At 42.5% G+C, this 72089-nt stretch overlaps 1 protein-coding gene across 1 annotated transcript; it reads right to left on the minus strand.

Annotated features, from left to right (window-relative positions):
• Window positions 1-5356: 5356 nt before the first annotated feature.
• ST8SIA4 (ST8 alpha-N-acetyl-neuraminide alpha-2,8-sialyltransferase 4) lies at window positions 5357-53578 on the minus strand. The gene is made up of 5 exons (XM_009901367.2): window positions 53183-53578; window positions 48748-48879; window positions 41459-41716; window positions 19348-19641; window positions 5357-6135 (listed from the first exon to the last, which is right to left on the minus strand). Exons 1-5 carry the CDS (start codon window positions 53410-53412, stop codon window positions 5853-5855), a joined length of 1197 nt encoding a protein of 398 aa, XP_009899669.2. The 5' UTR covers window positions 53413-53578; the 3' UTR covers window positions 5357-5852.
• Window positions 53579-72089: the final 18511 nt, after the last annotated feature.

Genomic DNA, 72089 nt, shown 5'->3' on the forward strand with positions numbered 1-72089 from the left:
ATTCTAATTTGTCTTTCAGGTTTGTGTCTCCATATACATTATTTCCCCCCTTTACCTTAGCATTCCATTTTACAAGATTCTTGATCAGATTATCTTACCAGAATGCATGTGCTCCTACACTCCACCTATCCTTACCAGTTAGTATGACCAATAGCTTTAGTTCTTGTGGCTGCCTCCTGTACAATCTGTTGGTCAAGTTTGTGTCTGTGTTCTTTATTATGGCTTCATCCTTTCCTCAGTATCCCCTTTTGTGTTGAGAAACTCCTTGACCAGACATTGTAAAGAGGCAGACAATTTCCTTTCGCATAATCTTATGATTACCATGTAACTGAAAAATATTATCACAACTGTGGTACAAAGGGATTTGGAAAAGAATATATATTTTATATATATATAAACAAAAATCCTTTAAAAAAATTTTACAGTTTTACAAATAAAAAACCAATCCCCATAGCTGTACTTGCAATAACAGTTTTGAACATGACAATCTTGATAAAATACATTATCAGTGATTCAAACCACAGAAACTGTATTACACATGCTCAGTAGCAATAGTACTCTGTAAATGCTTTTCCTTTATTTTATCTGCAGTTAGAACAATTGTTCTTTTCCCTTCATGAAGTAAGAGTAGTCTTAAATAAATAATGTGCCATTTCAGAGTTATGTCCTGAAATATGTAAATCTAGATCCCCCACTAAATCCTGGATGTCTCCTCCAGGAAAGTAAATGTAAAGAGTGCTCAGCACTTTGCTAATCAAACAATAAAAAAGGTGCTGAACACACCTGTTCTTCAAATCGCAGTCAATTAGAGAAAACTTGCTGATGTCACCCACATGTTGCTTATCTTGTTTAACAATAGTACAGTCTTTAGTATACATCAGATTGTGTAAACCAGCAAAGGTTTGAAAGATCTGGGAGATATTGTATCTGTAGAGCTCAGGGCTATGGGAGAGAAAAACTGCCACAAAGCTGAAAATTTAACAATCAAATATATTTACCTATTATTTTCATGAATTATGAAGGACTCCATCATGGAAATATTAACATTTTTGTTAACAAACAATATACAATAACTTTATCTTGATGGCATCAGGTTGTTCAAAATCTAAGGGTGTTATAACATTCAGGAAAATACAGACTGCTGTTTTGATTTTCTTATCTTTAACTTATGTTTAGGAACTATAGGTGGCAATTGTCATAACCTATGTGAGGATGAATTTGAGAAACACTCAGACGGTGACTCCTATGGTGGGCATTCTTCAGTTGTTCCTCACCAAGGCAGATAAAATTGCAGCATTAGAAATCCTTCTTTTTATCCCATCTGCTTTGTATTAGTTGTTGATAATGCTCGATGAGGAAAGTAGTAATAACAGTAAAGTCTGTTTATCTTTTCTGTGCTGTAGGCCACATGGGACATGTGAATGTGTATTACAAACAGAAATCATCCAAGGTGGCTATGTAGTCTTAAGTTGTTGACTGCTGTCCTATGAAGGACCAGGATGTGAAATTTATTCCCCTGTGAAGTTCCTGTACAGCAGCTAAGCCTTTGGTGCTATGCCCTGGGTCACCAACCATCTAAAACCAGACAATTTGCATCACTACCAACTGCACACAGGGGAGCCCTAGAATCTGTGGTCTTCGTGTGCAGACAGATCAATTGAGACAAAGAGCAATAGAGTAAAATTACTCTCTGTGCAAATACTACAGTAGCTATTTGCCTCAGAGGACGGTCTGAAATCTACCATTTGCTACATTACACTTCAGTTCAGAATAAAGGTGAGGTGGGTGAGATGGGTTGGTAAGGAGTCCAATGCTTTCAGCAGGGAGGCACATCTGGGTGCTTTTTTGAGGGGATGGTGCAATGAGAAGGATGAGTGTGGTCATGGTGCCAGAAGTGTGCAGCACTGTAACGTCTCAAGGACATGAGGTTATAGCCAAGTTTTGAGAAGGTATATGCCTTTTTTTTTTTTTTTTTAATTTTTATTAGTAGGTGCTACTGTCATATCTTGAGTAGAACCAAGCAGGACAAACCTTGCCCTGAATCACTGTTTTATCAGATTTAATTACAGAGATTCAAAGGCTTGCATATTAAAATTAACTTCACTTTCAGAGAATCAAATGTGAAGTTTGCAAAATAGGTGCAGGCCAAAGTTTTACTTTGCTCCTGACTTCTAAATGCAAACTTTCTCATCTATCTTCCTCTTTACTTATTCAGTTACATAAGGTACATATATATATTTTTTTTACCATAGGAATTAGACTGTCTCCATCTGGTATGCTCTCAAAGAAACACTCAGTTGGTGTATTAAAACCTTTCTTGAGGTTTGCCTAACAGTTTGCCTAAATTTGCCTAACAGTTAATATTTTAGTTTACTTGAGTTCCCTTTTGTTGATGGCCTGACATGAGAAAGAAGAAAAGACATTCCCAGAAGGAAAAAATAAACTCATGCTTCTCTGAGCTTCTGTGTGGCTGGCACCTATATCTCAACAGAAATTCATAGAATCATGGAATCAACCAGGTTGGAAAAGACCTCAGAGATCATCAAGTCCAACTTATTACCTAACACCTCATGACAACTAAACCATGGCTTAAAGTGCCACATCCAGTTCTCTCTTGAACACCTCCAGGGATGGGGACTCCACCACCTCCCTGGGCAGCACATTCCAATGGCTAACAACTCTCTCTGTGAATAACTTTCTCCTCACCTTCCCCTGGTGCAGCCTGAGACTGTGTCCTCTTGTTCTGGTGCTGGTTGCCTGGGAGAAGAGACCAACCCCCACCTGGCTACAACCTCCTTCAGGTAGTTGTAAAGAGCAGTAAGGTCTCCCCTGAACCTCCTCTTCTCCAGGCTAAACACTCCCAGCTCCCTCAGCCTCTCCTCCTAAAGCTTGTGCTTGAGACCTCTCACCAGCCTCATTGCCCTTCTCTGGACACATTCAAGTGCCTCAATATCCTTCTTAAATTGAGGGGCCCAGGACTGGACACACAACTCAAGGTGTGGCCTAACCAGTGCAGAGTACAGGGGCACAATGACTTCCCTGCTCCTGCTGGCCACACCATTCCTGATGCAGGCCAGGATGCCATTGGCCTTCTTGGCCACCTGGGCACACTGCTGGCTCATGTTCAGCCTACTATCAACCAGTACCCCCAGGTCCCTTTCTGCCTGGCTGCTCTCCAGCCACTCTGACCCCAGCCAGTAGCTCTGCATGGGGTTGTTGTGGCCAGTGTGTACAACCCAGCACTTGGATGTGTTAAATCTCATGCCCCTGTACTCTGCCCATCTTTCAAGGTCCCTCTGCAGAGCTCTCCCACCTTCTAACAGATCAACTCCTGCCCCCAGCTTGGTGTCATCTGCAAGTTTACTGATGACTGACTCAATCCTCACGTCCAGATCATCAATAAAGATGTTGAAGAGCATGGGGCCCAGCACTGATCCCTGGGGAACACCACTACTGACTGGCCGCCAGCTGGATGTGGCACCATTCACCACCACTCTCTGGACTCGGCCCTCCAGCCAGATCCTAACCCAGCACAGAGTGCTGCTGTCCAAGCCATGAGCTGACAGCTTGGCCAGGAGGAACAGTGTCAAAGGCCTTGCTGAAGTTCAGATAGTCTACATCCACAACCTTCTCCACATCCACCAGGTGGGTCACCTGATCACAGAGTGAGATCAGGTTGGTCAGGCAGGAATTCTGTCAATGTATGTCTTTTAGAAGATCAAACAGCAGCAAAAGCCTAACAGAAAGAACAGGAATATTCCCACCTTTCATCAAGGAAATACCCTTGTCTAAAACTACACATTTACACAGTGTACAAATAATACCCTCTGGCTTATCAACAACAACTCAGACACATTCAAGTCTGTATTCTTGCTTAGTCCCTTGTGATGCCTTGGTTTCAGTTTGAACCATGTTAGAATCACATCCCACACCTTGACATAGCCAAAATATACTACCCTGGGCATGTCAGGGTGGTGAATAAGGAAAGATTTTACTGTATTTTGGATACAGCAGAATGATTTTCTATTTTCCATCAAATTTTGGAAAAACTCTCTGCTTCTAAATTTTTAGCGACTAAATCAGAACAATTACAGACCTCTAGTCATGCAGGACAAAACACATGTGAACTTAAGCAGAAAAATGGGTAATTAATGGCACTTTCAGTTAGAAAAGTTTGTCAGTGTTGTGCTACATATGAGGTTGCTTGAGCTGGATCAAAATTTGATAGATGCAGTGAGTATCATATATGCAGATGAACAAATAACAGAGCTGAAAATAACAAGAGAATACTCATACATTGCATCCACATCCCTTGTCCTCAGCCTTGTCTGGCATGAAAATGGTGGAATTAGAGTTCTTTAGTTACCTGATTCATTAGTGCTGAATCATAATATATGCAGACAGGTTTTGTATCTTACTATATGCTGCACTAACATGACACTCCTTCCTAATTTCTTGTTCTTTGTTTTTTTTTTTTTCAACAAAGAAAGTGAAAAAGTTCTTGGTTTCATGGATAAAAAAGAACACTGCTTAGAAAAATCACTGAGATAATGCAGCTCTCAGTTATTTCAGTCAATCACACATCAGAACATCAAGCTGATATAAAAGAGGTATATTAGAGAGAGATCATCCAACACCACCATTAGAAATGAATTTTTTAAAAGAGCTGTTTAATCTACAGTTATTTTCCATTTAACTGATGAGGTCTTTCTTTTCTTTAGATGTGTTCCACTGTTACCTGAGTTTGTTTCTTTAGACTTTGTATTTTCCTTTCAATCAGGAATAACAACTGTGTATATATATTTGTATGTATGAAATACTGTATTTATTCCTGCAGATTCTTCTCTGCAGATTCTTCTCTATGCGGAGTCCATAAAGAAGCTTTGCTTTGAGATTCTTAATTAAAAAAAATAACTAACATAATGGATATGTCCCTTCAGCATAAAAGAAACACTACTAAATTTACACTACTTGTTTAAGGAAAGGAAAAAATACATAATCTTTGGTACCAAAAATAAGGGCCCCTTCTCATTTATCTTAAAATCTGAACACAACAGAAAAACTTATCTTTAAAAATGGATCAAAATTACCTCGAGTAGTCCATGGCATTGACAGTGATAGCTAGAAAAGTAATTCAGACATTAAAGGTTGTGTGACAGCAGGATGCAGCACAGTAACAATTGATAAAACATTTGATGTTTCCCACCACCCTCTCACTCTTACAATTCTTTTTTTCTAAGACAATTCCATCAGATATACACTGTTAATTACTCATAACATCCTCAAAATCTTTTAAAGGCTCCAGTATTTAAAAGCAACAAAAGCTAACCAACAACAGTAAGAAAAACAGCAACAAAAGCTGAGGTTATAATACAAGATCAGAAAGAGTCCTCTGACTGAAGGTATTAACTGATTTGTTTGGTCTTATGGACTTCACTTTCTCTGCTCAATTCCATCATGACCTTTCTTGTCAAACCCTTGATTTCAATTTGCTCACAAAAATATACGTCCAGTGAGGATTTCTTTGTGGGCTGACCACAATGGCAATTCAGCAGGCTCTAATCTTTCTTCTTTAATTCATGATAAATTTGTCACTGGATCCTGTAAACACTACTGAGTATACATTCAAGCTTTGTTCTAGAGAAAGTGGCACTTACTCGAGCCCTTGCAACCAAGTTAACTTAGTTACAGAGCACTTTGCAGGTCTAACAGCTGGTTATGTACTTCTGGTAAAATTCCTTTTTCCAGTGGCTTAGAGGATATGGAAACATATCCCATTCCACATTGCCATTCCACAGCATCTTTGTGATGAAGTCTGTATCCTGTACTTCTTACTGTATTTTGCAGGTGTTTCACTGCTTTATGCATGTCCCCGTTGTTAATTTCAGTGCTCCTCTGTTATGTAAGACATACAACGTTTTAAACTCTAATGGCATCCTATGAGGACTGGAGTTAGAAAAGTAGCGATACTTCAGATCATCATAATAATGATATTTGACTGGTTTTCCATGTAAATCCTTTGGGAATGGCCAGAATCCATACAGGTGTATTTCATCACAAAATCTGGTGGCAAGTGTATACATAAGAAGACCAGTGCTGGGTCGTTTTATGTGGACCTTGTTTGTCAGCCAATAGCTGCAAATAAAGAAAAAGCGTATTAGGAAACTCTCATACAACTTCATGTGAATAAATCCTGTAAAATTTCTTTTATCTATTATGCATTCATTTTACACTATAAAAAAAGGCAAATGTTTCTTTCTTATCTCTTGAGATCATAAATGGTGACAATGTTTTGGCACACCTTCAGGCCAGCTAGAAGAAAAGCAGTATCTTATTTAACACAGTGCTGGAGAAAAGCTGACCAACCAACTCAACCTTCAACCCTAACAAGAAACCAGTTAACTGTAATTAACCTCCTCAGTCAGATCTGTTAAGTCTCTTGATAGACACTTTGACCTCTTGCAGTATCCAGTTCACCTTATTGAGTCAGCCTTACACTTATTATTTAATAGGCCTAATGATTGCCTCACAGATTGTTTATCTAAGTAGAAAGTAAACGGAAATAACAAATAGATCAAGTTAAGAACATAACCGCCAGAAGTAAACAGAAGTGAGGCTTTAACTTATTTGCTTCGTATTAAATGTGTAAATCTTGCTGGCTGCTAACAGTAGTTTCCAGAAAAGCAAAATCTTTCAGTAATAATTCTAAAAATGTTTTATTTTCTACTCAACCATTCACAGATCTGACTGACACTATGAGACAATTTCCTGAGCCAGTAACTGCATGTCCGGTTATGAGTTTAGGAGTCACAGAGGCTTAGAGGTGCAAGTGGTGCATAGGTACAAAAGGAACACGAGAACTGAACTTCATGCCAACGTGCTTCACATTGGTCCCTTGAAAATCTGCCACCATTCTTTTATATCCCCAGTCTTAAAAGACACTAAAATAATGTCATCTTATTACTGGCAAAATGCTTCTCCTCAGCTTGTTTCAATGTAGAATCTGTTAGTACTATACAGAAATGAAAAAAGGTATTTAGAAACAGAAAACATAATCATTCTGCTGGTTCTGATAAACAGCAGCCATGAACACAGTTGTACTGGTCAAACTATGGGAACAAGTAGCTGCAAGTAAGGAAGGCGAGCAAATTAGCACTACCACACAAATCTGAACCATTGTATCACTACATTCTTTGTTGTTCCACTATAGCCTAGACAGGGAGTTAAGGGAGAGAGGCCTCATCAGAACAGCCTTGTGTTAAATAGTTTTACAGTAAGGTTAGAATTCTGCATATACAACCACATTACTTTCAACAAATTTAGCAGTGTAGCAGGAGGAATACCCCACCCACCACTACGAGACAAGACAGTAAAAATATGCCTTTTAATGAAGGCTTAAAGTGTTTCACAATCATCAGATGTTTGGCAAGATTTAAAATAACCGACCCAGTGAAAACGGCCTTTTCAGTTGCACTCTTTGCCAAAACAATAGGGCCCAAAGGCTTATGTCTTAGCATCACAGATGCAAATGCATATGAAGTTTCTGTTGTTGTTGTTGTTTTTTTCACTGTACTCAATTTCTTTTTTTGAAAGCTGAAGGACTCTGCAAGTAGAAAGAAGTTCCAGGCTGTAAGAAGCAAATGTAACGGGGAACAGTTACACATACAAATGACAAATGTGCTGCATACCATTTTTTCCAATGTTTTCATAAACCCTGAGTTTTTAGACAGAGGTTTCTGAGATAAGATGTTTAGTAATTGCTCTGGGAAACTGCAACATTTCAAAATAATACAAGTCTAAGAAGATACTCCAATTCTAGAAGGTTTTCTTTTAAAACTTTTGCTTTCAGAAAATTTATTGAAGAAACAAATCTGATCACTTTTGGAACTTCATATCACAGATAGAGCAAAACAGGTTACAAGTGAAAGTTAATTATTTAGTTTGTCTAAGTGGCATTTATCTCTTCAAAACTCAGCTGGGCTATATTCAAGTATTAGGTAAGTAAATCTGCAATGAAATATCTACAATTCCCATAGGATTTCTAAGTATAAATGACATTAGAATCTGGTTGTGTGTATTTCAAGGGAGTTTTTAACTCCTTTCTCTTGACAGCATGGAGTCTGAGGAAGCACCTTACAAACTGGAATAGCTCTGAAGCTCTGTTCACTGAGTGGCAAGCCTGTCGCTGAAATTCTGTTCTTTCTATAGCCATTATATAGAGAAAGCATTTTTTTAGAAGGGCTTTCTGAGAAACCCTGTATGGTATCTGAAAAGTTAAAATATTAACAAGAAGGTAGGGCAAAAGGTTGTGAGAAAGAAGACAAAACATTCTGGTTTTCTTCAAGTGGAAGAAGCTAGAGGATGTATGTTCTTTCAATTACATTCAAAGAACACTGTAGAAAATGAGAAGACACAGAGAAAAGCAAAGAGGCTATCAGAAGAATAAAGTAATTCCATATGACAAAAGAGTAAACAGGGAAGCTTGAAAAAGAGACAGCTAAGCAGGGATATGGCAGAAAACTCAAAAATATGTTGTGTGTAAAGAAGGCAAATAGGAATTTAATGACTACTTTAACATAAGCACTGTCACATAAAAACACAGGGGAGTTGTTCACTAACAAGTCGAAACTACAGATGAAACTACAATATACCACTGAACAGTAGAATAAATTCCAGCAGCCAACTGACTAAAATACACAAATTGTTAAAAGTTCACAAACAAAGTAGAGCAGTTGAAGCATCTTCCTAAGGGTTTGCTAAGCTGCTAGTCATGGGAGCACCCACCACATTTCCTCTGACTTTTCTTCTAAGCCTCTGTGTAGGCACCTGGTACTGCTAAGAGGACAAGCTAGGCAAGAGGTATCTACTTAAACAGACACTTTCATGTTCTCAGACTAAGAATTCCCTTTCTCTAGATGTTAGCTAAAATAAATTCCTCAAACTCAGAAGGAATAAAGCTTTTGCTCAGGCTTTCACATCTTCACTGGGATTACTCACATCAATAACATAACTCCTCCAACTGACCTTCTCAATTTATGTGAACGTATTAAATACATATGCATTACTTGTCCTTTTCTTACTGAGATATGTCCTGGGCAGAAGGCTGCACAAGGTATCTGGAGTGATAAAGAAAGTGTAAGCAGTAACACTGAGAGTGTGAAATCAACTGTGAAAACACTGCTGAGTGTTTGTGTAAGATCTACTTTATAGTTTTCAACAAACAGTATTTTGAAGTAGCACACTTGCACTTCCCCTTACTTTCTTTGAGCATGCATCCTGAACTTAAATGAGCTCTAACACAAACCAAGAAAGTTCACCAATGGCTAGTTAGTAGGCAATGACATTAGGCATAGCTTATTTATTTTACTGTATAAATATTTGCTGTGAATTTCAATTGGTGTGCTAGCTTTGTGGAATTATCACCCAGCACCCTTTTCTCTGCAGAAGTGGAATAAAGCAGGTATCTCAGCTGTGTGTGTCAACTGGCTTTTGCACAACAGGTTAAGAATCCAGATTTGGTACATTTTTGGCAACCCTGATGGGGCAGACATAGAGTTCCCCAACCTATTGGGGACTCCTCCAGCTCCTCTCCATTGTCAGGCAGTAAGCAACTTGAAGGTGCAACGTATAAAAGAGATATTTGTATGGGAATACAGGGAATATTTTATTAGCAAGTAGTTGATTTATTTTTTATAAGAGACACTTCTGCAATCAGACATGTGACTACAAGAAGTAGTCTTTCACCTTTGCTGACAGGGTGTTGGAGCTGAGCGTATGAACCTGTCAAGAGGACACAGCCTCAAGCTGTGCCAGGGGAGGTTTAGGCTGGATGTTAGAAGAAATTCTTCATAGAGAGTGACTGGCCATTCGAATGTGCTGCCTGGGGACACCATCACTAGAGGTGTCTAGGAGAAGATTCAATGGAGTGCTTGGTGCCATGGTTTAGTTGATTAGATGATGTTGGATGATGGGTTGGACATGCTAATCTTGAAGGTCTCTTCCAACCTGGTTTGTTCTATTCTATTCTATTCTTTTTGGTCTTTGAGAACATTCACCTCCTGTCAGCTATGACTAGTCACACAGTAATTTTTTTAGCAGTGAAGGAAGATGCATCTTCTATTTTATTCTCATTGTTTTCTCACAATGCAGGTCACATTCATGTCAACTTTTAAATAACTTTGCTGAGCCAAACTTCTGATGAAATCTGTGGGACACCTTGGCCTTCAGACTGTGCTGAACTGCTCAGCATTCCCACAGAAAAACTGGAATTGGTTTTTCAAAATGCCTTTTTACGTCCTCCTCTCTCAAAGTGTTCAAGCTCTGGGAAACCTGAATCGATTCTCTTTTCATTATGGCTTTTAAGCAATGTATATGACTTACTGACACAAGCCTGACCAGAGCTCTATAGCTGCACGTGTTACTTCCATAACAACTCATGATCTCTCTCTCTCTGCCCACCCCCAGTCAGTCTTCCCTAATCCTCCTAGCATGCTGGCTTTGCTAAGACTGTTTTTTCTTTCCAGCTCTCAAAACACCAATATACTGCTTGGGTAGTTAGAAACATAATTGTGATACACCACACTCAGAAGCGAAAGTAGGAGCTACTTAATTATGTAGCTACTGAAAACTGCAAAGAATATCCATGAATATATTTTTTAAAGGCATTTAAGTCATTAGGAATCAATTTACATCAAAAAGAGTCCTGAACCTTCGACAATAAACTGTTACTCCTCTGTTGTACAGTGACTCAAGCATTTATCAGTGCTTCAGAATCGTAGAAATACTCAGTTGACACTCTTTCTAGCACAATACATGCATCTGCTGAAAAGTGTCACTTCCCCAACTCAGGCATAAAACCATTTTTAAGAGTGAAACATTTCTTCATTTTAAAAGAAGACAGAAATAGTTTATTTAGAGGTCACAGGTGCACTAGATGTGTTCACAGGCACTTTACAGAGGAAGCTAACAGATAAACTTCTGGAGAATTTTTTTTCCTTTCTGGCAAATCAGCTCCTTTCTGAGTTCTGGTACAAACAGGTATCACCCACTGAGGTCTTCCATGTCTACTGTATTTCTGTGACATCCTCAGAGAAGAACACATTCCTGCAATACAGATAATCGGGTAAAATCATGTAATCACAAAATCACAGAACGTGAGGGTCTGGAAGGGACCTCTAAAGATCGTCTAGTCCAACCCTGCTGCCAGAGCAGGATCAACTATACACAGATGAGTTTTGAGTATCTCCAGAGAGGGAGACTCCACAACCCTCCTGGGCAGCCTGCTCCAGTGTTCCGTCACCCTCACAGTGAAAAAAATTGTCCTCGTGTTTCCATGGAACTTCCTATGCCTCAGCTTCCACTCATTGCCCCTTGTCCTGTCATTGGGCATCACTGAGAAGAGACTGACTCCATTTTCTCAGCACTCACCCTTTAGAAATTTACATTAATGAGGTCACCTGTTAGTCTTGTTTCCTCCAAGCTAATGAGACCCAGGTCCCTCAGTCTCTCCTCATATACAAAATTCTGTTTATTATTAGAATCACAGAATCACCTGAGTTGGGAATGATCTAGTCCAACCCCTCTGCCATGGGCAGCAACATCTTTCACTAGATCAGGTTGCTCAAAGATTGACAAGTCCAGAGATGAGACACCCACAACTTTTCTGGGCAACCTGTTCCAATACATCACTCATCATAAAATTTTTCTTCCTTCCATGTAATCTATCTTCTTTCAGTTCAAAGCCATTAACATTGCCCCTTGCTCTCTCACTCCAGTCCTTGGCCACGAGTCTCAATACAATCCTAAATTCCTTGTTTAGAAATTATTATATAAAATATCCATTACTGCCCCCTAAATTTGACCAATGCAATGAATCTGAGCAGATTAGTCAGATATAAAAGCTATTGATTTTACCATAATAAATTCCCCATCTGCCACTGAACTAACCAACAAGAAGAAATGGGCTTCATACAAATAAGGAGGCAGATCATTATTACACAAAAACTTTTAACACTTAAGAAAGCATTCATTGAAGCATGTGCAAGCATGTGTTGAAGACACTGAAAAACAATTTGCTACTTCACAACTTAATGTGAAGCTCAAAAGCAAGAGATTCTCTTATGAAGTTCATTAAGTTCTGAAACACTCAATTAACAACAGGAGTCCACACCCAAACAACTGTTACTCACTGTTCACATCCTATTAAGCAATGACAACCAAAATGCCAGAATACAGCATTAACCAGGTTGGAAAAGACCTTCAAGATCATCAAGTCCAACCTATCACCCAACACCATCTAATCAACTAAACTATGGCACTATGTGCCTCATCCAGACTCTTTTTAAACTCTTCCAGTGGTGGTGACTCCACACTTCCCTGGCAGCCCATTCCAATGGCCAGTCACTCTTTCTGTGAAGAATTTCTTCCTAACACCCAGCCTAAACCTCCCCTGGTGCAGCTTGAGACTACGTCCTCTTTGTTCTGTCACAGGTTGCCTGGGAGAAGAGACCAACCCCCACACCTGGCTACAACCACCCTTCAGGTAGTTGTAGAGAGCACTAAGGTCACCCTTGAGCCTCCTCTTCTCCAGGCTAAACAATGCCAGCTCCCTCAGCCACTCCTCACAGGGCTTGTGCTCCAAACCTCTCACCAGCCTTGTTGCTCTTCTCTGGAAACTGCTAAACTTGGTCAGAAATAAATGTAGGATACCTATGTGAAAGGCTGCAGATCCCACAACTGCAGTAACTTCCCAGAAGAAATTCCTGTAATTTTCAAATATGTATGTTTTTTCCTCCAGAAAGATTTCCCATCTTTAACTTTCTTTTTTTCCAAGACTGGCTGATATGACATCCTGCTGCATCAATTTTTCTTTTCTACTACATATTTCACAAAGAAGTATGGAGAAATATCTCAGAGGACTCTGTCATGATTGACTAGTATTTGCCATAAAATTTAGAGATGTGCCCTCTCCACTGTATAACCTGTTTTATTTTGTTTCTGTGGGTTTCATGCACTTTAAAATGTACAAATAGAGGCATTCACAGCAGTTAAGCATCTACTGTTATTACTGCAGATGTAAATCAAAGAAAGAAAAGAGGACTTATGATGAATCAGCTGGCCAAGTCACTAATATAAAACAAAAGGAACAGAAAACAAATAAAAACCTGCTCTACAAGTGAAAAAACCCAAACTTGTTACTTTCTTGATAAAAGCTTTTAAGCAAAAAATGAACTGTCTTACCATCAGCTATTATTACGATAAAAATCATGGTATATTGCTTTACTAAGTTACCAGCAACCATGTAATTCACAGCAATTTGAAGTCAGATCTGAATCCAAGCTATGCAATTTCAAGTCATCAGTGTTATAGAAATGAAGTGTATTTGTACACTGGCACACTTCCCAGGTATTTCCTGGAGGGAATTTGCTTTGCATAATACAAACAAGTTTATAGAAATTGAAAACAAACCCAGAAAGGCATATTTCTTTTATTGTTTCACATAGTATCAAAATAGGAAATCCAACAAAGGCTTACCAATCCCATGAATTAAAACCAGGACATCTCAGGCAGTTGAAATCCTAGCTTCACCAGTCTTTAAGGCCAAGCCTTACAGGGTTTTTTACAGCACCAGCTTACAGAAATCACCTACAACTGGTCAGCCTGCACCATCTGCTTAGCACCATCTCCACAGCATAGCTCACAGATACACTTCTGAAGGTTCATGCAGCCATGCAGCATTCAGCTGATGCAGGCATGCATTTAAACCTTATGGTTTAGAGAAGAACACACTATAATGCTGAGGTAGGGGATTTCCTCCTCAACCCCATCTTTATTAGCACTCAGGGTTTTGCTTTAGCCATTTTCAAATGACTGCCAGCTCTGCAAAGGAAGAGAAAAGGAAAACACTGACATGATTTTCTGAAAGCCTCTTCTCACAAAGAGCTATTTTCTGTAGTCTACCTTCTCTCTGTTGCAACTCTGTTCCTTCCAGACTAAAAGTGAGAAAGGCCTTAACTGGAATGCTCCTGCCAAACATGTATCTTTCAAACAATTTGCAAAGCCCACAGATGGATTTTACATCATAGAAGCAGTCTAGGACAAACAGGATACTGGCCTCTTAGCCCTTCTGTATGTTACATTTCATCTGAAGCTGAGGCTTTTGGTATCAGCACAAGCTATGCTGTCTCTCGGTTTCAGTATGACTGATAACGCTCACTGCTTCATCTCTGACAACACTTCCCTTGAGGGTGCCCACAATTACTCTGAAATGGAAAAATCAAAAAACCCCTCATGAGCCTTCAGAATGTTCTGAAACCAGCAGTTGCTCTCATTAGGTTTAATCTCAGATCCTTTGCAGGTTTTCTTTGCTTGTAAGTGGTAGGAGAATATAATCACTCATTCTGGTTGGAAACTCCCCTATATTTCAATGCCAGTTAATAAAGTGCAACTCATATTTAAAATGAAAAAGTAAGTTCTAGCAATAACTTTCTCTAAGTCCATTTTCTTTGAGTACTTCACTAAACATATGCTTCAAAAAACTGATATGATGACCCATTTTGATTAAATACAGATTAGAAAATGTAAATAAGCTGTTTACCATGGTGCTTGTGAGGTGTATCAGCTATTATTTCAATTTAGAAATATATTTTTTTAATATAAGCTAGAAATAAAAGTAATGTTTTTTACATTTTAGAAGCAGTGGATATTTACTTAATTTGTCCTGTAGGCCATTAATTCACTTATTGAAGACTAAAGGAAAAATGTCAAAAAAGAACATCAATGTAGCAACCTTATACTAAACTCATACATGCAATGAGACAGCAGGACACCTAAGAAGGTGTTTGACAGGAGTAACCTCTACTGGAAGAGATGTGTAACAATGCATAGAGGGGCATAGACTTCAGTCTAGCCTAGAAAGGAAATGAAGAAGGTAAGAGACTTAAATCTCTTACACAGGCACCTACCATCTCACTCAACTATCGTGCACCTTCTAACACCACAGAATCCAGACCTGCCACCCGATCATTTAGTTATTTTCTTTAAAAAGATGCTCAATGCTTATAATATCAGCACTGACCCAACCACTTGACCTCTTTATCTCCTGAGAGTCTGATACACAGCAAACTGAACAGGTTAGTAGGTTTCCTTCCTAATCTCTGAAAAACCTATAGTTGGCTGATGTAGCAAAGACAGAAATACCTTTCCTCACATGGTGGATTAACCACAGCCAGTAGCCAAGCACCCATGCAGCTGCTCTTTTACTCCTTGCTCCCTTCTTGGTGCTGGAAGAGCAAATGTAGGAAAACTCATGATCAGGATAAAGACAGGTTATTAGGTGGATGGAATACAGAGAAAAGGCAATTGCTCACCACTGCTGACAAGCAGATTGAGGACCCAGCTCATCTGCTAGCAATGGCTACCCTCTTCTGCTACTACAGTATTATTGCTTGCTAAGCATGATGCTGTATGGTACGGCAGTTCAGGTCAGGTGCCTGGGATGTATCCCTTCCTAGTTTTTTGCCCACTATTAGCCTACTAACTAGTGGGGCAAGTGAGCCACCGACAAGGCTTTGACAATGTGCTGCAAGCACTGTTCAGCAACAACCAAAACATGCTACCAATACAGTTTAAACCTGAAATAGTACTTGTATTTTGACACAGGTTGCCATGATGAACATTAGCTCCATCCTATCCAGATCCAATACACCTCAGAAAGAGGAATAAGCAGAAGCTTTTCTCCTACACAACAGAAATACTCAAACCCCTGGATTCCTTGTATGAAATGTCTAGATAGACTGCTTCTTCACAAGCTGTGCTTGTAAGGAAGGCAGCTGTTAGCCTTATGTGGTGGTTTGAAAGGAAAGGCTCTGCTTTCCCTCCCCCACTGAGAAAGAGACCACGGCTAAACCCAGTCGGAGAAATGAGAGTATATTTTACAAGGAAACAGATTATATGTAACACAACAAATACAGGTATTTTACAATATATACAGGAATATACAGCAAATGAACTCAACCAGAAACCAGACCCCCCACAGAGGGGGCTTCCCTCTGTGCCCCCTTCACCCCCCTACCTCCCTTCTCCCCCAAAGAGGTAGAAGAAGAGACGAGGATGGTTAGCAGGACAGGGAAAGAAGCGGACAGGGAAAGAAGCGGCCTGTTAGAGGGATGAGTTAGTTCTTATCTCTTGGCAAGAAGCCCAGAAGCAGATCCAGCCGAAAGGGACAGCGAAGGAAGGAAGACTGAGAGAAAGTTCCAGCTGTGCTGGGACTAACCTCACCTCCCACAATTCTACCAATGAAATTCGTTTAGAATACCAAAATATTTTACAAACATTTAGCCAGTGTGCCCTTTTCTTAAAGGCACAGAGTCAAACGGCCACACCTTAGTATTTGGTAACCTCAGACACAAAACAGCCAAATGCTACTCAGTATTTCTGACTTGAAGCATTTGATCCTTTCTCCATATACAACCACCCACCCAGGGACATCAAACAAACCCATTGAAATATTCTTGAAGAAACTTGTATGCACTGAAAAGCAAGGCTACAGTAGATACTAAGTCAAACTGCTCTGTCCTATCCTGATAGCACTCTAAGGACTGTCCCAATGTATTCTTTTGCTGAAGTACTGGATTATTTATTAATTTTCACTAACAACCTACTGACTTGGCATATAAGGTAACTGACTGCACCCGGTGGCATCATCTTTCCAGGTACAGTGTGAGAGCTAGAATTGTAATACAGAATTACAAAAGGAATAACAACAAGCATGTGTAGCCATTTCTATCTTTTGATTTGGTTTAGGATTTTTGTTTCCATCCCCAACATGTAACAAAGATCCAAAGATCCAAGAGAGTCTCAGATTTAGGAGCAGAAGCATCACCTCCTGCTTGCCTGTTAGGGCAGTATCTCAAGATCTGAAGAACAACTTTGCACAGTACGTTAAGTTCTGGAAAGCCAAACCAACTGGCATGCCAGCTCTGCAAACGTGTCACAGTTGGGTAAAAAACTGTAATATAGAAGTTTTATTTTAACATTCATGTATATGAAAAATGGGATTGTACTCCAATAAAAAGATGGAAATGGGACTTCTTTTTCTAATATATTGCATATTTGTATGACATGATACAAAAGATATTTAGAATCATAGTTTTAGTTTAGTGACCATTTAAAAACATTTTGTTTTCTGCTGTGATTATTTACTCATCCACATACTCTACAATGCGTTAGAAATGTATTTTATCAGTAAAGTGAAGTCTGATAGTAGTAAGAAAGTGAAGTGCTTACAAAATAAACTGCTCCCAGCAGTTGTTATTAGTACAGAGCATAGAGAACTGTTTGACATCTGAATTTTGTTTGTTTCTCCAAGTATTTAATCTGTAATTACCACAGCAAAGGCCTCTGGAGTTCTGGTGAAGTTGTATAAGAGGTCACCTACATTCAAACAACAACTGTCTGTTTTACTTACACAAGAAAATGACTCCACTGAAAAGTGACCTTTACATGGGTAAAAGCACAGAGATTTCAATGGGAATTCTGCCATATTTAATGCAAGATCAACCCTAATACTACTCTTTTACAGGCAGTATCAAGGAGGAAATAAGCTGAGCACACGCAAATCCCACAGGACATCCAAGTGATTATTCCATAGCCAAAAGACAGGAAGGAATTGTATGTGAAGCAATTTCAGTGACACAACTGCTGAGTGACTCAGTGTCTGAGTTCATGGGATGGCTCCAAGAAAGAAAAAAAAAGAAGCCAAGAATACATTCTTACTCATGCAGATGAGCATGAGAACTTTGTTTCATGGAGTTGGGAAAGGAAGGAAACACAAGAAAAAACTTTCCAGAAAAACTACTGTATTGTTTAAGACTCTGTAGCTTGGTTGACTGTTCTTATTGAAATTTAAAAAAACACACAAAGAGCAGTATCAGATGACATTGCTAGGTATAATAACACCAATTCTGATGGCAGAGCTTTTGCTGCATTTCTTTCACAGAGACAGTGTAGGTGCTAATTACATTTTTAAAACAAACCCCCTGATAGACCTTCAATTGTCTAACTGAAAGACTGCATATTCTGAATTACTATTCACATTTTACAAATTTGCCCAAATTTGGCATGTGGAGAAGAGAACAGTTGTTTGTAAATTGGAAGTTATCTCATTTATTCAGATTTATGCACACACACAAGCCCCACTACACCTATCCATGTGTTACAGGCATTTTGAATAGTCAAAAATTCAATACAATTAAGGCTCATAAATAGCTAAAGTATAGCTGAACAAAGAAAGAACTATCCAAACAACTATGGAAGCTGAGCTGTTCACTAAAATAGAATATTTCCAAAGGATTTCCAAATTGCAAAGGGAATGCGTTAATTTTTTCCAGTGCCACAACTGGAAATGTGGAATACAGCAGTTAATTATTTGAGGCACGGCAGAAAGAGGACATACTCAAAAGTCCTAATACCCTGAACAACAATGTATTTCTAAGCTTTATTCTCTCACTGTCATACTATATCAGGGTAACAGTTATACCTCAATATGCCTCATGATCTTATCTCTGCTGCTGTAACAGTAACACCTTTTAGGCAGATACTGGTGTACCAGCAAGCCCCAGTACCTTATGGCATCTCCCAAACCTCCCCAAACAGAAAGCATAGTTAAAGGGAACTCAAGCACAAATAGATACCGCATTACCATTGTCTTCTGAATGTTTTTTATACATAGTCCTACACACTCTTAATGACAAAGATGCTGAAGTCTTCATCTGACAGTCTTGTTTAATTATGTGTTTAAAAAGACTTTGCATAACACATGAATGCCTGTTTTTTCAACAATTGGTTAATATTTTTAATGATTCTGACCTGTGTTTTTGAATTGCTCAAGCACCTTGCCAAATTAAAAGTGAGAAAGATCACTACAAAAGCCTACATGTTTTCAGAGGGAACGCGTATTTTTCAGATCTGCCAGACTTGATAATTATATTTTTTATCTCTGTAGTCTTGCACAAAAAAACACATGCAGCATTTTAATTCCCCTGTTTTGATAATTCTTAGATATCCTTTGAATTCAGACTATTTTTTCATTAATTTACCACTGTAATGATAACAAAAAATAATTGTGCATATGAGTGAATGAAAAGGTTACTGTGGTAACACATTTCAGTTGTTTGCATTAGAGCAGGTTAAATGAGTGGATGACATATAACTTATTTTATCATAAATGCAATCTATTACAATGACAATGGAAATATCATACTCCTTTTAACATTTTACAAGCTTTTTTCCTACCTGGTAGGAATTCTAGTTGTGCCAAAGACAGACCAGTCTCTTCAAGACACTTACCCTCTGACAGCATGAATAAGTCTCAGTGATGGATAGGCTGTTTGCACTTTCAATTTATTCTTAAGGATTAATGCATTAACCCACTCCACATGTTTCTCTCCACCTTTTACCATGAAAGCAGGGATCCAAAGGACACTGTCATTCAGCATGGATAGTCTACGCACAAATTTTTCTTTGTCACTTTCCTTCCGAAAGCCTCCAAATGCTCTTTGTACAACTGATGGGTTCATGGTAATAAAATCAGATTTAGTTCCCACATCGGCAGCAAACTCCACCACAGGGGCTAGATTGCACCTGAAAAGTGAAAATAATCACGAAACATTAACTCAGAAATATGTATGCGTGAAGGGAAAGTTGAAAACAAACATTCAAGACCATTTCAATGTATCATGAGTACGAAGTACTAGCAGTAAAAGATGTAATAACAGCATTCTACCCAGCCTGGACACAAATTAGAAATAAAAAAAACCAACCCACATTAAAGGTGTATAATGCTGTGAGGAAAAAAAAAAGTCCTTTGTATATTTGAAAACCCTGTTATCAAAATTCATTGGCTGTTAGAGTAGCACATGACTAAGAGTATGCTTTTTAACACCTATTGCCTTTTCATTAGTGCTCATTTGTGATCATGTTATCAACAACTCACACTCTTAAAGGAAGCCATACCAGCCAATTAAGGTATAATTTGCAGGTTAGTCATTGCATTTTTAAAAATAGTATTTAAATATGATTTACAAATCAACTTTATCTCATGTTGAGTGAGTTTTTGGTATTTTATTTTTCCTATCTCGGCAGCTGATCACAGTTTTGGTGTTTTTTTAATCCTAATTCCATTTAGAAATGAAATATTAAGACTTCCTTAGATTTTTCCTTGATGTCTCATTTTCAGACCTAATTTTGCAGTGGCTTTGTGCTTTTTCCTAGTCTTGAGAATAAAGTTGCCTCAGGCCTTTTTCCATCAGGTTTTTACCTCAGCTATATAAATACATATATATGTAATCACACAAAGGCAGCATTCTCTGTGGGCATCATAGGATGCAGGTAACAAAATGCAATTCAGAAATTAATTGTGACCAGTAATATAGCAGCCTATATGATTCACCTGAGACAAATTACCTCCACAATATCCTCAGCAATTTAACCCGTAACTGGTATGACCCGAACAAGAATCCTGACACAACAGTACTTTCACCTCCGTTGAGGTGGAGGATCCTAAGAAGCAATACTGCAACTAAGTCCTTTTTGTTATTGCATTTCTAATATAAATAGCATTATGTTAGTTCAGTGATTCTTTACTGATGGCGTAAACTTTCTACACAAGCTTATCCCCTGGCATGGCCAGATCTTCACTGTCACACAAAAATAAGGGAATTCCACAGGGCAATCTAGATTAACAACAACTGATGACCTAGTCTGGACTGATAGTACTAATTACTCAGAACACCAGTTTTAGTCTGCATTACCAACTATGAAATGGTCTTACCTTCCTCTGAAAGAAATGTTCTGAAGATCATATAGAGATTCTTAGGATACAAAGCTGAACAAGTTTCTGATGAGATGTGGGCAGAGGTAACTTGCTTAGAAAATGGATTTACGTTGTTCAGTATGATTACACATCTTATACAACAGATCACCTGCATATATTATAGGCTGCTAAGGTTAGTATCTTTTAAAGAATACTGGCTTTGAAAATTGTTTCTAAAAATCTTAATGCATGAAACTGTAATCTAGAATGATCAGAAGTTTAGTGGTGCATAAAATCTAGTAAAATAAAACAAAATGCATAAATCAAAACAAGGACTTAAAATCAACCAATCAAATTCACTGCATTACTCTCATTTAAAAAAAAATATCTGCATTTAAGGACAGACAGTGCCAGCCACCGGTGGTGCTCCCCAGGACTCCCTATCTGTGTATCATCTTTGGAAGAAAGGTGAGGCAACCCATGGAATGTTTAAAGATGTTGCTAGGGCATGTAGGAGGAAAATTAGAGAGGCAAAAGCACATTTGGAACTCAAACTGGCCTCTGATGTGAAGGACAACAAAAAGTCCTTCTATAAATATATTAATAGCAAGAGGAAGGGCAGGGACAACCTCCACTCCTTGGTTGACATGGAGGGAAATGTTGTATAACAGGATGAGGAAAAGGCAGAGGTACTTAACACCTTCTTTACCTCAATTTTTACTAGCGGGAAAGAACGTCTACCAGACAGCTGGCCTGCAGAGCTGGCAGAAGGAGCCAGGGAGCTGCATAGTTTCCCTGTGTTCCATGAGCAAGTGATAGGAGCTCTCCTCAGCAGCTTAGACCCCCACAAGTCCATGGGACCAGATGGGATCCATCCTAGGGTGCTGAGAGAGCTGGCAGATGAGCTGGCCAAGCCACCCTCCATGATTTTTCATCAGTCCTGGCTCACTGGAGAGATCCCAGATGACTGGAAGCTGGCCAACATGGTACCCATCCAAAAGAAGGGCCAGTTGGATGAGCCAGGGAATTACAGGCCTGTCAGCCTGACCTCAGTGCCAGGAAAGATTATGGAGCAGGTCATCCTGAGTGCAATCACACAACACTTAGAGGATGGCCAAGGGATCAGGCCCAGCCAGCATGGGTTTAGGAAGGGCAGGTCCTGCCTGACCAACCTGATCTCCTTCTATGATCAGGTGACCCGCCTGGTGGATGTGGGGAGGCCTGTGGATGTAGTCTACCTGGACCTCAGCAAGGCCTTTGACACCGTTCCCCATAGCAAACTCCTGGCCAAGATGTCAGCCCATGGCTTGGATGGGAACACACTGCGATGGGTTAGGAACTGGCTGGAGGGCCAAGCCCAGAGAGTGGTGGTGAATGGTGCCACATCCAGCTGGCAGCCAGTCACTAGTGGTGTGCCCCAGGGATCAGTGCTGGGCCCCATGCTCTTTAACATCTTTATTGATGATCTGGATGAGGACATTGAGTCCATCATCAGTAAATTTGCTGACGACACCAAGCTGGGGGCAGGAGTTGATCTGCTGGAGGGTAGAGAGGCTCTGCAGAGGGACCTCGACAGGCTGGACAGATGGGCAGAGTCCAACAGCATGATGTTTAACCCATCCAAGTGCCGGGTTCTGCACATTGGCCACAACAACCCCATGCAGAGTTACACGCTGGGGTCGGAGTGGCTGGAGAGCAGTCAGGCTGAAAGGGACCTGGGGGTGCTGGTTGACAGTAGACTGAACATGAGCCTGCAGTGTGCCCAGGCAGCTAAGAGGGCCAATGGCATCCTGGCCTGCATCAGGAACAGTGTGGCCAGCAGGAGCAGGGAGGTCATTCTGCCCCTGTACACTGCACTGGTTAGGACGCACCTCGAGTACTGTGTCCAGTTCTGGGCCCCTCAGTTTAGGAAGGATGTTGACTTGCTGGAACGAGTCCAGAGAAGGGCAACAAAGTTGGTGAGGGGTTTGGAACATAAGCCCTACGAGGAGAGGCTGAGGGAGCTGGGGTTGCTTAGCCTGGAGAAGAGGAGACTCAGGGGTGACCTTATTACTCTCTACAACTACCTGAAGGGAGATTGTGGACAGACGGATGTTGGTCTCGTCTCCCAGGCAGCCAGTACCAGAACAAGAGGACACAGTCTCAGGCTGCGCCAGGGGAGGTTCAGGCTGGATGTTAGGAAGAAGTTCTATACAGAGAGAGTGAATGCCCATTGGAATGGGCTGCCTGGGGAGGTGGTGGAGTCGCCATCACTGGAGGTTTTCAGAAGACTTGATGGGGTGCTTGGTACTGTGGGTTAGTTGTTTGGGTGGTGTTGGATTGGTTGATGGGTTGCACGCGATGATCTTGAAGGTCTCTTCCAACCTGGTTTATTCCATGTAACATTCTATGTAACATTCTAAGTCAGGCAGGAGCAGGGATCTGCTTGAAGGTAGAAAGCCTTTACAGAGGAATCTGTCTGGACAGAATGTTTCAGTTGGTCAAGGCTAATATGCTACAGGCCTGGGCAAGAGTGGCAGGAAAGCTGCTGGGCAGAAAAGGACCCAGAGGAGCTGTTCAACAGCAGCTGAGTATGAGCCTGCTGTGAGCCGAGGTGGCTATTTCTGGCTTGTATAAGAAACAGTGCAGCTAACAGGACTAAGGGAAGCACTTGTTCCCCTAGACTGGGCACTCACGAGGTCACACCTTGAATATTTAAGCGACATTTAATTTCCTTCGAAGAGTGAGTCTAGTGCTCATTAAATTAGAAGTGCCAATATTGAATATTTACAGATTCACAGACTGTGTTGGAATGGAAGGGACCCTCAAAAGTCATCTTGTCCAACCCCCCTGCAGTTAGCAGGTATACCTCCATTTACATTGGGCTGCTTAGCACCACATCAATTCTGATCTTGAATGTCTCCAGAGATGGGGCCTCAACCACATCCCTGGGCAACCTGTTCCAGTATTTTGCCTCTCATTGTAAAGAACTTCTGCATTATGTTCAATCTAATCTACCCTGCTCCAGTTTAAAACCACTGCCCTTCATGCTATTGCTACAAGCCCTTCTAAACAGCCTTTTCACAGCCTTACTGTAGCTCCCTTTCAGCTACTGAAATACAGTTTCAGGTCTGCCTATACCCTTCTCTTCTCCAGGCTGAACAGTCCCAATTCATTCAGCCTGTCTTCATAGGAGAAGTGCTCCAGCCCTCTGACCATCTTTGTGGTCCTCCCCTGGTCAATGTCCCTCTTGTGTTGGTGTTGCATAGCTAGACATAATACTCCAAGTGAGGTCTCACCAGCACAGAGTGGCAGAATCACCTCTCTTCCTCTGTTGGCTATGCCTCTTTTGATGCAGCCCAGGACGTGATTTGCCTTCTGCGCTGCAAGCATGCATTTACTCTGTATTTATCCACAAAGTTGGAAAACATAAAACATCTACTAAAACATATCAGATAAAATCAATACATTCTTCAGTACAGAATAAACAGACTGGTTACATCACACATGTTTCCATTTTAGTTGAAGAGTTTATGTGCTAGACACTTAACCTAAACTGTTAGTACCCAATAATTTATATTTCCAGATGAGTTCAAGAAAACTTTGTAGAAAGGCATCACAGAATGATTTAGGCTGCATAGTCATCTAGTCCATGACTCCTGCACAGAGAAGGGACATCTTTAACTAGATAGTTGATCAGAGCCCCATCCAATCTCATCTGGAATGTTTCTAGGAGTGGGACATCTACTGTCTCTCTGAGCATTGTATTCCAGTGTTTTCACCAATCACTGTAAAAAAATTCTGCCTTGTCTCTAGTATAAATCTATCGTCTCTTAGTTGAAAACATTACTCATCATACCACAACAGGACCTGCTATAAAGTTTGTCACAATCTTCCTAATGTGTTTCAGGGCAAACAAAAATAACTATTGTGTATTTGCACACAGACCTGAATATATGTAAATAGCATTTTTTACCTGTTTCAGAGCCTTTATCTTAACCTCTAATGCTTCTTTCTGCTATGCCACTCTTTCATACAGTTGTTGGAATTTAAGTTTGTCAGTTTAAGAAGTCAGTTTAAGAAGCCTATTAATTGAACAACTTTGTAATAGGCAATGTGATTCCTTAGTTACATTCTTTAATTCTAACACATTTGACTTAAGTCTCAGAATGTACAAAACTGATGAGGTAAGGAAGACTGCTGCATCACAAGCTTTACCATTATGTGCCTAAGAATTTGTACACAACAGATGAAATCTTACTTTTTTCTTCCTTTTTTTTCCCCCAAGTTATCATTGCTATATTAAATCCAGCTGAAAAAATAAATTGAATTTGCTGAGTTTCCTCTTTCTCATATGCCACATTACTGAGACCTTGCAACAATACAATTCCTTAAAATTTTACTTCAAAATGCAATTTTCTGCAACACACCATTGGTTTTCAGCCATTCATAAATTTCAGTGTTGCCTTCATGTTAGTCAACCTGCAAGTTAATTGGCTGCAGTCAAAGCTGAGCAGGATACACTTGCAATGAGGTTATTAACACTTAGGATATGAGAACAAGTTGTAATTAACTGTCACAGATAGCAATGAAGATGCACTTGAGACATAAGTGAAGAGCTGTAAATACAAGCATCCAGAATATATCTCCTTATCCTGAGCCCAAACTACTGACTATTTCCAGAGAAAATTAAGAAATGCAGCTTGCCTCAGGAAAAATAATTTCACAAAAATGGTTTTCATTATTTCATTAGCTCTTTAGGTTTCTTTTTTTCCCCCCTCTCCATAAAAAATCACTGTGAGTGTATTTTTAAAAACTTAATAAGCATATAGCATAATTTTAGGCTATGCCTTTAAAAATTAGGCTGCAGATTTCAAGCAGAAAAGCAGAAAAATATAAATAATTCATTATTGGGTGTAAAAAGGAAAAAGAGAAGCATATTCTAAACAGACTCATTGGGCAGTTGTTCCATAACATCTCTCACACTTCACTTCCATTCTCATTCCTTTTCTTCTCAGGTCTGGCTGTTCTGCTGGGAAGATAATCCTGTGTCCTCTTGTTCTGGTGCTGGTTGCCTGGGAGAAGATAACATCCCCCACCTGTCTACAGCCTCCTTTCAGGTAGTTGTAGAGGGCAATAAGGTCTCCCCTGAGCCTCCTCTTCTCCAGGCTAAGCAACCCCAGCTCCCTCAGCCTCTCCTCATAGGGCTTGTGCTCCAAACCCCTCCCCAACTTTGTTGCCCTTCTATGGACATGTTCCAGCAACTCAACAGCTTTCCTAAACTGAGGGGCCTAGAACTGGAGCAGCTTCCCTGGTCATTTTGACCAGGGGGGTTTCCGTGCTATTTTTTCTAATTGTAAATACTTGTATAATATTGTAAATATTGTATACTTTGTACATATTCATTGCATTCCATTCTAGATTGTAGGTTTTGCTTAGGAAATACAGCTTCTGTTTGCTTCCAACCGAGTTAGTGGCGCTTAGTTAATGTGATGGGAAATTTCAACCCACTGCATTACACAAAGTAATTGGTGCCTATTCAATGTGGGGTAATTGCTTGATTAATTCTTGCTCAGATAAAGGAAGCAAAATGAAGCTGCTTTGGATTCTGCGGCATTTGATATATTCTGCCCTGACCGTAATAATTTACAAATGTTGTATCAGGATAATGTTTGATAAGCTGGGAAGATATCTGATACAAAATTGTACCTTTGGTTTAAGTACAAATTGCAAATGTTGTACAATCGCTGTCTTGGGCTCTTTTGGCTTAAGAAATACAGGAATGTCACTGCCACTATTTTGCCTGCAGAAATATATGAATTCAGCAATCCTGCAGGTGAAAGCTATGTGAGCACTAGCAGCTGGGATTCCAAGGTGATTTATTTGCTGTAATTCTGGTGTTGGTAATAATTAATGCATTCTTGTTAATGGCTTTGCTACGGGAGAGAAGAGCAGCTAAGACGTTTTATTTTTAAACACAACAGACATAGGCGTAGGAGAGGCAGTTCTAATTCAAATCCAGAGATTTCTACTGATGAAGAGACAGGGGAAACAGCTATGAATAGGCAGGGAGGAGTTATCAGTAAGGCAGCTCTAAATGGGACGGCCAGCAGTTCTGGCATACAGCCAGGGGGAGCACCTAAGGTGGCAGTCACTGTTTCATCAGCAGCCATTAGAAAGACAAAATCATTTCCTCCTGCAGCAGCAGGACTAGAGGTGACCTCTGCAACAGCTGCTGGATCTCAAAACCTGTCTGCCAGCACTGCCTCCTTGCAAACTCCCATTGCTTCTGCTAAGCCTGCTGTAAACTCAAATGCAGCACCAGTTAGACAAATTGCAGCTTTGGATAGAAGGGGCAGGCGCAAGGCAGATACAGGAGCTGATGCAGGAGAACAGCAAGATCCCTCTGCTGATGAGGGAACTTCTGTTAAAAAAGATCCTTCCAAGAATAGAATAGAATAGAATAAACCAGGTTGGAAGAGACCTTCGAGATCATCATGTCCAACCTATCATCCAACACCACCCAATCAACTAAACCATGCAACCAAGCATTCTGTCAAGTCTCGCCCTGAACACCCCCAGCGACGGCGACCCCACCACCTCCTCAGGCAGCCCATTCCAGTGGGCAATCACTCTCTCTGTGTAAAACTTCCTCCTAACCTCCAGCCTAAACCTCCCCTGACGCAGCCTGAGACTGTGTCCTCTTGTTCTGGTACAGGTTGCCTGGGAGAAGAGACCAACCTCTGCCTGTCTACCCTTCAGGTAGTTGTAGAGAGCAGTAAGGTCATCCCTGAGTCTCCTCCTCTCCAGGCTAAGCAACCCCAGCTCCTTCAGCCTCTCCTCATAGGGCTTATGCTCCAAGCCCCTCACCAACCTTGTTGCCCTTCTCTGGACGCGCTCCAGCAAGTCAACATCTTTCCTAAACTGAGTGAAGAGAAGGTTTGCCTTAAAGATACAGCTGAATTATTGAGACCATCACTGGATAGTGGAGAGGCAGGAGAGGATACAGGTTCTGGTAGGTCAGCAGTTAGTGGAAGTGCTTCTGAACTTAAAGAGGTCTTTAAGCTCATGGCAGCAGGATTATGGGGACAGCCACTTCATGAAGATGAGACAGATGATGTTTCAGAAAGATCAAGATGACATCCAAACAGTGAACACACCCAGGCAGGAAATAAGGCATGTAAGAAAGGATTACATTAGAGGAGAGAATGAGCCAATTCTAGCTTGGCTTAGCAGATGTTTCAACACAGGTGCACCAGCTTTAATAGTGGAAGACAAGTCAGCATCTCAGCTTGGAACCCTCTCAAAAGATAGTGGAATAGAGAGACATCTAGGCAGGCATCTTGGTAAGGTTTCTTTGTGGACACACCTTCTACTGGCAGCTCTTATGACATACGCACCCAGAGATGACCTACCATGGAATCCTAAACCTTGGAACACCATGGATGAGGGAATTAAGCATTTCAAGAGAGTTTGCTGTGAGAGAGGTGATGTATGGAAACCATGGTACTCAGAATCCTGATGAAATTCCTGTGGGAATAGGTCTTGCCAAAAAGCTCATCAAACTTGCTCATCCTAATTATGCTACTATTCTGGCAAGCACAATTGCGGCAGGAAATTATGGGGGAGCACCTCCTACAATTGGCCATTTCACAGAACAAATGAGACAACGGGAGGACAGTCTCACATGTGTTTCTTTGGTTTCAGCCATTGAAACTCTGCCTAGAAAAAAGGAGAATTGCGTGAAAGAGCTAAAAGAGGAATTAAAAAACTCCATATCCAAATTGCCACAAGGAGATAATTCCAATTCTTCTTCCTCCTGATGGATACAAGTTTCAGCTGTTAGAAACAGACGTCCTCCAAGGTGGCCATTCCAAAACAGGTCAAACCAGAACAGACCACAAAAGCAATCATGGGAGTATTTGGATAACTGTGTGATCAGTTTGGTGAGAACATGAACAGATGGGATGGTCAACCAACTTTTCAGGAGACTAAGGGAACTGCAGAATGGCAGAGCCTGAGGTAGCAATACCAGAAAGGTAGCTGTCAATTCATCAGTTTCCCAGAACAACTCTAATAGCTCCAACAGTGATTCTGACTCTGACACCAGACACTGTGCCAACTGCACATGCGGATGTATTCCCCATAATTAGAGGCGCCCTGCCTCCCACCAGGGGGAGGAGAGGGGTAATGGAGATAACAGAATTTATTGGGATGTGTACATCCAGTGGCCTGGCACTTCAAAATTTCAGAAGTACAGGGCCTTGGTTGACACAGGAGCTCAGTGCACCATAATGCCATCAAATTATCAGGGATCAGAGCCTGTAACTATTCTGGGAGTCCTGGTGGATCTCAAGAGTTAACTAAGATACAAGTTGATGTAAGTTTAAGTATAGAGTGGAAGAAGCATACTGTTGTGACAGGACCTGATGCACCTTGTATTTTGGGAATTGATTTTCTGAGAGAAGGGCATTTCAAAGACCCTAAGGGCTACAAATGGGCTTTTGGAGTAGCACCTGTACAAAATAATGAAGAAAAATTGAAGCTGTCTATAAGACCTGAGCTTTCTGATGAATCTGCAGTTGTGGGACAACATGAAGTAGAGAATGTGAAGTTGCTGGTTGCTTCTCAGGCTGTGCATCACAGACAATACAGAACCAACTGTGACTCTTTGTTGCCCATTCAGAATCTGATTCATCATTTGGAAAGTCAGAACGTCATCAGCAAAACTCATTCATCTTTCAACAGTCCAGTGTGGCCTGTGTGAAAGCAGAATGGAGACTGGCATCTGACAGTCAACTTCCATGCCCTGAATGAAGTTAACTCCACCTATGAGTGCAGCAGTACCAGACATGATGGAACTCCAGTATGAGCTGGAATCCAAAGAGGCCAAATGATATGCTACCATAGACATTGCTAGTGCTTTCTTCTCTATTCCAATAGGAGAGGAATGCAGGCCTCACTTTGCCTTTACCTGGAGAGGAGTTCAATACACTTTTAACAGGTTGCCTCAAGGCTGGGTTCACAGTTCAACCACCTGTCATGCAGTGATCCATGATGCTCTGGATAATGGTGGTGCTCCAAAACACATCCAGTTCATTGATGATATCATCATCTGGGCTAAAACTGCTCAAGTAGTCTTTAAGAAAGATAACAAAATCATTGACATTCTCTTGAAAGTAGGTTTTGCCATTAAGCAAGACAAGATGAAGGGACCTGCCAGAGAGATCCAGTCTCTGGGAGTGCGGCGGCAGGCTGATGCTGACACATTCCAGTAGATGTGGTAAACAGAGTGTCTACCATGGCAAATCCCATGAACAAGCAAGAAACTCTGTTTCTTTGGTATAGTGGGATTTTGGAGACTGCGCATTCCTGGATACAGTCAGATTGTGAAACCTTTGTATGATGTGACTCAAAAGAGAAACAGTTTCCACTGGGGACCTGAACAACAAGCAGCCTTTGACCAGATAAAGCAACAAGTAGTTGAAGCAATAGGTCCAAGACGGTCCAGATAAAGAACATTTTGTACATGGCTGCAAGTGACAATGGTCCAACCAAGTGCTTATGGAAAAGAGCTCCGGGCGAAACATGTGGATATCTTCTTGGTTTCTGGAGTCAAGGCTACAGAGGCTCAGAGGCAAATCATACTCCAACAGAGAAAGAGATTCTAGCTGCCTATGAAGGAGTAAAAGGTGCTTCTGAAGTAATTGGAACTGAGTCACAACTTCTCTTAGCTCCTAGATTACCAGTTTTGAATTGGATGTTCAAAGGCAATGGTTCCTCACTAAATCATGCCACAGATGCCACATGGTCTAACTGGATGGCTCTGATAACACAGAGAGCTCAAATGGGAAATCTTGAAAGTCCTGGTTTGGTGGAGGTGATCACAAGTTGGCCTGAAGGCACTAACTATACAAAGCCTCTGGAGGAGAGAGAAATTTGTGCTGAGGATGCTCTTCCTGACAATGACCTTTCTGATGATGAAAAGAAATATGCTTTGTTCACAGATGGTTCCTGTCATCTTGTTGGAAACAAGACCAAAAGGTGGAGTCCAAAAAGAATGGTTGGCAGAGGAAAGGAAAGCCTATTTGGGCAGCTGAACTGTGGCAGGACATTGCTAGTCGAGAGAATTCCAGTGAAGGTGAGACACATTGATGCTCACATTCCTAAGAGCAAAGCTACTGAGGAACAACAATTCAACCATCAGGCAGATCTAGCTGCAAGAGTTTTCTCAAGAGGACACAGACTCTGATTTTTATCTTGACTGGAAACACCAAGGCGAGATGTTCTTAGCTTGGTGGGCTAGTGATTTGTCAGGACATCAAGGCAGAGATGCAACCTACCCATGGGCTTGTGACAGATCCATAGACATTTCCATGGATGCTATCACACAAGTCATCCATGACTGTGACATTTGTGCTGCTATTAGCCAGGCAAAGCAAATCAAGCCCTTATGGTATGGTGACCGATGGTCCAAGAACAAGTATGGTGAAGCCTGGCAGACTGACTATATCACTCTACCTCATTCTCAATCTGGTAAGCAATACGTGCTTACAATGGTGGAGGTGAACACTGGATGGTTGGAGACTTACCCAGTTCCACATGCAACTGCATGTCACACCGTTCTTGGTCTGGAGAGGCAAATCCTCTGGAGACACAGAACTCCAGAGAGGATTGCATCAGAAAACAGAACGCATTTCCAAAACAATCTTGTAAAGAACTGGGCAAAAGAGCACAGCATTCAATGGATATTCCTCCTTCCCTACTATGCACCAGCTGCAGGGAAGATTGAATGCTACAACAGTTTGCTGAAGACCACTCTCAAAGCCATGGGGGGTGGATCTTTGAAAAACTGGGACACACATCTAGCACAAGCAACCCAGGTGGTAAATATGTGACCGTTTGAGGCTGTGCCTTTAAGAGAGAGACAGTGTTGGGAACACTCCGGCTGAATGTTTTTGTATCAAAATGAAAACATGATATTCTAAACTAATTTCTTTGGTAGATGGGCAGAATGCAACTTTAAGTTTTGGGGCAGTTGGAATTCTTTGGAGTTTCAGCCTGTTCTGCCATTCCAGCCTGTTCTGCCTTTCCTGCCTGCCTGCTTCTCAGCAAAACTAGCCGGAATGACCTTGAGATAAGCAAAACTAATTCCTGCATGTGCTTTTGAAGCCTAGTAACATCTCTTTTCCTTAATAACTCCCTTTCTTTCTCTAACCCCTTTTTGGGAAAAAAGGGAGGTAGGGGGGGAGAGAGGGGAGCAACCCTCCTCGAGGAGGGAATTTTGTTGTGATATTTTTCTTTGCTGTATATTTCTGTATATATTTTGTAAATACTGTATAAATTGTGTTATATATAACCTGAATTCTATATATGCTTGTAAATATAGCTTGCTTCTCTGACTGAGTTAGCTGTGGTTTCTTGCTCTGTGGGGGAGGGAGAGCTGGGCCCTCTCTCAACCTACCATAAAATAGTAGAGGTTCAGTAAATCAAGCTCAACCTGAACACTCAGATTTGCTACAGAAAGTAGAAGGTGATAGAGTTCCTGTTGTTAGAGAAAAGAATCTGTCAGGCAAAACCATTTGGGTATTTTCTCCTTCAGGAGAGGCCAAGCCTATCCAAAGGGTGGATTTTGCTGAAGGTCCTGGTCACACTTAATGGGTAATGCAAGAGAATGGTGGAAGAAATCTAACTTTAGCTGAGGGAATTCAAATTCACAGTGTTGTACAGACACAACATCATGCCCAAAGGAAGAATCCATGAGGAATCTATGGTGCAGAAACCCTAAGAACCCTGAGAGCCCTGAGCCAACTGAGAGTCCCTGTTCCTTTGCCTCATCTGCGGAGAGACAAACTGTTTTCTGTTTTCTTGTTTCCTGGTTTTTGGACTTCTGAATCATCTACATCCGAGGACAGCCAGAATGGACTGTGAACTTTACTTACAAATTGTATATATTGTTTTAGATTAGATGGATAGTATTAACAACCAATGAAACTCCTTAGAAGGGGTGGATTGTGGCAGTTTTAGGCTATGCCTTTAAAAATTAAGCTGCATGTTTCAAGCAGAAAAGTAGAAAAAAAATAAATAATTCACTATTGGGTGCAAAAAGGAAAACAAAAGATTATTCTAAACAGATTCATTGGACAGGTGTTCCATAGTATCTTTCACATTTCACTTCCATTCCTATTCCTTCTTTTTTTCCTCTGGCCTGGCTGTTCTGCTGGGAAGATAATGCTTCTGGCTGAGCTTGAAATAAGACTAACACTGCTTTCTCCCAGCTTCTCTCTTTCTCGGACAGGGGGATCTGGGAGGTTTTGGGGGGGGGCAGTGGAGCAGCTTCCCTGGTCATTTTGACTAGGGAGGTTTCCACGCTATTTTTTAAAATTTTAAATACCTGTATAATATTGTAAATACTATATATTTTGTACATATTCATTGCATTCCATTGTAGAGTGTAGTTTTTGCTTTGTAAATACAGCTTCCATTTACTTCCAACTGAGTCAGTTGTGCTTAGTTAACGTAATGGGAAATTTCAACACACTACAGTAATATAATTTTATGTAATGAGAATCTCTAGCTCCTTCATTTTTCCCTTGCCCTAAACTAGCAAATATGAGTCACCATTTGGTCTCCTGCTCCTTTTAAGCATTACCTACTGAAAAACAGTATGCAGAAACTGAACACTAATTAAAAATTAAATGTTGATAATTTTTGTGATTGGTCGTATCAGAGGCAGTCTTGCACATGGAAACCTCAAATTAATGCCTACAGTTCCTGTTATTCCCAAGACATCATCCCAGATACTATCCAAATTCTCACTGCAGCAATTTGAACAAAGTCGTTCATGTCTGAATTATTACATGGTATTTAGGTACCTGCAGAATAACTGAGATTAAGGTACATAGACCATAGATCTTTCCCACAACTGCCTGTTGTACATATTAGTTAGGATATTATCATAGAGAAGTGGGCAAAAAAGAAATCCACCAATGGCTGAAGTTGCATTCCATGAGAAAAGACTGAAAATTTAAGTAAGTGCTGCGATACCCCACCTATGCCAACATAATCAGCCCTGGGTTTGCCGTGGTACATTTCTAGACAAAACACAGGCATAACATACTAGGTCTAAAGAAAATGATGAAATCATATTCACAAAAACACACTCAAATGAGAAATCAGTATCCTACAGACATTCAGTTGAACTTCACAGTATCACAGTATAACTAAGAGACCTCGAGGATGATCAAGTCCAACCTGTCTCCACAGACCTCATGACTAGACCATGGCACCAAGTGCCACATCCAATCTCCTCTTGAACACCTCCAGGGACAGCGACTCCACCACCTCCCTCGGCAGTCCGTTCCAATGACGAACGACTCGCTCAGTGAAGAACTTTCTCCTCACTTTGAGTCTAAACCTCCCCTGGCACAGCTTGAGACTGTGTCCCCTTGTTCTGGTGTTTGTTGCCTGGAAGAAGAGACCAACCCCCTCCTGGCTACAACCACCTTTCAGGTAGTTGTAGAGGGCAATGTGGTCACCCCTGAGCCTCCTCTTCTCCAGGTTAAACAATCCCAGCTCCCTCAGCCTCTCCTCACAGGGCTTGTGCTCAAGGCCTCTCACCAGCCTTGTTGCCCTTCTCTGGACACGTTCAAGTGTCTCAATGTCCTTCTTAAACTGAGGGGCCCAGAACTGGACACAGTACTCAAGGTGTGGCCTAACCAATGCAGACTACAGGGGCACAATGACCTCCCTGCTCCTGCTGGCCACACTATTCCTAATGCAGGCCAGGATGCCATTGGCCCTCTTGGCCACCTGGGCACACTGCTGGCTCATGTTGAGGTGGGTGTCAATCAGCACCCCCAGGTCCCTCTCTGTTTGGCAGCTCTCAGCCACTCTGACCCCACCCTGTAGCTCTGCATGGGGTTGCCGTGGCCAAAGTGCAGCACCCGGCACTTGGACTTGTAAATGCCATCCCATTGGACTCTGCCCATCTGTCCAGTCGGTCGAGGTCCCTCTGCACAGCCTTTCTACCCTCTAACTGACCAACATCTGTTCCTAACTTGGTGCCATCTGCAAACTTGCTGATGACTGACTCAACCCCCTCATCCAGATCATCAATGAAGATGTTAAAGAGGATGGGGCCCAGCACTGATCCCTGGGGGATGCCACTGGTGACTGGCCGCCAGCTGGATGTGGCACCATTCACCACCACTCTCTGGGCTCGGCCCTCCAGCCAGTTCCTAACCCAGCACAGAGTGTTGCTGTCCAAGCCACAAGCTGACAGCTTAGACAGCAGTTTGCTGTGGGGAACAGAGTCAAAGGCCTTGCTGAAGTCCAGGTAGACCACATCCACAGGCCTCCCGACGTCCACCAGACAGGTCACCTGATCATGGAAGGAGATCAGGTTGGAGAGGCAGGACCTGCCCTTCCTAAATCCATGTTGGCTGGACCTGAGCCCTTGGCCATCCTTCAGGTGCGCAGTTATTGCCGCCAGGATTATCTGTTCCATCACTTTCCCTGGCACTGGGGTCAGGCTGACTGGCCTGTAATTTCCAGGTACTCCATCCGACCCTTCTTGTGGATGGGGACCACACTGGCCAGTTTCCAGTCATCTGGGACCTCTCCAGTGAGCCAGGACTGGAGGAAAATGATGGAGAGCAGCTTGGCCAGCTCATCTGCCAGCTCTCTCAGCACCCTAGGATGGATCCCATCCGGGCCCATGGACTTGCTTGATCACTAGTAAACACACAGCTTATATATAGACATACACATGTCCAATATGTAATATTCATATACACTGGTATATTCAAATTAACTGCAAATAAAAGACATAAACATGTGCTTGAGTAAAAGTGACATTAAGAACTACAATAACAGTCTTCACGCAGTAATAATGCAAGAATTTGCACTGAGTCTGTACACATGTTCATCTGTTAACAACCTATACTCCTGACATTTACAGGCTGAAATAAACACTTAGAAACCACTCAAAAGCCCAAAGTGCACATAAGTGCTGTAAAAATTGTTCTCCTGAAATGAGCAACCACATCTCCATGGTATAATTAGAAAGTCTGCCCTTTTTCCCTTCCAGAACAGATATATCTTCTTCTCCTATCACAGTGGTTCACTCAGAAACATAAAGTCAAACAGATTATCCTTCTCTCATCACATAGGTTAAAAGAACAAATTTATTAAAGGAATACAAGTTTTTTCCATGTGAACTTGACTCATTACAAGAATTGTCAAGTCAAAAAATTAAAGCCAAAGGACACCAGAAAAATAAGAGCTACATCTACCCAGTAAAATTTTATCAACAATAATGGTAAGTATATTCAGCCTAATTCCTAGATATTGATGGAACTACACTCCAATGAGAGAAGCAAGAGGTACTTCAATCCCAGGAAACAAGGAAGTAGTATCTTTTCGTGGCTGTTCTTTATCAGAGCACCTTTAAGATAGTGAGACAGCTGCACTCAAGAGGTCTGTTCTCCATATAGTCCTAGAGACTTTCAAAAACCCTCCTGGCACATTCCTGTGCATCCTGATCTAGGTGAACATCCTTTAGCAGACAGGATGGATTAGATCATCTCTGGAGGAGATCTTCCAACTTCTACCACTCTGTGATCCAACAGCTAAAGAAATAGTTGAAAACAGTACCATGCAAAAACCTGCTCCTGCAACAGCGCTGTCATTTATACACTTAAAATGTAATCTGGTTGATTATCTCATATTTTCAATGAAATTTATTTTATGGAGATTTGTGAATTCTTCAGACACCTTCCATGTCTGCAGCATGCTTTAGCTCATAACTATGAAAGCAGCAGGGGTGGAAGGATCAATATTCACTTAACATATGGTATAAAAATGTAAAAGATAAAAAGGAAAGGTATATTGGAAACAGTTTATAGTCAGCACGTGGGGGTTCTTAATAGCGAAGAATCTCCTTGCTTCCCATTTTCAGATGGGTCACTTTTTGTACTGTCAAAACAGGCATGACTTCCCTATACTTGTGGAACTAATCTGTTTTATCCTAGCAGAAGACATACCCCTCAACCCTTGAGTTCTGATGTAAGAAGTAAGCCCTTAGGCAATCAAGTAATTAAAAGTAAGCTATTATAAGAAGTTCAGTAAATACAGTAAATCTACTTATGCTCACAAGATGTTACCTTGCTTGCAAAAATGATCGTTATTTATGTGCTTTCAGATGTCTAAAGAAAAAGAACTTCATTGTTTTACTTGTAAAATCAGCTGACAATTATATGTTGGCTTGCAGCCATGATTATTTGACTCCAGGATCCTACTTTCAAACATTTTTCATAATTCTAATTACTGTATGGATATTCTTTGAGAAGTATCATTATATGAGCATGTTAGAACTTCCCAAAGGAGGATGGACAGTTACTGGTGGCTTTGGATGACTTTCAGGTAGTATCAAACGATGCTATGTACTGACATTCTTCTTTAACCTTACTAAGGCATGTATTCTGTGTCCTTACCAATTACTATTAACATCTTCATACCACCTTCACAGGAATATTAAAATTCAGAATACTGAGTTTACTGTACTGTAATGCAAATACCAAGAGATGTCTGTTTTGTCCTCTTCACTTTTACAGACCTTTGCTGTAATTTTAACAATGAAATTAACTGTATTACTGGTGTTATTAGTCCTGCTGCAAGAAACAACTCAAGAACACATACATTTGTTTTTAATCCCAGAAAGAAAAATCAACTGGGTAACATAACCAGAATAGTATGATATGCTTGTCACAGCATGTAAGCATAATGCACTCAGCATCAGGCAGTTTGGCAAAACTATGGTTTATCAACCTATACATCTAGCTGCACACAGTGCAAACAGTAACTGCTTTTCAGAACAACATCATCAGGTGGTAATTAGAATGAGTGCATTTTACTGTTGGCAAAATCAGCTTGAAGCAAAGAGAGTAACACAGTATCACGGTACATTTTAATACCAGAATCCAAACAGAAATAGAAGTGAGTGACTATCAAGCGTCAGTACCATTAGATCACAGGATTACGTATCATGGTGCATACAACTTTGTAAAATGGAGGAGGAACAACATAGGAAACTATACTGAAAAACACTTTACCTTTAATTCAAAACACAAATGCTTTAACTGCTATCCAAAGAGATCACATCTACAAAACCACCCCATGTCCAGACACACATAAACGTGTATCATACACTTTAACATATGAGATAATCTGTGAACTTCTAGAATCTTTTAACCGTGATCTGAAAGTCCAAAAATTACACAGTATTAAAATTCTCTATAGGCTGCAGAGTCAAGTATTCTTTTTCCAGAAGCTTAAAAAGAGAATTATTCATAGCATCATCAGACTAACCATTACATTGATCACTTTACTAGCCATGTGAGATCACAGAATCACAGAATGTTAGGGGCTGGCAGGGACCTCGAAAGATCATCTAGTTCAAAATCCCTGCCAGAGCAGGATCACCGATATATCAGATCACATAGGAACTCACCCAGGCAGGTCTTGAACATCTCCAGAGAGGGAGACTCAACCACCCCCTGGCAGTCTGTTCCACTGTTCCATCACCCTCATAGTGAAAAAATTCTTCCTCATGTTCACATGGAAGTTCCTGTGCCTCAACTTCCACCCATTGCCCCTTGTGCTGTCATTGGGCATCACCAAGAAGAGCCTTACCCCATCCTCTTGGCACCCACCCTTTACACATTTATAAATGTTAATGAGGGCATCCCTTAGTCTCTTCCTCTCTAAGCTAAAGAGCCCCAGCTCCCCCAGCCTCTCCTCGTAAGGAAGATGTTCCACTCTATCATCTTCGTGGCTCTGCACTGTACTCTCTCTTGTAGCTACCTGTCCCTCTTGAACTGAGGGGCCCAGAACTGCACACAATATTCCAGATGAGAGGAGAATGTTTCTTGACCTACTAACCCCACCCCTTGTAATACACCCCAGAATGGCATTGGCCTTCTTGGCCACAAGAGCACACTGCTGACTCATGGACAACCTTTCATCCGCTATGACCCCCAAGTACTTTTCCTGTTCATTGCTCTCCAACAGGTCAGTCCCCAACTTATACTGATCCATGCACGGGATTGCTCTTTCCCAGGTGCAAGACTCTACACTTGCCCTTGTTGAACTTCATTAAATTTCTCCCTGCTCAATTCTCCAGCCTAAGGCTCACTGAATGGCAGCACAGCCTTCAGGTGTGTCAGCCACTCTGCCCATTTTTTTATCATCAGCAAACCTGTTGACAGTGCACTCTGCACCCTCATCCAGCTCATTGATGAACATACTGAATAGAACTGGTTCCAGTACTGAGGGACTCCACTAGATACAGGTCTCCAACTAGACTCCATCTCATTGACCACAACTCTTTGACTTCTTTCCTTTGAACAGTTCACATCCACCTCACTACCCAATCATCCAAACTACACATCCAAACCACTACAGCTTAGCTGCTCTGAAAGGTGGTGTCAAATGCTTTACTGAAATCAAAATAAACCACATTCACTGTTCTATCATTCTCCATCCACCCAGTTATGTCCTCATAGAAAGCTATCAGGTTGGTCAAACACGTTTCTCCAGTCTAAAACTGGTCAGAAACATTAGCTTCCTGGTGTTTCTATTAAGCTTCACCTTTTTTGCTGCTGTATTTTTTGTTTCTTTCAGTAGTCTCATATGCTGCAATGTAGTAAATTGCCCTTACCTCAACTAACAGCTCTGCCTCAAGAGCAGGCTGTGTTAACCCAGTACATATACACAGTTTTTTTATGTTCTCTTTTTATGTTCTCTCTTCAGGCCACATGGCCTGAATTAATTAAAATCTCCTATGAGACATCATCATGTCTCATAGATAGTTAAAATATGGGGAAGAGGATAGAGATGAGTATGAAGACATTCAGTGCATGATTAGCCTGGAGAGGAGGAGACTCTACAACTCTCTACAACTACCTGAAGGGAAGTTGTAGACAGGCAGAGGTTGGTCTCTTCTCCCAGGCAGCCAGCACCAGAACAAAAGGACACAGTCTCAGGATGCGCCAGGGGAGGTTTAGGCTGGATATTAGGAAGAAGTTCTATACAGAGAGAGTGATTGCCCATTGGAATGGGCTGCCTGGGGAGGTGGTGGAGTCACCATCATTGGAGGTGTTCAGGAGGAGACTTGATGGGGTGCTTGGTGCTATGGTTTAGTTGTTTAGGTGGGTTGGATTGGTTGATGTGTTGGACACGATCTTGAAAGTCTCTTCCAACCTGGTTTATTATTATTATTCTTATTTAGTAAAAGTATTTACCTTGCCTTCTGAAAGCAGTTTTTTTGTCAGGAAAATTTAATATCTCAGTCTTTGTTTAGTCCTGTTCAACTTATCACACCTAATCTGTGAGAGTTTATAAAAGCATGCCATAGGCTAAATGTGGTTTTTAAATGTCGTGTTTATTTTTTGATTCCTTCTGCAATAAGGATGCTAACTCAAAAGACCAGTGGGAAACGGAAAATAAAAAAGGACAATGAAAGAATGGTGTGTTACTGTTTCAGTTGCCACTCACTAGTACCCCTTTCAAACAAAATATTTGAGTTATGTACTGAGAAACATTAGTTTTTCTTTTACATATCCTTTTCTTTTTGACAGCGTGTTTCTTCAAGATGAGGGGGAAAAAAGGCAAATAATTTGCAATGACAACTTCTATACTGTTTTCTGCACTGCCCTCCTGTTTTCTTTCCTTTCATTCTTCTTAAACCAAACCAACTGGAACTTCTGCTTCCAAAGCAAAAGGACTGATCTCGTGCTCAGCCTTCTCTAATATTGTGTAATGTCACACTGTCGAGGCCAGCTATTCCCCTTCATTCTTTATTCCTATGTGAAGTCCAAAGTTACTCTTCGTGTGTTTGAAGAATGAATAAAAAGTGAAGCAAATCAGCACTTTGTCTAAACTGCAGATACATTTTTAGAGCAATGTTAAGGGATTTAGATGCATGACTTCCAATTACCTTAATGGCAGCCATCTGGTTCCATCAATACATCATGGTCAAATTCTACTCCATGCTGCACGTAGATAATGTAGCAATTTACAACAGGCCATCTTTGTTGGCCAAGAAAGAATATTTTTGAAAGAGAAAACATTTTGCATTTATTCAACCATGACCTCTAAAAGAATGTTTTCTCTGGAATAAATCGGACACAGTCTCAAGCTGTGCCAGAGGAGGTTTAGGCTGGAGGTTAGTAAGAAGTTCTACACAGAGACAGTGATTGCCCATTGGAATGGGCTGCCCAGGGAGGTGGTGGAGTCACCATCATTGGAGGTGCTCAGGATAGGGTGCTTGGTTGCATGGTTTAGTTGATTAGGTGGGTTGGATGATAGGTTGGATGTGATGATCTTGAAGGTCTCTTCCAACCTGGTTTATTCTATTCTAAATACAATGTACAGCAAAAATAACTAACACAAACCTCTGCCCTTAGTTGTATTTTCACTTTAGATATAATCTTAGCAACAACATGGGCACATATTTAAAACTGGGGAATCACACAGTGAAGGATATAATTTCTGATTAATTTCAGATAATGCCTGAGTTCTGCATCTCAGATTAAAACACTTCCCCCAGCTTTTCTCCAAGAAATATAGCAGGCATGGTATCTTCAATAACAGATGAAAACTCACCTTATTACAAAGTCATGGCCATCAATCTCTTTGCCACATCCACTGTCCAGAAGGATGCCAGAATTCCCAACAACTGCACAGGTTTTAAATCTGCGATTCTTCATTGGGGAAACTTCAGGAAGAAGACTGTGCAAGTCCTGAGAAATGTTTAGGGTGCGGCGTCTGTCCAGTACATAATGGATTACATCTCCTGGCTTGAAGCTGCTTTTAATCACTGAGACATCTCTTTCAGCATCCAAAAATCGAAGAATATTCTTTCTGGGTTGACAGAAAATGCACAGATAAAATCCAACGTTCACTGCTTACATGGAGTTATCTAATCTGTACAGACCCTACACATACAGCATAGGCTAGATAGTGTCTAACAGACTATGGTAATTTCAAATTCTCTAGGATGGAGTTAGAGCAAAACTGTTAGGTGAGAGTTCAAATCTTCATTACAATATAACACAAGTACTACAGCAATAGAGCTGAATCATGTTCTACAGACAAGGCACTAACAGACCAGGGGAAGATGACTGTGGAAATTAGAAGGTGAACTATTTTTCTGTATTTTAGAGAACATAGTAATAAATGCATACTTGAAAAAAAATAGGACAGTTTGTTTTTATAGAAACATAGTTAAATATATGAGGTATTTATAATTTAGGAAATAAGTCCTTCACACAAATCACCTTGGTTCAGGAATAGGAATATTTTTTAATAGATTCTTATTTTGCTGTAAGAAAAATATTTGGGTTAGCATAAACTTGCTCTTAATTAACTGAAGTCCAGTCAAAGTTATGCTAATTAACTTAGAATATTCACAGCCCTTTGTACCAATTTAAACAAAATCAGTTTAAAAACACATTGCAAATTAAACTATTGAAGTTCAGGGTGTAGTCAAGCCATTAGCTGAACTCACAGAAACACTTACAAAATCTATTGTTACTTTAAATCAAGGCAGTCCAATCCTTTATTTTGCATCTCTGTGTTAACTGGTCTAACTATTAGCTGGGTTCAGACACACGAATCTGCAAAGCCCTACAAGCTCCTGTCCAACCCTGCTTTGCAAAGGTTATATATTGGGTACAATCAACACAGCTTCACCAAAGGCAAATCCTGCCTGACAAACCTGGTGGCCTTCTATGACAAAGTCACAACATCAATAGGCAAGGGGAGTGCAACTGATGGCATTGATCTGGACCTAAGCAAAGCTTTTCACACTGTCTTGCACCACCACATCCTGGTCTCCAAGCTGGTGCTGTATGGGTTTGATGGATGGACCACTCCAAGGGTGGCTGCCAATGGGTCCATGTCCAAGTGGGGGCCAGAGAAAAGTGGAGTCCCTCAGGGATCAGTACTGGGACCAGTCTTGAGCAACATCTTTGCTGGTGACAGTGGCATTGAGTTCACCCTCAGCAGGTTTGCTGACAATACCAATCTGTGTTGTGCATCAGACACACTGGAGGGAAGGCATGGCATCCAGAGGGACCTTGACAGGCTGGAGAGGTGGGCTCAAGCCAGCCTCACGAGATTCAACAAAACCAAGTGCAAGGTACTGCATCTGGCTCAGGGCAATCCCAAGTACTGATATAGGCTGGGCAGTGACTGGCTTGAGAGCAGCCCTGAAGAAAAGGACTTGGGGGTGCTGGTGGATGACAATCTCAGCATGAGCCAGCAGTGTGCACTTACAGCCCATAAAGCCAGCCACATCCTGGGCTGCATCAAGAGAAGCACAGTCAGTAGGTTGAGGGAGGTCTCTCTCCCCTTCTACTCCAGCGAGGCCCCACTGGAGTATTGCATCCAGTTCTGGAGTCTCTATTACAAGGAAGATAACGACATGCTGGAACGTGTCCAGAGAAGGGCCATGAGGATGATCAGAAGGCTGGAGCACTTCTTGTATGAGGACAGGCTGAGGGAGTTGGTATTGTTCATTGTGGAGAAGAGAAGGCTCCAAGGAGACCTTCTTTTGGCCTTCCAGTATCTGAAGGGGGCCTACAAGAAAGCTGGTGAGGGACTTTTTAGGGTGCAGGGTAGTGATACAACAAGGGTGAATGGATCCATGCTAAAGAAGGGTAGATTTATATTTGATGTCAGGAACAAGTTCTTTGCCGTAAGGGTGGTGAGACATTGGAACAGGTTGCCCAGGCAAGTGGTGGAAGCCCCATCCCTGGAGGTTTTTAACACCAGGCTGGATGTGGCTCTGAGCTACCTGATTTAGTGGGAAGTGTCTGGGCCCATGGCAGGGTGCTTGGAACTAGATTATCCTTGGGGTCCCTTCCAATGCTGCCAGTTCTATGATATACATATTTGTGAGGAGGCCAAATCTGAACTTAAGCACAATATACTTCTGGAGAGACAAAGAATGCTAAGATGGGGCAGGGTATTCACTAAGTGATAACACAAATAGACATTTTCATCTCTGCAACTTTAACAAGACAAGGAAAAAACCCAGTATCTTTATACTTTTCACTGTTGTCAGCAGATAAGGTGGCATTTAATACAGAACAGAGATCTTGTTGAGTAAGAGAATGCTATTTTTACATAGCAACTTTAGAAAGCAGAACTTCCTCTGAGCAGATCAAAACAGGAAAAGATAACTAGAGATGACACCCTAGCAGTTGCAACATCCACACAGAACTAAAAAGGGGAAACAATCCCCCCAAAATGAGATGGGATGAACACCACTATTACTAGCCAGCTCTTACATGACTGCCTCAAGAGAGAAGAATAAGTCTGAACCTTGCAACCAGTGACACAAAATACTCACCCTGAAAGTGACTTTAACAGCCCCAGTGGAAGTGAAACACGATAAAAATTTTTAAAATGCTTCCTCTCATTTCTTAAACTAGGACACAAAAAAAAAAAAGGGCAAGAATGTGACAGTATCACAGTATAACTAAGGTTGGAAGAGAACCCAAGGATCATCAAGTCCAACCTGTCCCAAGAGACCTCACGACTAGACCATGGCACCAAGTGCCACGTCCAATCTCCCCTTCAACACCTCCAGGGACGGTGACTCCACCACCTCCCTGGGCAGCCCATTCCAATGACGAATGACTCGCTCAGTGAAGAACTTTCTCCTCACTTTGAGTCTAAACCTCCCCTGGCACAGCTTGAGACTGTGTCCCCTTGTTCTGGTGCCGGTTGCCTGGAAGAAGAGACCAACCCCTTCCTGTCTGCAACCACCTTTCAGGTAGCTGTAGAGGGCAATGAGGTCACCCCTGATCCTTCTCTTCTCCAGGCTAAACAATCCCAGCTCCCTCAGCCTCTCCTCACAGGGCTTGTGCTCAAGGCCTCTCACCAGCCTTGTTGCCCTTCTCAGGACATGTTCAAGTGTCTCAACATCCTTCTTAAACTGAGGGGCCCAGAACTGGACATAGTACTCAAGGTGTGGCCTAACCAACGCAGAGTACAGGGGCACAATGACCTCCCTGCTCCTGCTGGCCACACTATTCCTAATGCAGGCCAGGATGCCATTGGCCCTCTTGGCCACCTGGGCACACTGCTGGCTCATGTTGAGGTGGGTGTCAATCATCACCCCCAGGTCCCTCTCTGTTTGGCAGCTCTCAGCCACTCTGACCCCAGCCTGTAGCTCTGCATGGGGTTGCCATGGCCAAAGTGCAGCACCTGGCACTTGGACTTGTTAAATGCCATCCCATTGGACTCTGCCCATCTGTCCAGTCGGTCGAGGTCCCTCTGCACAGCCTTTCTACCCTCTAACTGACTAACATCTATTCCCAACTTGGTGTCATCTGCAAATTTGCTGATGACTGACTCAACCCCCTCATCCAGATCATCAATGAAGATGTTAAAGAGGATGGGGCCCAGCACTGATCCCTGGGGGATGCCACTGGTGACTGGCTGCCAGCTGGATGTGGCTCCATTCACCACCACTCTCTGGGCTCGGCCCTCCAGCCAGTTCCTAACCCAGCACAGAGTGCTGCTGTCCAAGCCACGAGCTGACAGCTTAGACAGCAGTTTACTGTGGGGGATGGTGTCAAAGGCCTTGCTGAAGTCCAGGTAGAACACATCCACCTCTACTCTACAACAGAAACAAGAATTGCTACAAAATGAAAAAGAGCAAGAAAGAGGGCATTTCCCTGTCTAACAGTATTAAAAACAATGGAAATACTTCATTATCTAAGAACTGTGCTACCAGATCTGTGTTTTTAAATGATGAAATCATTAAAACTCATCAATAGCACTAGCCAAAGATATCCAGAGATTCGTTTCACATGCAGTCTGACATGAGAAGCACTAACCACAAATAGGTCTTATAAAGCAAAAGAAATTGTGTGAAATAGGCAGAAACCTAAGGGTCTGACTAAGAAAAGTCACCTGTAATCACCAGAGTGATTTAAATGACCAGTAATTTAAAGCACACCCCCCTCGATGCTTAGAATGAATGGGCCTAAGAGTTTTGTTAGCAAACAATTAGCAGCATTTGTGCATATTCAAAGTGAAATTATGCAGTGTCAAAAAAAAAATATCAAAAGTACCTTTGCTTCCAAGATTAATTTGATTACAAACAGTCAAAACTTATTCATCTATGTAGTTACATATGCTCCCAGAAGTCCTCTAAAGGGTTTCAAGTTTAATACAGCTGAAAATTCAAAAATGCCTAAGAAATTAATTTTTAAACAAAATTTTGAAATGGGCAAAAGTCACTGAATATTGTTTTATCTAAAGTTGTCAGTAACATACTCAATGACAAAGGAAACATTATACATAACAATCCTCATACAAGATTTGTGTAATAATGTTCATGTCAAAATATTTTAATTGGCTCATCTGACTGTATTCAGATGTCTTTAAATACTGGAAGAAATGACTAATAATGCAGAGCTCATGTTATTGTTTTCAGTTCCTCTGTGCTACTGACTCATTAGTACCATGGGGATAGTAGTACTTCCGATTTTCACACAAGCATTTAGAGAAAAAAATAATAATTTCTATGGGATATGTCAAGAACTGAAAATATGTACTTAAGCACGTCAGTCAGTCTTGATACTGGCTAACAGCAACAACTTGTTTAAAACTCTATTCTGTCCCAGAGAGACCACTGAAAAAAGCACAAGGTTATTCTTACTAAAAAGATATTTAAAAACATCGTAAGTGCTAACCCACATCCAGCTGCATTAAAAAACAAAAAAATCACCAAAAGTAAAATCAGTTAGAGGAAAGGAAAAAAAAAAGCATGATTTTTAGAAAATTTTAAAGCAAAACTGTTCTGTGGCCTTAAGATGAAGTCTATAAAGAAACTTTTATTTGGGGTTTTGTTTTGATGAATAAAACTTTGAGGTGTGGCCTAAGCCTTTTATGGGAAGGAGAGGCAGATGTGGCTTGCCCTTATGCCAAGCATCTGTTTACAATATGTTTACATGACTCACAGAAACAGTGTGTCACAACTTGTGGTTTACTTAGTGCTTGTCTTTGATAGAATCATGGAATCACTAAGTTTGGAAAAGACATCGAAGATCATCAAGTCCAACCTTCTACCCAACACCTACATGACCATGTGCCAACGTGCCACATCTAATTGTTTGGATTTGTTAAAAACACGCTTAACTGCACCTAACTATGGAGAACCACACAAACAGAAACTATGCGAAGTTACTGTTTGGATCTGTCCCTGTTTTATCCCTTCCTGTACCCCTCCAGGGCACCCCACTCTCCCTGGATCAAGAAGGTCACTTAAATAGCTGAAGCACACACTAATTGGGCAGACATCTTCAGTGAGCAAGCAAAAGGAAAAAAACTTTTAAATAAAATGTAATTCAACTACTGCTTACAATATGAAGGCCAGCCACATCACCTTTTCATGAAGTTAAGCAAGTAAAAATAAAGGAGTGGAAGGAGTTAATAATCCCATCTGACAGTGAACACTGACTTTTCAGTGGAGGCTAGGGTCTAGTGAGTGAAGCAGGGAGACTTTGTTTTTCTTACATTTAGAAACTTCCCCAGTAGTTAAGAGCCTCTAGACTTCCAGACATAAGCATCAGGGAGGCCTTGAGCTGGCTAGAGTGAAGACAACAACACAGCTGCAGAGAACAAAGTACAAAAAGCGGGTGCCCCGGGAGCAGCCAACCGCTTGAGAGTCCGTTTGTCTAGGCAGGGACGGAATGGGGACTCCACAGAGCTCCAAACAGCACTCTCAAGGCAGTGGAGACTTAGCTACAGGCTACAAAACCTGCCATTTTTCCATCTCTAAAGCTGCTTCTCAGCTTTCACAGTGGGGTTGCGATGTCCATCATACCATAAGTCCTTCCAGAAATTAGTACACTTCTGAGCTGCTAATATCTTCTGCATGTTTTATATAATTAGGGACATCAGACAGCAGTCTTTGAAAAAAACAACAACTAAGTTCCTCATTCAGAAAAGCCATGCTTTTGCACATGGAAACAAATAAGAAAAGTAGAATAGGAAATTACATAGGAACCATACCATAATTAAATCAAATTCCTATTCAAAATCTTAATATTCAGAAAAACAAGTCTACTCTGCTATGTGATTGCTGCTAAAAATATTTTCTATCATTTTTCACAGAATGTTGACACTCCAAGCCCTCCACACTGCCAACCCATGTTTCATATACTTCTCTTGCCAGCCACCTTCCTCATTAAGACAGAAAAGATATGATGACTATACAACCACTACAGATCTTCTCTTTAACTCCAAGGTGAGTAGACCCACTGTAGCTACAAAGACACATCAAAACTGTTACTCACTTTCACTACTTCACGGTGCTTTGACCATTTGGCATGAACCTAACGATCGTTTTTCATCCTTCTCACTTCAGGAAAGAAACCTGCCTAAGATACGGGTGTTGTCAACAAATGATCATGTGATTTGGACCAGACACAGACTGGGCTGGATTCAGAGCACTTTACACACTAGCAGCTTCACTCCTCTATCTGAGTAAGCTGCTCCCTTTGTAGTTAAGAGAGAAAAAAAATGGTATGTTCAAGGCATTTCCATCTGTTCCATTTCAGATTTCTGTAAAAGAGGAAATCAAGTCCTAACAGTGCCAGTTTCTCACCACTGATTGCAAAGCAGTTCTGAGCAAATAGCTCACCTATAGACATGCACAAGCTGACTGCACAGGTCTGGCTGACACAGTCATATGAACAAAATTATTTACTCTTTTGAAGGGTGACTTGACTTTGGAACCTAATGTAACTCAGCTGCATTTAGCAGTGTAGTTATAAACCAGCCACCTGCAACTGTAACTCAAATTACTGTTTTCCAAAGCGTAAGAATTATAAGTAGTAAGAAATGAACTGCTTTTCATTTAAGACACTTACCTTATTTCCAGTACCAAAGAAGAATTGATTTTCCAACCTTCTACAGCATGCTGGAAGACTGAAGAGCTGCCCTTTCGAATTATCTTATCGGAACTATTGATCATTGATCTACTCAAGCTCAGTTCACCATCTCTGCAATGCAATATACAAAAGACACAATTACATTAAGGCTCACTCTAATTTGAGTAATTTATGTCACAAGCATGAATGACATTTCCTTTTATTCACAATATAAAGAAGCAATTATCTCTCTGCTTGCCAAAGCAAATAAATTGTGCCTGTAATAAATTGACCAGACACCTATATCAAATACTTGAATCTGGAATTTAAGAGCTCAAATATATTTGCAATTAAACAGACATTAAAAAACTGCAATAAACCCCAAATTGCAACCCTGGACTAAGCTTGTTTTTGAGGCAGATTTTCACCTCCATGTTCCAAATTTCCTGCACTAAACTAAGAACTGTTAAAGTCTTCACCCAGCAATTCCTCATGTTCTACCATAATGGCCTAATAGATTCATTTTGCTTCCTTTTGATAGTAACAGAATTTCATGCACAGAATTTTGGATTTAAAAGCACAAAAGCCACAAAATTTCCTCAAGACTTCCTGAAACCTTTGTATGTACATGTCCAGACAGCCGCAGCTGTCTTATCTTCTCCTATCAATTTTATCATAGTCATAAAATTTGGAAAGGCAACCTTAAAAAGCAAACAAAAATGCATCAAGTTGTGGGTGATGATCACTGAACATCTGACGAGGTATCATATTAGCAGTTGCAATAATATTAGTCAATAGGTTCACACAAATGTGACAGCAAAGCTAAAACACTGCAAGCATAACTTTAGGTGCTAGGTCTAAAAATCTGGTTTTATCTCCTTATGCTTCCATTATGTTACAGAGTGCTTCCACTGAGGTGCCAGAGCAACATTCCTCTAAGTTCAAATATAGCTGTTAATTCCAAATATATCAGACTTGTCAGATGCAACATTCTACCATGTAGAATGCCTTGTACCTAAGAAGTACATATCACAGTAAAATACCAAAATCTCTCATCTCTTAAGCATGCTCTTAATACTTAAAACGGCAGTAATCTCATCTAGCTTCCAAAGAGAATTTTCAACCCCTTTCAACCAACAAAATGGAAAGGATGTGATACTGTAAGCTTCCTAGGGAATAGCTCACTCTTTTTTCCCCTGTGGCTTTAAGTTCTTCAAACAGTTTATTCCTGGCCCTTAGCAAGAGCTATGTCAACATTACTGCTATATGTATGTATTAATATTTGGCAAATTACACAGCAGATTTATTAATTAACAAAACTGGTAACATGCAGTAATTTGCAGAAGCCCCTCTAACTAATAAACAAGTATTACACACTTCATCAAAACCAACTCAGCATCACTAGCAACATTCTCCCTCACTCCCCACCTCGAAGCCAAAAAAGATGCAGCACTGATGTTGCCTTAGCTCATAGGTAAGACTGCCACATACCAAAAAACCTAGCAGTTGTGTAGGTAGAAGATTTGTAAGCTAACTACCCAGATTATGGTAACTTGAGGGCACAGGAAGATGCTGCTGCAGAATTTCAGTAAGTAGAATATACGTAATACTTTTCCCTATTTTGAAGTGTTTTATTCCCTACTTTTTCCAAAATGATTGCAGATGTCTGTATTACATGTATTTTCCCACATATGTTTTTTGTAGATGCATGAAGTTTACACATCTGAATTAAAAACAACAAAATTGTAGGTAAAATACATAGTCTTACGATGTGTTTCTAGTTTTATGCTGGGTTAAACATCTAGTACACACAGCTCACGGATCTTAGCAACATATTGTTGCCACCACCCAAAGCACCATGGCATTTGAAATGTGATTGTCCTCCATATTTCAGAATTTACATCTGGAAGGAGTTATATAGATGGTACAGTAAAACCATGTTCAATCATGTTCTCATGATATAAAATGGTCTTAGGCCCTCTGTGTATTACTGTTCTATTATGAATACAAAGGTGTTCACTTACATGCTCCTCTTCCTTTTAGTGGTATTGTTTTGTTCAATTTTCCCTTGAAGTAATATTAAATAAACTAAAAGTTGGGTTTGTTCCAGAAAATTTTTCACTGTGTAAACAACTGTGAAATCAAGTTGAACTATTTTGCCTTTAAGCACTACTGCCAATCCTCTCTGATGTAAAAGAAACACCTGCTCTAGTGTAACAACAACTTCTGGTTGCTAGTGTCAATTTTCACTCTGAATTACCTTGCCTTGGTGACCAATTAGACCAATATGATAAACGATCTATTCTCCTGAAGGAAGTTCACTAAATCAGTCCTCAAGCATATGCCACGTCAGTAGAAAATATTAAGAAACACTGCATTTCACATAATACAGGTGCTTCATTACTTGCTTAACTAATGTAGGGACATTACTGTCAAGAAGGGCATGCTTTTGCAAATACTGCCCTAGAAAACTCTGCTATGAGAACAGAGATGATTTAAGTCTTACTGTATGCTTCAGAATTGCATGGGTCATTTTGGAACGCCTGGAATTTATCTGCAGTGTCACTAATAACAATAGGCCACTTTGCACATTCACAGTTCTGCATTACTAGTACTTCCGTAAATAAAACACCATATGGAAAACCAACTTTGCTTCCCCATGGGGCCAGTCAAAAATTACCAAACAGCAGGTGTAATGTCAATAGCGGCAACAGATACCACTAGTACTCTTTGGTTGGGTTTTTTGTCTGTTCTGTGGGTTGGTTGGTTTGTATCACTAAATGACCTAGCCAGATTAGATTACTGCTGATTTTAAAGGGCATACATATTTATGACTAAATATACTTATTTCCTATCATTTAATAGGAAATAATCTACTCATTTTAGTACCTTTTAATTCATGTCAAATAATGTATTGCAAGCTGGAAGGGGCAAAAAAATTGCCTATATAGATTATACCAACTAATTTCTGAATAATTTTAACTGTTTCTTTCAGTCTGACAGAAAGAAGTACATATTAAAAAGACATGATAATCTTTAATGATGATTCTCACTCACACATTCACTTTCACATGTACTTTTTTGCACACCGACAACCCCAACATTTTAAACTTTCATGCATATCCTAAGAAAGCTCATACCACAGGATCATGGCACAAACTGGGCTTACACCAAGACTGAAAAAAAGAGGAAAAGTTTCCAGCAAGTTGTGAAACCTTTAATACCAAGGGAAGCAAACATCATCTCAGTAACCACGCACACACACAGGCGTGGCATCCCCCTGCTCCTGGGAGGTGCCAGGGCTACAGCTGCCTCCCTCCCGCATTGGCTTTCCTGAGCAAGGGCCGGAGTGATGCACTTTCTACTGGGACCAAGGGGATGATGGGGAGGAAACTAGGTAGCTTGTAATTGCTCAGGCTTCCTTCAGGCTCGCATGGACATTCACAACCTCCTTAGACCTCCTCCTCAAAATACGCCGAAGGCGTACCCTGAAGGATGAACAGCATCTGACCCCCTCCATCGATCTGCACAGAGAGTGCGAGCCCCTTCCATGCCTTTCCTGATTTCATTATGCCACCGAGGAATTTATGCATCCCTCCTGTGAAAACAATACATTATACTCCTCCAAGGAAAACGAGTCTTGGCTGAAAACTCAACATCTTCACAGGACAACTGCAAGTTAGAATAAAAATGAAGAATACAGGCACAAACACATTCGCGACAAAGCACAGATGAAAACAACAAAAATGGCAAGGGGCTTTTCCCCTTTCTCATTTCAATATAAGACAGTCAGAAGGAGGAAAATATATTAACAGAAAGTCTCGTCGAAGCACTATTCTCCACTGAAGGAGCCTCCGGATATCCCGCACATCTGCAGAGCAAGCATCCTTTAAGAGCACCGAAGTTGCGCACAGCTCCCATACAAACTTCAAGGCGGAGGCAGAAGCCAACCTGACCTGCTTGCGGCCGCACACCCAGGCATAATCAATTCTTAAGGACTCCCAAAGCAGGAAACCAAAGCACAGCGCGTTCCGGCGAACGTCACCTCCTCCATCTCCAGCCACTCCAGCGCTGGAGAAAGAGCCGTGGACTGGTGAACTGGCCCAAGAGTGCTTGTTACTGAGGCTAGGTGGGAGCAGCACCTGCTGCAACCTTGGCACTGGGCAGCTCATTGCTTGTCCCCAGCCCGCAGCTACTGAGCTGCCAAATCCGCTCGAAACGCGGCCCGCGAATGTACCCTCGTCCCGCGTACGCCCCCCCTTATTCTTCCGCCCCTTTCCTTCGCCGACCAGCCAAGGCGCCAAAATGAGAAGGCGCCGCAGGGGTCAGTCACGGTGCGGGGCGTGCCAGAGGACCCAGGTGAGACCTCGAACGCAGCGACACCGCCAAGGTGCCCTCTCGGGGAGCCCTCCCTCCGCGGCGCCCCCACAATTACCCTGCGAGAGTTGCCTCCTGACGGTCCTCGCTCCGCGCTATTTCTTTCGTCTTGTAAAAGATGAGGAGGAGGCTTATAGTGCATACAGTCCATCTCTTCCTGACTGAACGCATGTCTTCTACGAAACGCAGTCCCCCTCCCCCTTTTCCTTTGTTTGTCAGGGCTATGCGGAAAACAACTCCATACGCGGCACAAATTGCCAACAACACAGTAATGGAGGTTTTTTTCATCGAAATTATTTTAAAGGAAACAGGCGGACCCAGACGCTGGAGGTCCCTTGGTGTTTAGCTTGTCTTCTTTCACCCTCTTCTCCCGTGCCCATAAGCCGGGTTAGCAGGCGGCAGCTCGCGCTCCTCGGCCGCGGAGCCAAGTCCGTGGTACTGCCACCGCGAGTCCGCAGAGCCAGACATCTCCCTTTGCTTTTCCTCTCCGGTCCCGTTATAACGACAGCGACAGCCCGCGAAGACGCTGGCACCTCCCTCCCCTCGGCGGGGCGGTGGCAGGCGGAGTGTGGCCAATAGGCGCCGCGCGGGGGCAGGCACCCGGTGACGGGTAACGGTAGCAAGGAGCGGGGAGCTCCGGCCAGGGCCTGCGAGGGCCTGCGGTGGCGGGAAGTGTGAGCTGTGGGCCGTGAGCTTGTGGGTAGCACTCGCTGCTCCCAGGTCGAAGGCTCCTCCTTTTGTAACCTCGCGGTGTTTAGGAAGGGAATGCCTTTTCTCTTTGAGCACATTGATGGTGTGTCAGAAAGTTTGAGTAGAGGGTCGACAGCCAGCCCAGTGTCACTAGAAGGAAACCACACACTTCTGAGAGGGTTAACAGTTTTGTTAATTTTCAGTGTTTCCCCGATGGACGGCTGGAGCTTGAAAAAGAATTTGAACATTTCCACAGTTTCGGAGCACCGTCTCGGCTCTCCCCGGGCTGGACATCAGCGAGAGAATGCGGGGGGGAGCAGAGGGGAAACGACAGCGGCCTTTGCCCACTCGCTGGGAGACGGAGCCCCATCCACCGCCCAACCCCGCTCCCAGCGTGTTCTGTTTCACCTACGCGGTTGCAACGTCGATGCGGCTTCTCTCCTTCTGCTAGGACAACTCTGAAACGTATTAAAAACCCCAGCCCAAACAAACTGTAAAATACATAAATGAAATAATGAGCTGTATCGACTTATCTCAGTGTCATCTTGCCGTCTTGACTGGCCTGTCCTGGAATACCTTTATGTAACAAGAATCTGTCAGTAGTCCTTAAATTTGCATTTATGGAGCAGATTTGAACACCACAGGAATCCAGGGAGGGTTTGTGGCAAACATAAGCATGACTACTTTTAGGTTAAGAGCAGGAGCTCAAGGGATGGCAGAGCCTTCAATGGATCTATATGGTCTGGCATGTTGTTTCCAGAACTGTTTGGTAACAGACATTTCACAGCAACACACAAGCAAAGTTGGAGATAAGGATGGATTTTTCTTTCCCAAGAGAGTATTGCCTGTCAGAAATTGTAACTAAAGAAAGGTTAAAGAAATCATTGAGAATGCCAGGGCTGTTAGTAGTTGTTAGGCTGTAAAAGGAATATTTCTTTTTAATAGGAAAAGTTTAATTCAGCCTCAATGGAATGAAAACTTTGCAATTTCCTTCCATACAACCCAGATCAAGCTGTTTTCTGTGCACTTTTGTGCTGTGGCTCTGATAACCCAGTCTGTGAAAGAGACCTTTAAATACCACCAGCAGCAAAAGAAGAAGGGGAAAAAACAACAAACAAAAAACAACAAACAAAAAACAACAAACAACAAACCATTTTGTGAACATGAACTTCAAATTTTATTGAAGTCATAAAGTCCCTTCTGGAAAAAAAAAAAAAAAGCAAAACCCTATTTAATACTATTGTAAAAACTTAATCAGTTGTTCAGCTTAAAAACTAGGCTTCCATCAGTCTTATCAGACTTGTTGAATGCCTGTAATATTATCTTTTATCAATTAAAGTATTTCTGTATATTAGATTATACTTAGATGAACTCATCAGCAACAAATACTGAAAATGTATACAAAAGATTCCAAATTCACTCATCTTTAGTAGTGATTTTACGCAATTCCACCCGCAACTATAAAGAGCAGCTTGTAATATCAGCTACAGCAGCTCTTGGTTTCATGCCAGGCCAGGTACATTATCCAGAGAGTAATGTGCCTTATTCTTCCCCATCTTCTGCTGTGCTTTCTGCCTTTCTCCTGAAGCTTAAAACCCAGCTTACCTGCTGCTTAAAGTGGACTAATCTTTATCTCACGCAAGGAAACTTTGCTTGCCTCCAGGAGACCTGAGGACTGATGGTGACAGGTATTATGCAGTGCCTTGTCTAGCAGCGCACTTTTCTCTGTGTGCTCATTCTGCTTCCAACAAGTCTGACTGAAACTGACCTCCAGCTTCTGGAAGAGGCCGAAGAAGTTGAACCACAAACTCACTCTATATGTAGGTAGCCACAACACCCTCATCCAGGCCAGCGGATGCTTTTGGGGTTGTTTATATTTATGTGATTTTACATACCATCAGCAGTACCAGCATGCATTCTATGATACTTCCAGGACTCTTGACACTTGTGCACTCCATAGAAACTTCTGCCACATGGGTAATGTACATTAGACTTCATCTGGATCTAAGTGTGGCATTTTTTCGTTCAGATTGTTACTGCATCACAGTTAATTTTCTGCAGACAGGGTAAGCTCAGGTAATTGTGTGTTGTGTTATTACATTACCTCACTTATGTTAAACTCTTAATTTCAACTTAATTTCAACTCTTAATTTCAACTGTTTATCTCAATCCAGAGATTTTTGTGTGTCACTTTTCTCTCACTTCTGTGTTGGGGTGAAATACGTAGGTTAACCTGTTACACTGCATTAACCTGTTACAGATACAAGAAGGCTGAGTCAGTGAATGTCTTCTTTGTCTTTGTCTACACTACTTAAGACTGTCCTCAGGAGCCCTAGACCCCTGAGGCCCCAGAGCAAGGCAGGATAAAGGAAGAGTTTGCCTTAGTTGATTAGGACTGGGTGAGGGATCTGTTAAGCAATCTGAACATCCATAAATCCATGGGTCCTGATGGGATGTACCTCTGGGTCCTGAGGGAGCTGGTGGAAGTCATTGCAGTTGGCCTAGAAGTTCAGCAGTTCAAAGAGGACATATCCTCCCCAGCTGTACAGTCCTGTATCTCAGCTAATAGGAGCAGGCTGTCCTTTGCCCAATAGACAGATTCTGGGAGTTACCCACAACAGGGTACTCTGTGGTGCCTATGTGACCATGGAGAGGGCATGAGGAAGTGGAAGGGAAAATCAGCTTCAGTCCTACCTGCACAAATACCTGAATTGAGAGGGAAAACAATTGCAAAAAGAGATTCCTCCTGGAAAAATGCCAGTCCAGTTTCCAGTGGGAGATTTTCCAGAGTAGAAGGGCTGGTCTTACTTCTGATTTTGAAGTAACCTCTAAGTCATTTTCACAAGAAGTGAGTGGTTTTGATTAGGATTAAAAGGGCCTGTCTTCAGCCAGATGGAAGAAAGGGACAATATGGTTTACTGGATTGTGTGGATTCAATGGCCTAGCATGTCGGAGTCATAGAAGTATAAGATTCTAGTAGCTACTAGTGCACAGTGTACCCTAATGCAATCAAGCTATAGAGGGCTCTAACTTATGTATATTTCTGGAGTGGCAAGGGAATCCTTACAGCTAAGTGTACTGGAAGCTAAAGTGAAGTCTAACAGGTAATGAATGGCCTAAACACCCCTTTGTGACTGGTCCAGAGGTCCCAAGTATCCTTGGAATGGACTACCTCAGAAGAGAGTATTTCAAAGACCCAAAAGGGTACAGTGGACCTTTGGTATAGCTGCTTTGGAAACAGAGGGAAATAAGCAATTGTCCGTCTTGCCTGATCTCTCAGTGGACCCTTCTGTGGTAGATTTGACAAGTGTCGAAAAACTTCAGGTGCAAGTTACTACCAACATGGGTGCACCACTGAGATTCCCGGAATTTCATCCATGAACTGATTTTTCAAGGGGTAATCAGCTGCTCACCTTTCAAAAGCCTTATAAAGGTCAGTGTGAAAGTATGATGGGGAATGGAGACTGACAGTATACTGCTGTGGTCTGGAAAAAACATCAAATCTGCAAGGACTGCTGTAGTGCCAGACATGCTAGAACTTCCCTATGAACTGGAGTCAAAGGCAGCCAAGTGGTATGTCCCTAGAAACACAGGTCCACTATTTGCCACAGACTGATCCATACTGCACTGGAACTGGAGCTCTGGAACAGTCGCTGTACATTGATGACATAATTGTATGGGGTGACACAGAAGATGTTTTTGAGAAAGGCAAGAAAATAGTTCAAATCCTTCTGAAGACAGCTTTTGCCATCATATGAAGTAAACCACAGAAGAGGTCTAGTTTCCAGGGATAGAATGGTAGGTGGACATCACCAGATTCCGTTGGATGTCATCAACAAGACAGCACCTATGCTTCTGCTCACTATTCAAAAAGGAAACCTAGGCTTTCTTGGACGTTGCAGGTTTCTGGATGATGTATATCCCACTCCGGATTGTGAGCCCTCTCTACCAAGTTACCCAGAAGAAGAACAATTTTCAATGAGGTTCTGTGTAGCAGCAAGGCGTTGAACTAATTAAACAGGAGATTGTGCATGCAGTAGCCCTTGGGTCACTCCAGGTAGGACAAGATAATTAAAAATGTGCTGTCAGGAAGAGTGATCTTACATAAAGCCTCTGGCAGAGAGCACCTGGAGAGACCTGAGGCAGACTGCTTGGGTTTTGGTCAGAGACAAAAAGGACTAAATATACTCCAACTGAAAAAGAGATTTTGGCAGCATATGAAGGCATTTGAGCTGCCTCAGAAGTGGTTGGTACTGAAGCAAAACTTCTCCTGGCACTTCCTGAGTGCTGGGCTGGATGTTCAAAGTGAGGGTTTCCTCTACACACCATGCAATGATGCCATGTAGAGGAAGTTACTTGTACTGATAACAGACTGGAATAGGCAGCTCTAGCTGCCCAGGAATCTTGGAATCTATCACAAAGTGGCCAGAGGGTAAATATTTCAGGCTGTTTCAGAGGAGGGGGTGGTAACATGCTGAAGATGACCCTACATTTAGCAACCATCTCACATAATGAAAAGTCATATGCCCTATGGACATAATGGATCCTGTGATATGGGAAAACATGGAAGGTGGAACATGGGAAAACATGGAAGGGCTGCTATGTGATGAGTCACTGAAGCTGCTGAAGAAAAAGGTAAATCAAGTCAGTTTGCAGAGGTAAAAGCCATCCAACTAGTTTTCAGTTGGATATTGCTGAGCAAGAAAGGTAGCCTGCATTCTAACTCTGTACTGACTTACAGATGGTGACAAATGCCCCATAGGGGTGATTTGAAGCAGAGTAATTGACAGTGTGGAGGTAACCCATCTGGCTGCTGAATTATGGTAAGATATTGCTCTTCAGGTAGAGAACATGGTAGTGAAAGTATGTCACTTGATACTAGGAAGAAGACACCAATGCACCCCTCATTACAACCTCCTTTCAGTTAGTTGTAGAGAGCAATGAGGTCTTCCCTCAGCCTTCTCCAGACTAATCATAATACTTGTTCTCTAGACCCTTCACAAGCTTCATGGCTTTTCTCTGGACATGCTCCAGCAGCTCAATGTCCTTCTTGTAGCGAGGGGACAAAACTGAACACAGAACTTAAGGTACAGGCTCACCAGTGCCAAGTACAGGGGCATGATCACTTCCTTACTCCTGCCAGACACACTATTTTGTATACGGACCAGGATGGTGTTGTCCCTCTTGGTCACCTGAGCACACTGCTAGCTCATGTCCAGATGGCTGTCAAACCAGCAGCACCCCAGTTCTTTTTCTGCCAGGTATCTTTCCTGCCACACATTTCCAGACACACTTCCTCAAGTCTGTAGTGTTGCATGGGGACCTAAAAGCAGGAGCTGGCACTTGGCCTTGTTAGTGTTTGTATAACTGACATCAATGACCATTACTCCAGCCTGTCCAGATCCCATTGCAGAGCCTTCCTACTTTCAAGTAGATACATAGAATACATAGAATACATAGAATAAACCAGGTTGGAAGAGACCTTCAAGATCATCGCGTCCAACCCCTCAACCAATCCAACTCCGCCCAAGCAACTAACCCACAGCACCAAGTACCCCGTCAAGTCTTCTCCTAAAAACCTCCAGCGATGGTGACTCCACCACCTCCCCAGGCAGCCCATTCCAATGTGCAATCACTCTTTCCGTATAGAACTTCTTTCTAACATCCAGCCTGTATCTCCCCTGGCGCAGCCTGAGACTGTGTCCTCTTGTTCTGGTACTGCTTGCCTGGGAGAAGAGACCAACATCCGTCTGTCTACAACCTCCCTTCAGGTAGTTGTAGAGAGTAATAAGGTCACCCCTGAGTCTCCTCTTCTCCAGGCTAAGCAACCCCAGCTCCCTCAGCCTCTCCTCGTAGGGCTTATGTTCCAAACCCCTCACCAACTTTGTTGCTCTTCTCTGGACTCGTTCCAGCAAGTCAACATCCTTCCTAGATCAACACTCTCACCCAATTTACTATTGTCCACAGACTTAGTAAGGATGCACTCCATCCCCTCATCAAGGTCACCAATAAAGTTGTTAAATAGAACTGACTCCAGTACTGAGCCCTGGGAATACCACTACTTACAAGCTGCCAGCTGGGTTGAATTCTGTTCACCACCACTCTTTGGGCCTGGTCATTCAGCTAGTTTTTAACACAGCAAAGCATCCACCCATCCAAGTCATGGGCAGTCAATTTGTCCAAGAGGTTGCTGTGGGAGACAGTATCAAATGCTTTACTAAAGTCCATAGAAACAACACCCACAGCCTTTCTGTCATCTATTAAGCAGATCACCTTGGCATAGGAGGAGATCAGGCTCATTCAGGAGGACCTGACCTTCATGAACCCATGCTGATGGGCCTGTGTATTGGTTTTAGCTTGCTGGTCTCATGAAGAGGGATGAGAGGACTTCTCCCACCCCTGCAAGGGTGCCACGGGTGGCAAGGGTGCCAAGGGTGGAAGCCACAACTGGTGCTGCTGTGGTAGCTGGGGCAGAGCTGTGCTGTAGCAAGCAGCTGCCAACAGAATTTTTAATGAGTTATTTGATACCATGCTAACGTCATGCTCCCTTTTAGAATAGAATAGAATAGAATAGAATAGAATAGAATAGAATAGAATAGAATAGAATAGAATAGAATAGAATAGAATAGAATAGACCAGGTTGGAAGAGACCTTTGAGATCATCGAGTCCAACCTATCATCCAACACTATCTAATCAACTAAACCATGGCACCAAATGCCCCATGCAGTCTCTTCCTAAATATCTCCAGTGATGGTGACTCCACCACCTCCCTGGGCAAGTCCCTTTATGGGACTTGGTGTTTAGTCCAACCTCATTGCCAAAGCAGGAACACCTAGGGCAGGCTGCACAGGAATGCCTCCAGGCTGGTTTTGAAAGTCTCCACAGGAGACTCCTCAACCTCTCAGGGCAGCCTGTTACAGTGCTTTGTCACCCTCACCACAAAGAAGAGTATCCTGAAAAGAAGTGTCTCCTGTGTTCTAGCTTGTATCCACTGTTTCTTGTCCTATCACTGGGCACCACTGAAAATAGACTATCACCATCATCTTAACACCCACCCCTCAGATATTTATAGACATTGATAACATCCCCTCTCAGCCTTCTTTTCTCAACATCCCCAGTTGTCAGTCTTTCTTCATAGGAGAGAGCTCTTAGCTCTCTGTCAGACTCTCTCTTGGATTGGGGAGCCCAAAATGGAACACAGTATTCCAGGTGTGGTCTCATCAATCAAACTGTAACAGCCTCAACACCTAGTTGCCCTGCACATGCCGTATAATGGCACTAAGTATGATCTGCTCCATGACATTCCCTAGCACTGAGGTCAGACTGACAGGTCTGTAGTTCTCCACGTCCTCCTTCTGTCCCTTCTTGTAGATGGTTGTCATTTTTTCAAATCTCCAGTCACCTGGTATCGGAAAGCATGCACGGACTCCCTTGTTGGTGAGGCAGGAATCGTTTATTGGTACAGAACAAGCAGCTTATATAGGAAAAATCAAGCAGGGTAAGCAATTCCCTGACATTCTTGCACCACTGCTGCTAATTGAGTTTTCTCCTTTGATATGCAGCTGTCCATTGTTATCTTCATCCCATATCAGGTTGATCTTCTCCAGCATGGAGGCAAGTGTCCTCCTGTCTCGCACTTCAGGTTGTTTACCACGGTCAGCTCTTCTTTATCATCAAGCCATCCTTCCAGTATCAGTGTCCTGTTGTTCTTTCTTGTCCTGAAACCTTCCATAGATACTTTCTGCTTTCCTACAACCTGGGACCTTCCCAGTTAGCCAGGACACCTAGTAAATGATGGAAGGTGGCTTGGTGTGCCCTGGTGTGCCCTTCCACTAGTTCTCTCAGTACCCTTAGGTGTATGCCACCTGGCTACATAGACTTGTGTATGCCTAAGTAGTACAGAAGGTGACCAACCATCTCCTCTGGTTATGGAGGCTTTGTTCTGCTCCCCATCCCTATCTTCCAACTTAGGCAACTTCCCCTGGTGCAGCTTGAGACTGTGTCCTCTTGTTCTGGTGCTGGTTTCCTGGGAGAAGAGACCAACCCCCTCCTGGCTACAGCCACCCTTCAGGTAGTTGTAGACAGCAATAAGGTCTCCCCTGAGCCTCTTCTCCAGGCTAAACAATCCCAGCTCCCTCAGCCTCTACTCATAGGGCTTGTGGTTGAGGCCTCTCACCAGCCTCATTGCCCTTCTCTGGACGTTTTCGACGTTCTCAATGTCCTTCTTAAATTGAGGGGCCCAGAACTGGACACAGTACTCAAGGTGTGGCCTAAACAGTGCTGAGTAAAGGGGCAGAAATTACTTCCCTGCTCCTGTTGGCTACACTGTTCTTGATACAGGACAGGATGCCATTGGCCTTCTTGGCCACCTGGGCACACTGCTGGCTCATGTTCAGCCAGATGTCAATCAGTACCCCCAGGTCTCTCTTCATTGCATTTAGATTTCTTGTCATTACGTAGTCACTGCATACTTGAAAGATCATCAGTGGATAGGAGTCTGAGGGCTGCACTGATGAAGGAAGCTTTTTACTCACATCACTAAGTTCAGCCCCCACGAGGCAGCAGACTTCCCAAAGACATGGGTCCAGTCTGTGCATGCGGCTTTTCACTCCCTTCAAAGCATGTCACCTATGACAATGACCCATCTTCTGTTCTTAAGCAAAGAGGTTTAGATGCAGGGCCTAGACTGACTACACCTCAGCAATTCCTCCAATCTGGGTGATCCATCATCCTTGTCATCATCTGCTTCCCTTTGCAAGGTCGTGTATATGTTTTGCAAAGGAGCTGGGAAGGTGGGGTAGGGGTGTGTGGATACTCCTGCAGTGACTGTTGCACTGGGCAGGAATTTGCTACCATTGACCAATGTCTTCTTAGTTAAGAGTTCAGGGAGCTCGCCATAACATGAGCTCTGTCTGCCTCTTTGTTTTCTCTCAGACTCTGAGAGTCTCTCTCTCTCTCACATTCCTGATTGCTTTCAACCTACTTAACTCCTCTTGGAGCTTCATCACTAAGCATAGGAGGTCCTCTATCTGACTACACCTTAGACAGGCATGCTCACTGCTTCCTTCTGATGTTTGTGTAAGAATAGTGCATACCCTGCAGCCCAACACGTGGGTGATGGTGTGTTCATGCCTGAAAGGAGGCATCAGACCTGTGGGTGCAGGGTTCAGAGATGCTGTGACCTTCTGCCAGGTGGACATTATTACTCCTTAGTTAAGCTGGCCAAACTTTAGCAAGTTCACGGCGTGTCCCTCTGTGTGAATTGCTGTGCCAGGCTCAGCCATGCTTCAGATGATATCACACACCCTGTAGGCTTGCTCAGTGTGCAGCAATCATGTCACTGCACTCCCTCAGGCCTGCTTATAATGGTGTGAGTATGGCCACTGCTGCACTGAGAACACCCATGCCTTCTCAGCCCATCTCAGCAAGAGATGTTGGGTCCTGGGTGGTCTCTCTGCTTCCCTGACATTTCTCCACCAAAGTAAAACTGCAGGAAATCTCCAATATACCGAAATCTAACTCTCTGTCTCTGGCCTGACCAGTTCCAAAGCAGCTGCTCTCGGTGACTTGACCATTGACAATAAGTCTAGTCTAGTCTAGTCTAGTCTAGTCTATCCTATTCTATTCTACAAGCTGGCAGGACCCATCTGTAAATAGAACATAGCCCTTCTCATCTCAGGGAGATTATTATATTGGGGATCCTCCTCAGAACAGGTCACTGTCTGCTCTGGTGGCATTCCCAAGTCAGCACCCTCTGGCCAGTTGGTGATCACTTCCACTATGCCAGGGTGTTCGATGCTCCCCATCTGACCTTGCTGAGTTATCAGGGCCATCCATTTATTCAGGTGGCATCTGTGGCATGATGTGGGCTTGAGCTTCTCCCTTTGAACATCCAGATCAGGACTGGAAACCTTGGAGCTAGAAATAGAGGTGACTCAGTCCCAATTACCTCAGAGGCAGCCTGGCCACCCTCATAGGCAGCTAGGATTTCCTTCTCTGTTGCACTGTAGTTGGCCTCAGAGCCTTTGTACCCCTTACTCCAGAAACCTAGGGGCCTGCTCCTGGTTTCACCAGGAACCTTCTGCCTCAAGCTTCACATAGGACCATTCTCAGTGGCTGCAGTGTACAGCACATTCTTAATCCCTGGTCCAGTTCAAACACGTCCCAGAGCCGTACCATGGACCACCTCTCATTTTATCTGGTCGAATGCTACCTGCTGCTCGGGTCCCCACACAAAATCCTTTTTCTCCCTTGTTACATGGAAGAGAGGTTTCATGATTTGACTGTACCTGGGAATGTGCGTTTTCCAGAAGCCCACAAGCCCCCTAAAGGACTGTGTCTCTTTCTTGTCCGTGGGTTGCACCATAGTGGCTACTCTGCTCACCATTGAACAGCCAGGAATTGGATCTCCTTGGCAGGCCCTTCTACCTTGCTGCAGATGCTCAGGGGCTCCACCTTTCTCTGAGGCAGTCTGTATCACCTCATGGCAGATGGTTGAGCTATGGACCCAGCCCTGAGGCAACCGATTCCATTGATACTGTACTCCCCTCCAGGTGAAAGTAAACTGTGACCTGCATTCTTCTGCAATGGGAATGGAGAAAAAGGCATTAGCAATGTCAGTTGTGGCATACCACTTGGCCACCTTCGATTCCAGCTCGTACTGGAGCTCCAGCATGTCCGGCACGGCAGCGCTGATCGGAGGAGTCACTTCATTCAGGCCACGGTAGTCCGTGGTCAGTCTCCATTCCCCATTTGCCTTCTGCACTGGCCATATTGGGCTGTTGAAGGGGGAGTGAGCCTTGCTGATCACCTTCAGGCTCTCCAGTCACTGAATCAGTTGGTGTATGGGGTGCAGAGAGTCTCTGTTGGTCCTGGATTGCCTGCGATGTACTATGCAAGAGGAAATAGGTAACTTCAAATCCTGCACTTTATGGCTGCCCACTAAGGAGGGATCATCTGACAGCTCAGGCATGGTGGACAGCTGTTCTTTGCCTGCAGTCTCTACAGCTGCCACCCCAAATGCCCACTTGTGCCCACTAGGGTCCTTGAAGCATCCCTCCCACAGAAAGTCAATGCCAAGAATGCAAGGTGCATCTGGACCAGTCACTATGTCGTGCTTTCCCCATTCATTCCTGGTCTGGCTTATGTCAGCCTGCAGTACAGTCAGGTCTTGTGAGCCCCCTGTGACTCCCTGAATGCTTATGGGCTCAGGCCCTTTGTACCTCGATGGTATCAGGGTGCATTGGGCCCCTGTGTCCACCAGAGCTCGGTACTTCAGGGCTTCTGAAGTGCCAGGCCATTTCACATAGACATCCCAGTACACTCTGTTGTCCCTGGCCTCCACCTGGCTGGAGGTAGGGCACCTGTAATGCTGGCGGCAATGTCCACACTTGTCACAGGCTCCTGTGTTACTAGGGGAAGTGTCTCTTGAGTGAGAGGGACCACTCTGGGAAACTGGGACAGCCCTTCTCCTGGATGAGTTATCCCCATTGTGCCCACCTTGCAGTTCCCACACTGTGTTCCAGAGGTCAGAGGTGGGTTGGCCATGCCAGGTGTCCATGTCCTCTCCATGGTCGCAGAGGAACCTCCACAGAGACCCCCTTGACATCCCTCGATTGGCTTGGGGTGATCTCCTAGGGGAAGGTCGCCTGTTGCTGATTGCTGAAACCTGGACCCATTCTGAAGGAGAAGGGGAAAAGGAGGCATCGCTCCCCTTTTTCAGTTCAGACATGGAGGTCTCGTTCTCTTTGACAATGTCTTTAGCCATAGTTTCTATGGCTGAGATCAGGGGTTTCTGATTTACACTGTCCTCATATTCCCTTAAATCATTGGCAAACTCACAGACAGTTTTAGGACTTCCGTCCTGTCCAGTCAGGAGTATCCTTCCTAATGTGTGAGCATGTTTTTGAGGGGCACCCTGGGTGAGTTTCTTTACGAAGGACCGTCTCATGGGCACCTCATCTGGGTCCGAAGGGAGCTGGCCATCCCCATAAATTATTTCCAGCACAGCCATCTGTCTCAGACACTGAATACCCTGTTCAATCGTTGCCCATCTATTTGGGGCCCAGGGAAGGTTGTCTTTTGAGCGGTACCAGCTCTTGATGGCATTGAGTATCCGGGCCCAGGGAGTGTGTGTTCCATCAAGTTTGGCTAACTCTTTGTTCAGACCTGCATCACAGTCTGGGAGCCTAAAAGCTTAGCCTCCCTCTTATCCAGGTCTACCATGTCCACCCCCTTGTCCCAGCATCTCAGGGCCCAACTTAGTATTGGCTCATCCTCTTTCCTTGTGTAATCCAGATGAGTTTTCCTTGATTCCTTTCTGGGCAGTGATGTAACAGTTATTATTCCTGATCTGAGTCATCCTCATCCACCACTGGGTTCTGTGAGGTGCTAGGCCCTGCTGATGCGCCTTCCTCACCATCCTTCCAAACCATGTGTTTGGAGATGATTTTTGCCTTCTTTTCCTGCGTATGGTAACAGGTGCTAGAGAAACTGCATGAGCAGGAGCATCAGGGGTTAAGTGTGGAACTGCTGGTAGTGGGCTAAACCCTTGTGCCCGGGGCTCAGGCTGAGATCTGGCACAGTCACTACAACCTGACCCCTCCCTCTTAGTGTTTACACAGTGCTTACAATACTCACAGCACACATACACAGGTACAAAGGACTGCCTTACCACTCTGCAAAGAGCTCTTAATGGATTAGGTCTTCCCCAACCCAGCATGGTCACAGCAAATGCTCCTATAAAGATTATATTTAAGCATAGAGAGCATATTGTAATGTAAGGCAATTTTTCATCACAGACATTTTTGTCTACATCATTGGTTTTGTATCTTGCTTCAGAAAATTTTTCTATGTTAGAGAAATTACCACTACCAGTAAAATTCAAAGAATTCAAGAGGTACATGCCCAGTTTCATTGGTAAAGTTTTTATCCAGTTGAGCAGCATCTCTATCACTAACCACTCAACATGATAAGTTATTAATTTGTCGATATGGGTCAAAAAAATCCAGCCAAATACCCATGCAAAAGCTTGGAACATCAGATTCTTCAAAATTAACATCTCTACTTCCAATCCTTTTCTTTACAACAAAGTATTACTTCCCAAATAGAATATTAATTTCCAAGCCCCATGTTGGAGCACCAAAAATACTCTGGTGGTTTGAGCCTTAATTGGGATTTAAGAGCTCAGATGGGGGGCAAGGCTGAAAATCCCTCTCCCTGCTCCCCCTTCATCTCTCCTGATTGAGAGGAAAAAAAGAAAGGGAAGGAGCAAACCTACCAAGAAATAATTTGGAGTCAGTTTGGAAGTAGAGAGGTAAAAACTTTCTTTAAACTATATATATACATCAGGTCTTGCTGGTTTTGGTGAAAGTGGCATCTGGTAAGTATTACACGTAATTTATTTCATACATTACTTTAATTAGTAATAATCAGTACTATTGTTATTCCTGTGTGGTTTGGTATATTGTTTGTTGGGGTTTTTTTTTGTTCTTGTCATATTTTTCTATTAAACCCTCTCCTTATGTCAACTTCGTGGGTTTAACATGTTGCTCCCCATTTTCCTTCCCATCTCACCATGGGATGGGGTGCCTCTGTAAGTAGCTGTGTAGGGCTCAACTGCCGGATGGGTCTAAACCGTGATGTATATGGTGTGTATATATATATATAGATAGATAGATAGATAGATATAGATATAGATATAGATAACAGAATTGAGCCGTATGGTAATTCCATTTCCATTCACAAAGATTATTATAACACAAAATTAGTGTATAGAGTTGTGGGTCGGGAGGACTTCTGGTTGGCGTGGGGTCTGGCAGGATCATGCTCTTGTGAGCCTGCACGGGAATGGGAGCGTGATGTCAGCCATGGGAGGTTTAAATCCCACCTGGGCTGTGCGCGCGGCGCCATTTTGGTTTGAGAGCCGATTGGAACCGGCACTTTGGGACCTCTCCTCTTGAATTGTGAGCTTTCTGCTTGGCTTTTTGCTTTCCTTTTGGGGTTTTGCATGTTGGGAGGACTCCTGGTTGGCAGGGAGGGCTGGCAGGATCATGCTCTCGCAAGCCTGCATGGGATTGGGAGCATGACATCAGCTGCGGGAGGTTTAAATCCTGGCCAGGCTGTGCGCACAGCGCCATTTTGGTTTGAGAGCCTTTTGGCTGCTTAAAAAAAAAAAAAAAAAAAAAATTTCAATCAAACGTTGCACCTCCAGGGCCTCACAGACATAAAGGCCATCTAAACATTTCATTATGGTTCCCTTTTTGGGTTCCCACACCCAGGCAGTCTGGTAAAGCCCTAGCAGGAAAAAACAACATCCTCATTGATTGATATGAATGGATCAAAATTTAAAAGTAAATACAGTCCACAAACCTACGTTGCTGTAGCTAGAGTACCTTAATTTGTATCCCACCCCAAATGGTAAAGATATACTAAAACCAAGTTCTATGAAGTCTTTCTAATGCAATAAAACCTCTTGTCTCCAGTTTTTTTTTTGACACAGAAAAATAGTAACCCTGCAGCATTACACCTATCACTCTTTCTGCTCGCTCCATTAGCTATGCTGCAAAATTGTGAGCTGCATTCTCTCCATGTACAACCAGCAGTAACTAACTAATACTGCAAAATTCAGTCACATCTGAAATGGTTCAGAGGTCAGTATTGTGTATAGTAGAAAGCAGACACCTTGCTAAATATTAAAATATTTTACAAAACACACCAAATCCCCCCAGAAGATTACAGGGACAGCAATCATTACGTTCCATAATGAATATAACCCTGGAAGTCTAGATTGCCTGCTGATACTTACTAATTCAGATGCCCTTAAAGCCAGACTGTCTTTCCTTCAATAGGAACAAAAGCATGTAATATGAATAATAATAATCTAGGAAACATTATTATCAGACTGTTACCCAGGCAAGAAGTTTTAATTAAAGTTTAGAGATGATAAATTCACAATCATTAGGAAAAAGAAAAAAAACAAACCCACAAACAATATCTATTGAAGTGTCTACCTTTCTCTAAAAAAAACAAAACCAAAAACAAACACCAGAAACTTACTAAACCACATACAAATACAAACATATACAAATAAAGAATGTACAAATACATATTCTTAGTGGTATCTAGAGAAAATACAATGTAGCTTTCCTTTATGGAGTTGTCAATATTTCACAAGGAAAATTCATGTGTTATGAACAACATCAACAAAGGACCACTGTAAAACTGGTTTGTTACAGTAATAAATCAAGTACTGTCAAGAGCAAAAGAAGATGAGACAGTGTAATGGATAAATGTATTTTGATTTAAAATATATTGATGATGTAATTATTAATAACTAAACAAGTAACTTATTAGGCTGTGGTCATAAAATAAGAGATATTCAGTAAGACCACTTTGCCTTTTCACAGGCTTCTCTGAAGCTGCAGCATAGAATATATGTTGGAATTAATCCACATAATGCTTCTAAAAATATTGTTTACCTAGTTGTGCAAGAACTCTCAGAAGTTAAGCCAATCCTGTCCCTTGAAAACGTACAACTGACCTCTAAAATTTCTGTGTTTCAGTTCACCAAGAGTAACAACCAGGAAGTTGTTCAACTGTAGGAACATTGTGAGGATGACTTCACTACAGTCCTGCAAGACTATGAGGATAACTTCATAAATATGATGATATATAGCATATGTATACTACTACAATAATCTAATTAGGTGCTCCCCTGTCTGAGGTGGAGAATCTGGGAGGTACACACCATGGTGTACCCTGTGGTTATACCTACCTGACCATGGAGAGGATGTGAGAAAGTCAGAGGGAAAACCCACTGTAGTTCTAGCTGCATGAGTACATGAATTACAGGGGAATTATCCCCCAGAGAATTTTCAGTTTGCAGTAGTAAGTCACCCAGCAGAGCAGACAAGCTGATATACCGTCTGACCCTCCTGAAGGAACTCCCATAGTATCTTCACAAGATGCAAGTAATTCCAGTCAGAATTAGAGGAGCGCTGCCTCTGACTGGATGGAAGAGAGAGAAAACTGGGTTTATTTGGCTATATGGAACTGATGCCTTGGCAAGCTGAACAGGTGGAACTCATCTGTATTTCTGGCATGACAGAGGGATCTCAGGACCTGCCTGTGTTGGAAGCTGAGCAATGGAATGCAAGCCAAAGTTTGCTTTCACTTGAAGGGGTGGAAGAAGTCACTGGAATCTGCTGCCCCAGGGGTGGAAACACAGTCCCATCATTTTGCCTGGTCCAAATGGACTGATCCAGACAGTACTGGAATAGGGTGGAGCTCCAGAGTATCTGCAGTGAGAAGTCTTCTGTGTCCTGCAAAGTAATCTCATTTGAGTGAGAATGGACAATGAATGCTGTATTATGTATGCTGTTTGATGTTAATTGCTGCTGGGCATTACATAGAAGGTATAGAATAAGATGTGGAGAATGTCATGGGTTAAGTTGAATCTGTTGATGATATTCAATCCCATGCTGCTGTAATTCCAGGTTAAAAATTAAACTACTGGCTAGAGCAAAGTATTATGGGGCTTGACGTTCAGATTGGAACATGAGAGACTACCTGTTCTGGTTGCTGCTTTTGATTTCTGGGTTTTGGATGTTGTGTCCCTTTTGCAGAGAAGGTAGCCAGATGGAAAGAGATGGGGGCTAGCTCTGTGGCTTGGGTCTTTAGTTCACTTGTTTCTGCTTTCTGCCGCACTTATTCTGCAAACAGGCTGAGGTAATTGTGCATTATGTTAACACATTTATATTAAACTCTATAAACTCTTTTTATCTCAACTCTTCTTATCTCAACCCAGAGCCTTTTTTGGTGTGTTACTTTCCTCTCACTTCTGTACTGGGGGGAAACAGGAAGGTTAACCTGTTAGAGTATGTTAACCCATCACAACACGTCACTACAACATTCTTGCATGTAATTTGGACCTGAGCAAAGCCTTCGACACTGTCCCACACCACATCCTGGTCCCCAAACTGGTGACACATGGGTTTGATGGCTGGACCTCTAGATGGATAAAGAACTGGCTTGATGGCCACACCCAAAGGGTGGTTGTCAATGGGTCCATGTCCCACTGGAGGCCAGTGACAAGTGGAGTCCCTCAGGGATCAGTCCTGGGACCAGTCTTGTTCAACATTGTCGGTGACATGGACAGTGGCATTGAGTGCACCCTCAGCAAGTTTGCTGATGACACCAAGCTGTGTGGTGCAGCAGACATGCTGGAGGGAAGGGATGCCATCCAGAGGGACCTGGACAGGCTGGAGAGGTGGGCACAAGCCAGCCTCATGAGGTTCAACAAGACCAAGTGCAGGGTCCTGCATCTGGGTTGAGGCAATCCCAGGCACAAATCCAGGCTAGGCAGTGACTGGCTGGAAAGCAGCCCTGAGGAGAGAGACTTGGGGGTGCTGGTGGACAAGAAGCTCAACATGAGCTCTCAATGTGCACTTGCAGCCCGGAAAGCAAATCAGATCCTGGGCTGCATCAAGAGAAGTGTGGCCAGCAGGTCAGGGGAGGTGATTCTCCCCCTCTACTCAGCTCTGGTGAGACCCCACCTGGAGTACTGCGTCCAGTTCTGGAGCTCCTATTACAAGAGGGATATGGATGTGCTGGAACGTGTCCAGAGAAGGGCCACGAGGATGATCAGAGGGCTGGAACACCTCTCCTATGAGGACAGACTGAAGGAGTTGGGGCTGTTCAGTCTGGAGAAGAGAAGGCTCCGAGGTGACCTAATTGTGGCCTTCCAGTATCTGAAGGGGGCCTACAAGAGGGCTGGGGAGGGACTTGTCAGGATGTCAGGTAGTGATAGGACTAGGGGGAATGGAATGAAGCTGGAGGTGGGGAGATTCAGGCTGGATGTGAGGAGGAAGTTCTTCACCATGACAGTGGTGAAGCCCTGGAATGGGTTGTCCAGAGAGGTGGTTGGGGCACCGTCCCTAGAGGTGTTTAAGACCAGGCTGGATGAGGCTCTGGCCAGCCTGATCTAGTGTGGGGTGTCCCTGGGGGGTTGGAACTAGATGATCCTTGTGGTCCCTTACAACCCTGACTGATACTGATACTGATTCTGAATTGTAGAAAGTGACAAGGTTTCTCCTCAGCCTCCTTTTCTCTGCACTAAAAACTCTGGTTCCCTCAGCCACTCCTCATAAGACTTTTCTCCAGACCCTTCACCAGCTTCATAGCCCTTCCCTGGCCATGCTCCAGCACCTCAATGTCTTTCTTGTAGCAAAGATCCCAAAACAACACAGTACTCAAACTGTGGCCTCACTGGTGC

Source organism: Dryobates pubescens, chromosome Z, assembly GCF_014839835.1.
Source record: "Dryobates pubescens isolate bDryPub1 chromosome Z, bDryPub1.pri, whole genome shotgun sequence".
NCBI classification, from domain to species: domain Eukaryota; kingdom Metazoa; phylum Chordata; class Aves; order Piciformes; family Picidae; genus Dryobates; species Dryobates pubescens.

Coding starts and splice junctions, on each gene's coding strand:
- ST8SIA4 (XM_009901367.2), bottom strand. CDS start 53,412: ATGAAAAAAACCTCCATTACTGTGTTGTTGGCAATTTGTGCCGCGTAT. Junction 48,880..53,182: donor CAGGAGGCAACTCTCGCAGG/GTAATTGTGGGG, acceptor ATTGCATTGCAG/AGATGGTGAACTGAGCTTGA. Junction 6,136..19,347: donor CTTATTCATGCTGTCAGAGG/GTAAGTGTCTTG, acceptor CTTTATTTGCAG/CTATTGGCTGACAAACAAGG.